General features: G+C 38.9%; 2 protein-coding genes across 2 annotated transcripts; both read right to left on the reverse strand.

Moving 5' to 3' along the window:
• Nucleotides 1–15,805: 15,805 nt before the first annotated feature.
• LOC115996256 (protein ASPARTIC PROTEASE IN GUARD CELL 2) lies at nt 15,806–17,673 on the reverse strand. Its single transcript, XM_031235423.1, has one exon. It carries the CDS (start codon nt 17,478–17,480, stop codon nt 16,077–16,079), a length of 1,404 nt encoding a protein of 467 aa, XP_031091283.1. The 5' UTR covers nt 17,481–17,673; the 3' UTR covers nt 15,806–16,076.
• A 22,735-nt stretch (nt 17,674–40,408) lies between these two features.
• Nucleotides 40,409–41,272, reverse strand: LOC115995974 (uncharacterized mitochondrial protein AtMg00810-like). Its single transcript, XM_031235118.1, has 2 exons — nt 41,122–41,272; nt 40,409–41,073 (listed from the first exon to the last, which is right to left on the reverse strand). The coding sequence occupies exons 1-2, from the start codon at nt 41,270–41,272 to the stop codon at nt 40,409–40,411; spliced, it is 816 nt and encodes a 271-aa protein (XP_031090978.1).
• Nucleotides 41,273–72,089: the final 30,817 nt, after the last annotated feature.

The following is a 72,089-nucleotide window of genomic DNA, read 5'->3' on the forward strand; positions in this document are numbered from 1 at the left end:
AAGTGATTTTCGAAGACCAGATGGGAGTTAGCTTCAACGGGAGAATCTGCCGTAGTCGGGTGGATGATAATCACATGTGATCTGTTTTCATGGGTGTCCCCCTCCTCTTTTTACCCAAAAAAATAGAATAAACTTCAAAAATAAATATAATTTGAAATAAATAAAACTAATTTATTATAATAATTTATCTAAATTAAATATATAAATAGTGCTTATCACTTATTTTATTTAGTTGAAGAACAAGGTTAAATTTTTTTTAAATGTTCATGTATGCAAATAAAATTGCATACGAAGGCCAAGCCAACATAACTTGTAATAATAAGTAACTTACAGGTAAAAATGTGCTAATTGCACTCTTTAGAAGTTCGAGAATGACAATGTTAGTTTTCGCTTAGGGTTGAGGTGTCAAAAGATATGTGTGTGTTAAAATGGAAAGTCGGTGACTCCTCGAGTGTCGGTCTCGAAGGAAGGACGTGGAAGTGTGTCAAGTGTTCGGGTGTTTACTTGATTGAGTTATGCAATGGATTCGAGTGTGGTGAATGGTGGTTTGAAAGCTAAAGGAGTTCATAAGATTGAGTTTGAGTGAATGTGGTGTAAGGTAAAATAGATTGAAAATTATGTAAAGAGGTAGGGATTGGATAGTGTTCATCTATGTTGCATCTTGGTGTGTCTAAGGTAATGGATAAACAAGACAAAGATGTTGACTATTCAAGAGTGTGTATTCTTAGTCTTTTTCCACCTTTGTGTACTAAGGCTTCTTGGACTTAGGAGTGCCTTCAAACATCCAAAGTTCTAAGAGGAATTTTATCAAACACTTAAGCTACACACTATCCTACTATTCTTAAGAAGTGCATAGGATCTATGATTGCTACAAAGCTTCAATCCTAACTCTAATCAAAGACATGAAAGAGTCAAGAGCTCAATCTCTCATCTAGATTGGCCAAATCCAAACAAGATATCATCAAAACAACAATCAATAGACAAGAATAGATAACCCAACAATCTAAGCATTTAGATCCAAAAATAGATATAAGATCATCACACTAGCAACATATCTTCACACAATCCAAATCCCTAGATTAAACTAGCTACTCATGATACGAAATTCAAGACAAAAGCTAATTCAATCCAAGAACAAGATAGTAAAATAAAATAGAAATGTAATAGAAATCACCTAGAGTGAAGTGATCCTTCAATCCAAGCTTGTTGTCTTCTACAATGGAAATTATCTAGACTACTCCTAAAATGATCTAAAGTCTTTCTAAAAATGGGGAACCTCCCCTTGAAAATCTATCAAGGGGGTTTAAATAGTCTCCGAAAAGCAACCCTAGGAAATTCGCGCACTCCAGTCACCACGCCGCTCCACACGCGTGTGATCGTGCGTGGGAGGCTACTGGATTGTGGCCACGCGCACTCACACGTGTGTGGCAGTCTTCTTGGGTCCTCCGGGGCTCCGATCATGCCTGGTTCGTTCCTTAAGCTCAGTTTTCGCTCCCATTGGCTCCCGGGACTCCTGTATCACCTCCTTTAGGCTAAAAGTAGCTTTTGTGTGTTGGTTAGTGAATTTAAAGCATTTGTGATCATAATTCATCATGTAAGGATGCTAAAAGCGTGACAAAACACCCTAATATGTACTCAATTTATGGGTATCTTGGAGGCTTATCAGAGAACTAGTATGACATTTTTTGTAGTTCAATAATTTAAACTTTTCGTATCCTAAAATGAATAATAAATATAAGATCTTTTATTTAAACACAACATATTAGCATCTTCAAATTCCCTCCCAAAAGGACCACTTAATGTATAGGATAAAAATGCAACTAACGCTTTGCTAAACATGGGAACGCAATAGGGTCTGTATATCCACAATGATTCTAATTTCTGAGCATTAAAGACGGTCTCTACTTTTATAGATTCCACTACATAGATGATGCATGCTTTCTTCAGCCCAGCATTGTCAAGAATTTGATTGCCTTTAATTTCTCTGCTTTTCAAATCTATTTTTAAGTTCTGTGTGCCAATTTAATTTGAATGTACGTTATAGCTGGCATGTTGCAACATTAATTTAGTTTTGATTATCTTATTATTCCTACATCTTTAAGGTAATTTAATTAAATTTGAAAAATATAGAAATTTTCTATGGGAGCATAGAAGAAGAAAAAGAAAATGTTTAATATCTTCCCATATTTTTTGAGTAAGAGATATAACTATGCTCAGGTAATAAGTTTCGTATTTAAAAACTATGCCACTAGTCACTTAGAGCAATCCCATTTGTAGTTTTTCAGGGTTTTTTTTTCTGAGAAATAAAAATTTGAGGGTAATTTTTTTTTAACTAATCAAAGTACTAGATTTTTTAACTAATTTTTTCTCATACAAGTTTAAAACTTTTGTGGGCCCCATTGAAGAGAAAAAAGAAAGGAAGAAAGGCTATGTATGTAAGTGCGCGTTGGGTGCACTAGTGCGCCCAGCAGACATTGGGCGCATAATGGTAGTTTTTTATTATTTTTTATTTTGTAAGAATTATTATTTTTTCTTCTTTTTTCCTCTTTCTTCCTCCCCTCTATCCTACATGAATGGACAAAAATTTGAAAAAAAAAAAAAAACAAAAACAAAAAACAAAAAACAAATAAAACTCCATAACTATTGAGGTTGCTCAAACTATACAAACTTTTTAATGTTAAACAAGTAGTACTAATTTCAGGCCAATATATGAAAATTAAAAATTTAAAAGAATATGCGTTATAATATGTTAAATGTTACGTGTTGAATATCGGAAAGTGAAACCTGGCTAAATGTTAGTGTATTATAGGGGTGGGCAATTCGGTTCGATTTTTTCGAATCGTACAGAACTTAACTGAACTAGTTTGGTTCAGTAATATACCGAACAATAGAACGGTAATGATTCTTGTATATCGAACGGTTTGGTAAAAAATCGAATAGAATACTGTTTGGTTTTTTGTTTTTTTTTTTTTTTGTTTTTTTTTTTGTTTTTGTTTTTAAATATTATAATAATAATAATAATAATAATAATAATAAAAGAAGTAAATCCAAGTCTTTGTTTCCTGCTCCGCTGTTCAGCTCATATTCTCACTGGTACCTTTCTTCTTCTTTTTTTTTTTTTTTTTTGTTTTTTTTTTTGTTTTTGTTTTTAAATATTATAATAATAATAATAATAATAATAATAATAAAAGAAGTAAATCCAAGTCTTTGTTTCCTGCTCCGCTGTTCAGCTCATATTCTCACTGGTACCTTTCTTCTTCTTTTTTTTTTTTTTTTTTGTTTTTTTTTTTGTTTTTGTTTTTAAATATTATAATAATAATAATAATAATAATAATAATAAAAGAAGTAAATCCAAGTCTTTGTTTCCTGCTCCGCTGTTCAGCTCATATTCTCACTGGTACCTTTCTTCTTCTTTTTTTTTTTTTTTTTTGTTTTTTTTTTTGTTTTTGTTTTTAAATATTATAATAATAATAATAATAATAATAATAATAAAAGAAGTAAATCCAAGTCTTTGTTTCCTGCTCCGCTGTTCAGCTCATATTCTCACTGGTACCTTTCTTCTTCTTTTTTTTTTTTTTTTTTGATTTCTTTATGGCTTGTTTTCTACTTTGTAGTTTTGATGTTTGCCGCAATATATTATTCTTTACCTCACAATTATCTCAAACTTAAGTTATTCTTACAATATTTAGTATTTTCCTTAGTTTCATGTTTCTATGAACTTAATGTGCTTCAACGTCATTCTACTTTTGATTCTAGTACTTGGAAGCACTGATGTTTGGTAATTAGTACTTAGTAGGGTGTTTGAACTTTGAATTGCTATTTTGTTATATAATGTTTAGACTTTGGATTTGGACTATGTAAATATGTATTGTTTGGTAGTGTGTTTGGAAAATTAAGAAAATTTGAAAATCGGGGTTTTAAACCTACTGAACTAAACTAATTTCGAACCGAAATCGAACCGAACTATAATATTAAACCAAATGATATCATTTTTTAATACTGAAATACTAATACCGAAACCGAGAAAAAAAACTTTAACCAAATCCCAAAACGCCCACCTGAGTGCAGTAGTTGATGGGAGGGTATTCTAATCAAGTTGCATATATCAAAATTGATTTTCATAATGCATGCAAATTGTACTATATATACCAAAAAGAGGGGGGGAATTTTAGAACATTATTTCTTATCTGCAATGTGGAAAAAGGATCCTTATTTGCTCCTGATGAGAATTGTAAATTATATTAACTAAACTTGAATATGAGAATACATGTATAGGGATATATATACAAGAGAAATCATAGGAAGACTAGGATATGGAGACTAAGATAATAGTCATAGTCTGACTCAAATACATAGAGTCCTAATACTCCCCCTCAAGCACAGGTAATGTTTGTAACCTGTAGCTTGTCTCTAAGAAAAGAAAATCTTGGTCCAGGTAGAGCTTTTGTAAATATGTCAGCAAGTTGATCTTTTGTAGAGATGAAATTGACTTGAATATCTCCTGAGGCCACTCTATCTCTAACAAAGTGATAATCGATTTCCACATGTTTTGTATGAGCATGAAAGATAGGATTAGAACACATGTAGGTTGCACCAAGATTATCACACCAAGATTCTCACACCATAATTTTGGAACAGAGATACGTGGGACTTTGATTTCACCCAGAAGGGAGAGAATCTATATTACTTCAGCACAAACATCCGCTAGAGCCTTGTATTCTACCTTTGTGGAAGATCTGGCAACTGTTCGTTGTTTCTTGCAAATCCAAGATACAAGATTTGTACCAAGAAAAACAGCATAACCACTAGTGGACTTTCGATCTTGAGGACACCTAGCCCAATCAGAATCAGATAAGGCATGTATCTCCCTAGATGAGGAGTTCCTTATGCGTAAACCATAGGAGAGGGTGCCTTTGACATACCTTAGAACCCGTTTGAGTTGTTCTCAATGCGAAATAGTAGGAGCATGCATTTGTTGACATAGTTGATTAACAGCAAATGACAGATCAGGACGTGTTACTGTCAAATACTGCAGAGCACCAGCTAGACTCCTGTACTGCGTAGGATCGTCATATATAGGTCTGCATTCAAGGGAACAGACTTCGACACAGGAATTGGTGTAGACAAAGGTTTGCACTCAGCCATTCCAGCCTTTTTAAGAATATCATTCATATAACGAGATTGGGATAATAAGATGCCATAATCACATTTTACAGTTTCAATGCCTAGGAAAAAACCAGGTTCACCCAGATCTCTAGTTTTGAAGGCTGTAGATAGTTTAGAAATTAGGTGTGCTACCAGATTTTTGTCAGTGCCCATCACAAGAATATCATCCACATACACTAAGAGATATACATAATCAGAATCCTGTGAGTAGTAAAATAGTGAAACATCCGTCTTTGATGCTTGAAAACCAACAGATAGCAAGAAAGTGTGCAAACGATTAAACCAAGCCTGTGGAGCTTGTTTTAAACCATACAGAGAACATTTTAACAAGTAGACATAATTCAAAAATTGAGCATCAATATAACCAGGTAGTTGCTTCATATACACAGTTTCAGACAAGTTCCCATTTAGAAAGGCATTGTGAATATCTAGTTGTCTAATAGCCCAACCAGAAGAGATAGCCAGAGAGAGTAATAGCCTAATAGTAGTTGGTTTGTAGCCCCCGTGTCAAGAAACCACATGTGCACATTTGAACTAATCTCTAGAGCAAAATTAGAGTAAGTCATATGAGCCTGTGCATGTATCCTTGTAAATTGATAACAGTTGATAGCAGTGTGCCCTAAAATGCCAAAAATATGACATTTAGGATGCCAATTACCGTTTCAACTTCCACGACCGTGATTGCCTCGGCCACCTCCACGATTTCGACCACCGCCACTAGACAGCTGCTGTCTCGGATTTCCAGAAAAGCTGCTGCCTGCGCCGAACTGCTGCTGCTGGCCAAAAGTGCGATCGCCATGCACTCCACTTGCTGCGACTGTGTCCACCTCTCTGCACAATGAAGGATGCTGCTGCCGACGAACTGCTACCGTAGGCGTAATCTCCCCCAGCAACAAATTCCTCAGCACCGAGAAGATCCGCTAATTCATGCAGCGAGACCGGATGACTGCGGACGTTGAGTGATGACGTTAATGCTCTAAATTCTGGTCGCAAGCCTCTAAATACATACATATTTTGATCCGCAAGACTCACAGGCCACCCAGCCAAAACCAAGTCCTCAATAATAATGCTTGCATGACTTATGTAGTCTGCTACCGACGAATCGCCTTGTCGCAGCCCTTGCAATTGGCCTAGCAAATTGAGAGCGCGAGAATGCGAGGAAGATGCAAGGGATTGTTTGATTACCTCCCATACGGCTTTGCTTGTATCACGGCCAAGTGCAAGTGCCATTACTTCATTAGAGAGTGACGAAATTATTATCGAAAGAAGCACTTGGTCTTGACGCACCCAAGTCGCATGGTCAGGATTAGGCGTCGCCGGGGCACCCTCAACGGTAGTAGTGAGAAAGGCGGAGGGACATGGGTTGGAGCCATCAACAAAATCCATCAAATCATGCCCACGCAGAAAGGGGACAACTTGTGCACGCCAGAATAAATAATTCTTGTATGTGAGTTTGATGCTAATAAAGTGATGAGCGGTGGATAATGAACTCACGGTCGAAGAGACAGAAGAGGGAGCAACATTAGAGACTGTCCGTTCAAAGGAATTAACATATCCGTCGGCCATGGGAAAGAAACACTAGCTAACTGATACCAGATGAGAACTGTAAATTGTATTAACTAAACTTGAATATGAGAATACAGGTATAGGGATATATATACAAGAAAACTAGGATAAGGAGACTAAGATAAATAGTACATAGAGTCCTAATACTCCTAATTAAAATGAGATTATATGCACAGCGTACAACAATATAATGTTTCAAAAGAGGGAAAGTAAAAACACCTTTCTAAAAGCCAATATATATATTTCTTGAATGAATTCCAATTTAGGTTGTAAACACCAAAGGTAGACCAGAGCCCCTAGTGATTGTTTCACATGTCCACAAAGCTGTGGTGGCTCCCTCTTCTCATCATTTCAACACTCCAAATTAAACTTGTATTACTTAGAAAGTTAGAATAACTCTTCAATTCGATCTTACCAAAATACAGATTGATAAACTTACTCACATATAAACAATAATTTTATAGTCCATTAAAATCTTATATTCTATATTGTTTTAATGTTTTTCTCTTCTTTCCTATTTTTGTTCGAAATTTCTTTGTTTGTATTGAACAGCTTATTTTGTACAATTTTATGGATTTTTGTTCATTACCAAGTACATGTATTTTGAATAAAGATAAAGTTACATATAAATAATTGAGAAAATGGTAATTTTAGTCCCTCAATTATGTTATAATGGTAAACTTAACCCCTTATTAATTATACATATGTCCTCATTTAATCCCTAAATTGTTTATTTAGTGGTTATGTTAGTCTCTCACCTCAAGTTTATGTTAAAATTAACAATGATATGATGAATGGTAAATTTAAAAATTTATTAACTTCCCTCAAAACACAAATCAAATAAGTTTTTTGAACTGGTAATAATTTCTTGTATGTAATATATATATATTTTTTTCAGTGTAAATTCATGTCAATAATGCTTAGTGAAATAAAATAATCCTATAGCTAAATGTTTTCAAAACGATTAAAGGAAGCTATGAAAATAGTAGTAATAAAGTGAAAAAAAAAAAAAAACAATACTTTTTAAGTCAAAATCATAATTTGATTCCCTTCAACCAAATAATGTGTAATTGAGAGACTAAAATTGTCATTCTCCTTAAATAATTTTACTAACATTTTATACATTAATGCATTAAAATCTTATATTCTATATTACTTTATATACTTTTGTTGATTTTTGTTCAATACTAAGTACACATTTTTAAATGCCAAAGCCTTGTGGTCTAGTGGCATCCGGTTGCACTTTCATATGGAAGGGGGTGAGTTTGATCTCTTTGTGTTTCAGTAAGTTGAAAAAATAGTTATAAACAGATACTACATTGTAATAGACTCAATAGTACTAAAAAAAATACACATTTTTAAATAGAAATAAAGTCACATACAAACAAACATCTTTATCACAATTTTATACATTAGTGCATTAAAATCTTATATTTTATATTACTTTGTACACTTTTACGATTATTGTTCAATACCAAGTACAATTATTTTCCTTTAAAAAAAAGTACAATTATTTTAACTAATGACAAGAGTTAATGATCTTGCCCATGCAAGACGAGTAGATTAATTTTAATTACGAGATGTGTAATTTTATTTATTTATTTGCATACAACATTTAGTATTTTCATGCACCAACCACTATGAAACTAATCTAAACTCAACCTAGTTTGCATCTAAAGTGCAAATTATATCATGGACCAAAATTCGCCTTGTATTGTAGACCTTGGTTCAAAACGATATTCAAATTATTTACCTGCAGTTAATATATTATGTATCTTCAATTGATTGATTATGTATGTGTAAATAAACTAAAAGTACATAATATTACGTTAACTGTAAGTATATATAATATATTAATTGTAATAGGTAAATAATTTGTTAACTGGAGATACATAATTTATACTCGTTCCACCATGCGCATAGTGGACCTGGTCCACAATATAACAATTGCCATCTAAAGAGTCTAGTTTACTTGGGAGAAAGTGTACCCAAAACTCTTTATCATGCCCACAATGCTTACCAATTACTCTGTATCTCAAACTATTGTGTTCTTTATTTTTTAAATAGTAATAATTTATAAAAGAGTTAATTCCCGCAATGATCCTCCGACTATTTTGATTTTCTAAAATTAGTCCTCGATTTTTAGTTTGGACAATTTTGGTCCCTTGACTTTCAATTTTTTTTCCAATGTTAGCCCTTTCATCAAATTTTGGTTATGTTGAGGTCAAATGAAGTGGCAAATTTGTCTGTTCACTTGTTTAGTGTATTAGTAATCGTAGTTGTCATGTTCTATACGCTATATATATGAATTTAATCACAGTCAAAGTCAGAATTGAAGCCCTAGATTAATCGTTGTCATTCCCCATTGTACTCGAAAGCTAAGACCACAGTCATTCCCCTGGTCTTTGCTTTTGTTTGCTAACTGCTAGTGCGTTCATCCATTATTGAGATGTATAGCAGCGACAAATCTTCGTTTTCAAGAAGGAAAGAATATATATATATGGTGAGTTGGTTTCCATTCCAAATTGTTAATGTAGGCAACGCTCGAAGCTACAAACATCTTGGACAAATGATAATCCTGGTAGAAGGTATTGGGAATGCTCAAGGGAAAATGTGAGTGTTTTAATTATTGTTAATGTTTTATTTTTCCAATTTAATGTTAAGGCAGTAGGCAGTAGGCAGTATTTTATTTTTCAATTTGAGTTAATGCCAACAATTTTTTTTAATCTTACTTGAGTTAATTTCAGTTAATTCAAGCAGCATTTAATTTTTCAACTTTAAATGCAATTATGTGGTTTTGATGTAGGAAAGGCAAATGTGTGATTTTGTTAGATGGTCTGATCTTCCGATGTGCGCAAGGTCAAAAAGAATTATTCCCGGGCTATTGAGAAGGATCAATAGGAATGAAGAAGAGATTGCAAGGTTGAAAACAACGCTACAAGCTTCTGCAAATGTCAAAATAAGCAATGGTGGACATGGCAAGGGTATTAGGATATTTGGTGTCATTGTAGTATGTATTGTGCTATTTGTAGTTATAGTAGTGAATGTACCTAGAGAGAACAAAAACCTTATGTTGGAAGGTTGAACTTTAAGCTTAGAAAGTGCAAGTTGCCTGTAAATTTGTATGTCAACTGTGTCAATTAGAAAGTGCAAGTTTTTGGTACTACTTTTGGTTTAATCAAAAGCCAAGTGTATCAATAAGAAATCCAATTCTGCCATTAAAAATCAAAATATAATTCTGCCAGTCATTAACCTCTATTTGCATACCATATGACCATTGAACATCAAAAGCCAATAATGTAAAACATCATCCATTACTTGATATCCAAAATAGAATGTATCCAATTCTGCCATTACAAATCAAAATCTAATTCTGCCAGTATAATAGAATGATATCCAAAATAGAGTTACAATCAAGGCTCCATCATATGATATCCAAACTAGTTTATAATAGTCAATAGGTTACACTATATGATATCCAAAAAGAAGTTAGTACACATCAATTAATCCAAATTGATTGGATCTTTGTCATTCCCTGAGAATTTAGACTTGAATATGGTTGATGATCTTGTAGCATACTTCCTCACTGGTTGTTTCTTCCTATTCAAATGGTTTGAGGCTGTTTTTTTCTTGAGATTTTGGGTACCATGACTTCTTTCCCTTTACTCCCTTTTTCTTGTTCAACTGCACATAGTGATGGATTAGATGAATATCATAAAAGTTTCCACACTATATTGAATGAATGGACTGGACTAAAACTTACAGGAAACTTTTATGACTGGAATTTCAGAACTGCTACTCAGTGAAGCCCCTACAAAACATAACATACCTCCATGAATTTCAATACTGCAAATCAAAAAGATTTAACATACTTAGTCACTGGAATGATTAACATACCTCCATGATTGTTCTGAGTCTGAATTTCGATTTCATGCTAATAATGAGCATCCAAAATATCATCTGGAATCTCCCATTGATTATCTTCAATTCCAGGTTGAGTAATTACATCAGGTTCAACATGGACAGCAGTAGCAGGAACTTAAACCTTGGCTTGAGGTTCATCAGGAGCATGGACAGCAATAGCGTCAACATGGACTTGAGGTTCATCAATAACCTGGACAGCAACAACATCAACATGGGCTTGAGGTTTATCATCAGGATCTTGGGCAGTAGCAACACCTCTTGACCTGGTTCTTCTTCTCAACTGCAAAAAGATGATTGTGCTTAACCTAACATAATTTATTATCATCTAATAACAAAAAAAAAAAGTATTTAACATGATGGGCAGGCCTCACAGTAGGGAATTTTGGATATTTTCTACTGTTATGACCTACTTCTTTACATTTTGTGCAATGTAAAGCAACATGTCTCCTTGATAAATGCAGCCCATCATTACTGACCTCACTCCGAGACTTCATCCTCAATTTTCTAGGTCTTTTAGGACTTGCATTATACACTAGTGGCAATGGAGGTTGTCTACTTGTGGCTAGCTAATCTTCATAGCCTGACATTGGCTATATACATCCCTCATAAGTTTTCATGTATGTGGAAATTAACTAGCAAGAGTCCACATAATGTCAAATAGGTCATTTCCCATGTTTTATCCAGATTGCACAGACTGCATGTTGGCAAGGGATTCCAGTTAGGTTTCATTTCCTACAAGAACAAACTCTTCTACATAAGACCACAGTGTACTAGCCAGAATGTGTCCCTATGATCTCAAACAGCATTGGTGCACACTGATAGCCCATTAGTTCTCCTACAAGCTTCTTAAACTCATATATTTTTCTCATAATATTTAGACAAACAATTCCAGTCCATTGGGCATCCTGACTTCTTGACTCAAATAACCTTAACATGATTTTTTTTCCTAATTATCTCCAAGCAATTGATCACAGGGTTTTCCCTAGCTATCAGGATCATTGCATTGAATGATTCTAAAATGTTATTCACCAATATGCATGGTTGCAGTAGGTGCTAGGCGCTAGTCGGGCGGTAGACTAGCGCCTAGCGCCTAAGCGGTCTAGGCGATTCTAGGCGGCGACCTATAAAAACAAAAAATTAATTCATGTGTGTGGGTGTATGTCATATATTATATTACAGATACTATATATATATATCTATTACTTCTCTTACTTATATAAATAAATAAATTTAAATATATATAAATGTAATAATAAAATTAACAAGGCCGACTCGCTCGAGTTAACTCGGCTAACTCTGCCGAGTTGGGCGAGTTAACTCGGCCAAATTCGGCCTAGTCGGCCGCCAACTCGGCCCAGTCGGCCGAGTTAGGCGCTAGGCGGTCGGCCACCTAGGCGGACGCCTAGGGAGCAATTCGCCTCGGTCCAGGAGCGCCTAGCGCCTAGGCGGCCTAGGCGGGGATTTTTGCAAAAGTGCCAATATGTCACAGTTGGCAGTTCCAGTAAAATGGGATCTAGACCACTCTGATGGGTGTTTATCAGCAAGCCAAGGAAAGACATCTTCATCTAGATTTCTTAACTCTTGTAGTGTTGTCCTAAAGTTATTGACTGTAGTGGCCCTAGCAGCTTTCCACAAGGCATCTTTTATTGTATTTGATGTGAAACCAGCCACCCTCATATTACAGTGCAAATGTCTAACACAGAATCTATGCCTAACTCCTGGTAACATAGTTTCAAAGGCTAGTATGAGACCCTTTTGCTTGTCTGACATCATTGTGAACTCATTCTCTACCATGGCTTGCAAGTCTATCTTTAGCAATTTTAAAAACCAAGTCCAAGAGTCCTTGTTCTCATTCTCTACAATTGCATAAGCAATTGGGAATATACTATCATTTCCATCTATTCCAACTGCTGTCAATAATTGGCCTCCAGTTTTACACTTTAGGTGACATCCATCTAGACCAATTATTCTCCTACAGTGCTTAAACCCTTCCCTTGTAGCTTCCCAGCAGATGTACATACCTAAAAATCTTTTTTTTCCCATCCTCTTCCAAGTCACTCAACTTCACTACACAAATACAATTGGGATTAGTTCTTTGTATCTCCATACAATAGCTCCATATCCTATTGAAGTAGTCTTCTGCCTCATGTCTTATTTCACCTTTCGCTTTGACTAAAGCCCTCCTTGCTTGCTTCCTACTGAGTGTGTAATGGTAATAAATGCAAACCTTTTCTAAAAATGCATTTGTTTTCCAATCCAAATGTCTTTTAATTTGTTCTTTCCATCTTTTTACAACAATGGTTGAATTAACCATTGAATTCTTCTTAGTCCTTACACAACCATTATGTTTCTCATTTAACACTGTTATCTTCCAACACTTATCATCTTTATCATACCTAAGAGTAACTTTCCATGGACAACTCTCATGCTTTCACTTCACCACACATCTCACTTTGTCATTTTTTCCGTATTTCATTTCATTCCCCCTTTTGATTGCATAATTTGTTACAACTTGTCTAAACTCCACTTTATCTTTAAATGTTAATCCTAATTCAAATTTAGGACAACTACCCTCAAGGTCTTGCAAATACTTTGGCCATTTTAACCCTGCTGCCTCACCATCACTGCCCATTAAGCTTCCTTCATCAGAGTAGTTAACTTCAATACCAATTGTAATAGGTTCAGCTTGTTGGTGTTGGCTTTCTACATTACCTAACCCTCCATACTCTGCATTCACATCTATATTTTTAACAAAATCTACATCATCATTCACATCTACATTAACTAAGGCATCTGAACTGTAACCCTCAACACTGCCATCATCAGATTCTTCCCCACTAGTATCCCACTCATCTCCACTACCATCAGACTCCTCTTCTACACTACCAGCACACTCATCTAAATCATCACCATTCCCTTTTTTTACAACCCATATTTCTGTTACTTTAGGACTACAAGATTGGTTAACTAAGTCCCAAACATCTAAATCTTTCACCAATTCTTGCAACCCTACTTCAGTCCCTATGAAGTAGCTCAAACTGTCATCTATGGTATACCCAATTTCCCCTACCCTCTCCTTAATCAAATCAACCCCCACTCATCTTCTACCATATATGTCATTAAATTCACTAACAGTGCCACCTATATATTTAGCATGTAAAGATTGACTAATCCTTCCTCCATGTCTTAACTTAAGAGTAAAGATTCCTGAAATACATGATTCAGAATATGAATAACACTTTCGAACTACTTTATAGTACAGACAATGGAGTTCAATCCAGCAATAATACAAAAACAGCTATCAATAGAAAAGTAATAATCTTCCACTAGATAATAACAACTACTTTATAGTACAAAAATAGCAATGCATATGCTTATCGGTTACCAGACAACATATGGTCCACTTCAGACTACTTTACACGACCACCCTTAAAAAAGAACACAACAATGGTCCCTAGCAAATGCATAACCAGACAAACAATGGTCCACACACACTTTTCAAACACAAATACACTTTTCAAACACAAATGATCCCCACATGTATGTAAACGAATCACAATATACTAAAGAACACAAAACAAAATCTCGATTTGGTCCCCACTACTAGCATTTCGTTGTCCTAAAGCACAATGGCATTACCTGGAGGAGGAGTATTGCGACCAACATTTGCTTGCCCTCTCGAATCCATCAACGCACTTCGCATCGACCACACTCTCTGTAAATTCGAAGATCAGGGATTTGGGAATTGGGAATTTTGATATTCCTTGCCTGCTAGTATACTGAGTGGATTTAGGGTTTTTGGTATTTAGTCGATTGACCTGAGGTCGCATATAGGACAAATAAATACGATTACTAATACACTAAACAAGTGAACGGACAAATTTGTCCCTTCATTTGATCTCAACATAACCAAAATTTGACGAAAGGACTAACATTGGAAAAAAAAAATTAAAAGTCAAGGGACCAAAATTGTCTAAATTAAAAATCGGGAACTAAATTTAGAAAATCAAAATAGTCGGAGGACTATTTTTGGAATTAACTCTTTATAAAATCAATCTGTTAATTAGATATATAGTGTTGTTAATGTCATCCTTAAGTATCTCCTAAAGTGATTATTTTGGTCCTCATGTCACAACAATTATTACATTTATTTTAAATTTAACATATATTTTTTTTTTAATTTTTATGTTAAATTTAAGATAGAATGATACATATATATAGAGAATCAAAATACATGTAAAATTTAAAATAGGACTAACGACTTCAATTCTATGATATGATGAATCGAAATAATCGTCTTATAGGATGATCAAGAATAATGTGGATGGGAATGGGAATATGTGAAAAAAAAAATGTGGAAAAATGAAGAAAGAAAAAGTGTAGTTGAATTAGGTTAGGCAATGCAATGAGAAGGGTTGTTTTTGTGTCAGGGTCATGTCCACTACATGCCAGTAGGGACTTTGAATTATTTCTTCCTTCCCATGGGGACATATATAAGAGGCCAGGGTGAGGATGGAGGTGAAAAAGGGTAGTCTTGGATCCTCCTTCATATGTTTAGAGAAAAAAGGATGCTCTAATACCCAAGTAAATGCCCTTTTCCTGGATATACTTTTGACTCCATAGAAATGTCCCCTAATATTGCTTTGACTATTATTACTATATGCTTACTTTTTCTTCCCACCCCACACTTTACTACCTTCATAATTCAACCTTCCATTCTCACTCTTCAGAATATCCTAACTCTCACTATTCATTAACATTATATTCAAAGATCTCAAATCAAACAAATCTAGAAATTCATATTCAAACTGGTTTTGCCTCTATTACTAATTTACTATTTCATTATTTCAAATGGATGGTCATAGAATTGAACCACTATGGTGGGGAATTGAATTTTCAAAAAAAAAAAAAAGTTTCAAACAATTTTTAATTTATCTAAATATAATTTGGGAGTCTCTAACAAAACCGACTCACCATATCACTTGTAATTGCTATAAATTTTAGCTATAATAAAACTTTACTCTTTAACTAGTAAAAACTACATTTTTGGCTTTCTTTCTAATATGCGCAAAAATATGGGAGTCATGAGATTTAAATCTAAATTTATTACTTGAAAAAAAGTAACTCATCACAAAACGTTACCAAAAAATGAAAACAAACATTACATGTTGACTTTCTAATCATTAAGCAATCTAGATAACAGTGAAATACAAAGTATAATATCACTCAATTCGATTTCTTAATCATCCATCATATATATGTCACAATAATCTATCAAGTACTAATATTACTATTATTATTATTATTATTATTATTATTATTATTATTATATATGTATATAATAAACTACTATATAGCTCTTAGTTGGACTAACAAAATTCACATAATAATTATTATTCTTAGGGGCCGGGCATAATAAATTAACAAATATTGGGGCCAAAACCCACAAAACCATTTGAGCCGTCAAAAGAAATCTGGATGCCTTCTTGCTGGATGTTCCCTATGATGGATAGTCCGGTTGGGGATGGAGCAAATGCAAAGCAAAAGGTGCCCCTTTCATCAACTGGTATAAGAAAGTTCCTAGCTGGAAGGGTGAGGATCGGGCCGCCCATCAGGAAAAACGATACTGTTGGTACCCGAACCGTAACGAACCCGTTTAGGTCGTAGCATGTGTCGAATATGGAGACGCTGGGTGCCCGAGGAAGGCTGGCGGTTTGCGTCATAAATGCGTCGCGCAACGCCGCGTACGCCACTGTGGGGAGTCTTGTCACGGCGGTTCCCGTGTCCATGACCACTCCCCCGTCGCCCAGCTCGGTTAAACGGAAGACGTCTTCGGATATTGGGAGCTGCGTGCCGCCGACGCCCAGACCCGAGAGCCCGATATAGTAGAAACTAGGTGCCCGTGGGTTTCGGAGCAGGGGTACCCAGGCGGCGCCCACGGGTAAGACTCCTCGCCCGAACTCCAGTGAGCCGGAGGATTCGGTGCCCCGGCTCACCAAGCAATAGCTGAAAGCTCCGCCCGTTTGTCCGCTGAGTTGACCCACAAGCGACATGGATCCCCCGCCGATACCCAACAACCCGGCGGCTCCTGTGAACATCCCCCGGTTGCTATGGCCGCAGCCGATAGCCACATTTGGGACCACAGTTCGCCCAAACGTAATAGTCTCGAGCGCCATCGTCCCCTTGGTGTAGGACCCATCACCGTACATGACCTCGTACTTGCACCGACCCGAATTGCATCCCGAATTGTCGACCTGGTCACAGAGGGTGGAGCTACAGGGCACGCCGGCGAATGAAGCGGAGAGAGAGGGGTCGAATACCGGGTCGGATTGATGGTAGCATTGGTTACAGGGTTGACACTGAACCCACACAATATCACTCCCGGAGTCAATCACCATATACTGATTTTTGGGCGGACTCCCGACCCCAATCCTCACGAAGTATTCTCCACTCCCTTGATCCATACCGGAAACCACCTCCGACCCGAACTCCTCCACCTCATACTCCCCACTGCGAGTTCTGCGAATGAGGGCGGCGACCCTGTGTCCGTCCCTTCTCATACGGGACCCAAACCGGCGGCGGAAGTCGGTAAAATGAGAAAAGGGCAATTTATCTCTGTGCAGGAGCTTGAGCTTCCCCTTATTGCGGCTTTCATCGTTGAATTCCTCCTGGGGATGGAGTTTGATGGCCTCAGAAACGGATTCTTTAACGTTGAAATGCTCGTGGGTGGGAAAGGGGATGGCGTGGCCGGCAGAGGTATTGGTTTCTGTTGCGGAAGCGGAGGTTGTAAACAAAAACAGTGAGAGGAGGATATGGACAAGCATGGTCAAGTTGCTACTTGCTGGTGGGCGGGTGTATTTAGATTAGATTAGAGAGGTGATTAGCTGAGGTCTCATCGATCTCACTCTCATCTGCTGCCTGACTGGCATGGGGTATTTATTTGCATTGGGCTTTGGGAAAATATATGGCAAGTGAGAAAGCTTTGAGTGTGTCTGCCCCACTCCACCGCTGCTTTTCTCTTTCAATCTGCAGCTGAGAAATAATTGAATGTTGGGTTTGGTTTCTTTGCTGTACTGTTTGCATGAATACTGCTTTTATCCTATAACATAATATATGTTTAAACACATTTTCTTTACTCCTTTTTTTTCATTCACTTAATACACTATTTAATCCTACTATACTTATTTTTTCTATTTAGTCATAAACCATGATTTATGTGCTTAATTTTGTCCTCAACTTTGATAGTTTTACCCAATTAAGTCCTTTGTTAAGATAACTTGGTAATTTCAACATTATTAGTACTCAATTCAGTCATCAACTATGTATAATAGTTTTACTATGTTAATCATCGACTATAGTGGTTTTATCCAACTTAGTTCTTAACTATAGTAGTTTTTATTGATTTAATCCTTGATTCTAATAGCTGAGAACTCAATTGGGTAGAATCATCGAAGTTGAGAATTTAATTAAGTACAAAAAATCATTTATGACTAAGTCTGAAAAAAACCACTATAATAAATGACTAAACTGTGTATTAACTCTTTTTCCTTTTATTTACCTGACTTTTAATTGTACATATTTAAACTATTATTAGAAGCACATTAAACGTAGTTTTATTAAATATAAAAAGTTCAATTAAAAAATTATATCTCAAAAAAGAAGAGTTAGTTTCATGAAGCAATTCATAACTTTGCAAGGAAGGTAATGATCATTTTTCTCCAAAAAGTTTGCATATTGTTTGCCACACATGACTTCATATCCGATTCTTCTTTCTAAATTTAAAATCGGAAATGGTCAAATATACCTTTCAACTTTATATTAGAAAACAATTACTCTGTAAGTCTCTAAACTTTAAAAAATTACAATTAAATACTTGAACTTGTCATGTTAGTGCATATGAGTCTCACAACTGATTATTCAACTAAAATAATTGCTTATTATTAAGTTTCAGTGATGAAATTAGTGACCGGCAACTAGCGCAAGGTCACTGGTTGGCATTGTTAGTGAAGAAGACGACTAGTGCCGATCGCCTTTTTTTTTTTTTTTTTTTTTTCAAGAATGTGACTGTCAATTGTAGAGAAGACAACTTGTGGTCGCATAGGTGTTTTTTTTTTTTTTTTTTTTTGGGTAAGAGGTGGCAATCAATGGTGCCCTAATGCACTCAACGGCGGCTAACTTGCATGCCATGTTATCGTAGTTTTACCTATAATTTGTTGGTTACTGGTAAATAGTACTTATTTGATCAATTTTTATATGTTGGATTGTTTAATCGTAACTTTTTAAAGTTCAACAGTTTAACTGCTTTTTGGTATAAAGTTCATGAGCTTATTTAACAATTTTTCTTTACATAAATAAATGTCAAAATGTAATATTTTTTCAATTTTTTTTATAAAGTTAACAAAATAGGCTTTAAATAGTTTCACACGACATGAATAAACAATTTTTTGGCTATCACTGAATGAAGATGAGATGATACGGGTCTATCTCTTTCAATTTAATCAAAGATCAACTACCTTAAAACTCAAGAGGGAGTGAGGTATGTGTCTAATATATGTTTTCTTTTTCTTTTTCCTTTTTTATTGATCTGTGTATGTATATATGTTCCTTGCAAGTGAGGTATGTGCCTTACTTGTGGTCTCTCTATATACCTAGCTATTTAATTCAAGTCTTATCTTTTCTCCATTTTCCTTTTTAAAAAAAAAAAAAGAAAAAGAAAAAAGTCATCTTAAAAACAAGTGATGAAAATGTTAGGTTGAATATAATACAATGGTAGGGATGCCAATATAATGCAAAACTAATGGGTTTGATTAAAAAGATTAAAAAATTAGTGGGTTAAAGTTGAAAAATAGTTCGAAACCAAGTAATTTAGTCATATTGACATATCTTTTATTTACGGATAAGTATGCAATCGCTAGCAATGTGTGCACGAGGTGGAACTCAACTTGTGACCCCGGCCGTTAAAGGATCACAATGGGATAAATTGACTTAAGTTGCGTATAGCTGATCGGTTCCAAGAAAGTCAATAGATATCTCTCACAAAAAGTCAAATATAGAACTATGTAATTACCAAGTTAACTATCCAATTAACCTGGCTGGGTCGCCCCTTGATTGACATATCTATATCATAGAAACCAACTTACCAAAAGCAAAAGTAAACTACAAGTTCAAGGATCCCAAGTCTAAATTTTGAAATAAGAGGGGATTAATTGTAGCAGGCCGGGACAAACAGCAGGGGGACAACTGAAATTATCCTAAATTGAATACGAAAATTAGGTATGTGAATAATGTGATAGCATGGTTAACAGCTATTCACATGCATGTACTGTTCTTTTTCACCTCCCAATTTTTATTTTTATTTTCAAATTAATCTTTTGGGTGGAATATGCCAGCAGCAATGTATTTTGGACTACTTGATTAGAAATTTCGACAGTTGGGTGCACTCCACTTTTTTCTTCACAAAAAATGAACTTTGCCTCAAGAATGTGACAAAATCATTACTGTAATGCAATTTGACCTCAAAGCAATTACAACTCCAACTTTATTTATTTATTTATTTATCTTAATATATGTCCAATGCGTGGGAGGACCCCAAGAAATTTCTTACAAGTGTACAAAGTAAATATAATTGCAAATCATACACATTTGTAAGTTGTGACTTGCTATAGTTATACATCTGATCTCAAAAAATATTATTCTCTCTCTTTTTTTTTTTTTTTTTTTTTGAAAATCTATTATCCTCTCTATTTCACTATAATTGGTATAATTAAAATTAACAAGAGTTGATTCAACTTTTTGACATTCAGTTTCTTATATTAATTAATTTAGGAATAGCAAAATAAATGTGTGTAGTTAAAAAATGTTATTATAGCTAGTTCACAACACTTTACTTGACATAGAAGGTTAATCGAATCAAAACAACACCTATAGTTATATTTGATTGAGCGCTTTATGTGAAAGTCAAATAGTATATATTAGGATTATTACTAGATTAATTTATTCAAACAAAAACTATATCAAAAGGTTAATCGAATAAAAAAAAAAACCAAACATACAATTTATGAGAAAATATGAAAAAGAAAACAAAAAATAGAGTAGTTTTGAAAATAAATGTTTTTTTAATCTCTTTTGTTCACTATTCATTTATCAAACTAAATCTTATTTTGACTTATTATTAATATTTTCAATTCATATATCTTTTAAATTTAACTTTTTTTTTATAGTAAATAATCTTTTAATTTATTTCTAAATAAAGTTTAACGCTAATACAGAGTACTAAATTAAAATTACAAAAAATGTTCACAAATAATTTGAATCAAGTTTTGTTAACTGAACTAGTAAAATAGGATAAAAGGAATAATAAATAAGATAAATAAAATTAGACAAAGAAAATATTGAGTATGTGGAAAATTTTCTATTATACATAGCTTTATTTTATTTTATTATTATTATGACAAAAAGTTTACAATTTTGATATTATATTTTTGGCTATCTAAACTTAAATGAAAAATTAAGATCAAGTACCATGCAGGTTCAATATGGTATACTTTCTAAATATGTGTTGAATATTTATTATCTCAAATGTAAAGAATAAATACAAGGTTAATAAGTTTTATTATAATGATAAAGAGTTAATTCCATTTTTTGTCATAGATTTATAGGTGACAATCCATTTTTAGTAATTTTTTATTAGAACATCCACTTTCCGTCTTAGTATTATTGTGGCATGACCAATTCTGGTCCTTTATCAACAAATTAGTGTAAATATCGCTAAATACAATGACATTTCAGTCTTCAATATGAATGTTTTCAAAAACATAAACATTAAAAATATAGGGATTCAACATACTTTGTATAAAAAAGATTGAAATATCTTTGTATTTAACGATATTTCAACAATTTTGTTGCTGGAGGACTAAAATTGGTCATGTCACAATAATACTAGGACCAAATGAGGATGTTCTAATAAAAAAGGACTAAAAGTAGATTGTCTATAGGATCAAAAATGGAATTAACTCTAATGATTCGATAAATGATAAATTTAACTTCAATTGCACTGAACACTAGTGATTATTTTTTTTTGCTCCCAACATTTGTGATTTTTTTTTCTTGCAATACAATTTTTTTTCTTGCAATCACATTGGGATGTTTGACAAATAACTGTTAGTTGATAGCTGTTAACAGATTGGGTTTGTAGGTTTAAGTGTTTAACTACGTGATAACATTAAGTAATTGTAGAAAGATCTTTGGTAAGACAAATTATTATGTGGACCATGGTCCACATATTACTGTCCACATAGTACTGTGTAGACCATAAAAAAGTACATTTTTAATATATTAAAAGTACATTATTTGTATGTTCAATGTGTGTTAAATGTACATTATACAAAATAACATACTTGATAGGGGTAAAATCCCAGTCTACGTGACCCGGCCTCCCGGGCTGTGTGCCTAGTTAGGGGTTAACGAGACCCTCCGAATCCTCTTCCCGATCTGACCAGGCCGGGCATCCTTGCGATCCGGGCTGCAGTCAGGGCCTTCGCAGGGGTTCGAACCAGAGACCCCGCGCCCGCGTGGCTATCCGCGGGCGCGTTGGACCGACAGAGTGACCGATGCATGTCCGCCATGCGTCCTACATGCCGCCAGACCGGAGGTTTTGCTAAAGCCACTATAAAAGGCGCATTTAATGCAGTAGGGAGGACTTTTGGCTATTTCTTCTAATATAGTAGCTAAAGAGATCGGGAAACTCTGACCCACTGTCACGTAGCTCGGTATCGCCTAGGGTATTCCTCCTTGTACCCGTCCCGTATAAATACAAGCATCTTGCTCCGTATTTTGTTATATCATTTTGGCGCCGTCCGTGGGGACCGAAGTACGATAAGCCGACCTCTGCTCTGCACGACTTCGATCTCCAACCATGTACCCTTACATGGACTATTTTGCCGCTGCCGACCCCGAGCAGGAGGCACCTTCAGATTTGCGTTCTCGCCTCAGCTCCCGAGGCGACCCAAACAATACAATTAACCCACCGCTGGCCGATCCCGTCAACGTCATCCACCCACCTCAGGCGTTCCCCATTCCGGTCGGCCCAGTACCTTATCAGTATCCAGCGTACCCGCTCGATCCGACCACCCAGTGGTGGGCCAACTCTCCCCGTCTCTACCCACAGCATTACGCCCCCCTTTCCCGTTTCAACCGGTGCCACCCGTTCAGCCACAGTTCTAGCCTCCAGTCCCTCATCCAGACACCGCAACGATTGAAGCTGCAGCTAGCCCCTCGCCCGCACTGAGGAGGGCTCAGGCCGAGAGACGACCGGCATCCTCCAGGTTACAAGAGCCGACCCCAGCACGACGCCCGACGCTTTCTCGCCTGAGTGCCTCGGGCTCCAGGCCACCTGCAGACCGGGAAAAGGTGCCGCGAGTCAGCGTTCTGGACAGAATAGACCCGCCGATGGAAAGAGGACGCAGATCGCTACACATGCCGACCGTGAGCGAAGCCGATTCGAGCGAGGCCAGTTCTTCGGACTCCCGTCACCGTAGGCACCGTGACCCAACCCGTTCATCTGCTCTCTCACGGGGAATACTCGACCAGGTCCGAGCTGAGTTTAACAAATGGAAGCGCGAGGAGGGAGGGGATCGAACCATCGACCGGGCGAGCAATCTGTTCCGTACACCCTTTACACAGGAGCTCATGAACGAGCCTTATCCGATCGACCTGCGCGGCCCCGGGGACAAAGAGTACGCAGGCAGGTCGGAAAATGATATAATAAAATACGGAGCAAGATGCTTGTATTTATACGGGACGGGTACAAAGAGGAATACCCTAGGCGAGACCGAGCTACGTGACATGGGTCAGAAGTTCCCGATCTCTTTAGCTACTATATTAGAAGAAATAGCCAAAAGTCCTCCCTACTGCATTAAAGGCGCCTTTTATAGTGGCTTCAGCAAAACCTCCGGTCTAGCGGCATGTAGGACGCGTGGCGGACATGCATCGGTCACTCTGTCGGTCCAATGCGCCCGCGGATAGCCACGCGGGCGCGGGGTCTCTGGTTCGAACCCCTGCGAAGGCCCTGACTGCAGCCCGGATCGCAAGGATGCTCGGCCTGGTCAGATCGGGAAGAGGATTCGGAGGGTCTCGTTAACCCCTAATTGGGCACACAGCCCGAGAGACCGGGTCACGTAGACCGGGATTTTACCCCTATCATCTAGCCCCCCAGCCCGGTCTTTTACGACGATCGGGAAGAAAAGTCCGGGCTGTTCAGACGGTCCCGGGTCGCGTCGTTCTCGTTCAACCGAAGAGCAAGGATGGGAGGTGACGTCAGCAGAAGTCGCCAGCCCTAATGCCCACGCGTCGCGCTCCCGTGGACCTCGGAACTTAGGCCTAGGCTAGGCCTAAGTCGTGGGGATCCGAACCGGCGGCCCCTGACCCAAAGATTCGTCGACCGCTTCGCCATGTCCAAGACTGTGAAGAAGCACTTCTCTCATCTAGAGAATGCCAAACAGTTGGACGGCGAACCGCTCTCTGTCTTTATCGAGCGATGGAACAAGGAAATGATGGAAATCGAGCCTGTTGACGACGTAACCGCCACCAACCTGCTATTGAACTCTCTGAGGGCGGGAAACCTATACCAGGATCTTGTACTCTGGCCACCGACCTGTTATGAAGACGCTGTGCGCAGAGTAGTGGCCCACGCTACTGCCACGGAGGCGAACTCGGCCAAGAGGTTGATGGAGATTGGGGGGCCGCGGAGGGATCAAAACTAGAGAGACCGCCGCCCGAATAACCCGCGACAAAAAGATAGTTTGATGGAAACCCGATCTATACCCCTCTGAACAGACCGGTTGCGGAAGTCCTACAGTTCGCCCAGAGTTGTCATTTGATCCAGCTGCCCGCCCCGGCGAGAGACGGCCCCGACAAGGACAAATATTGTGCGTATCACCGCAACCGAGGACATGACACCGAAGAGTACCACGTACTCAAAGGCTTGATCGAAGACTTGTTGCAAACCGGAGAGCTGGCTCAGTTCGCCGAGAAGAAGAAAAAAAAACCGGCGAGGGTGGAGAAAATATTTCAAAAAAGACAGGGATAAGAAAGACAAAGACCCCGACCTGGACAGGGAACCTCCGACAGCCGCTCAAAAGCAGGTCATTCACGTTATCTTCGGAGGCCCAAGTGGCGGGGACACAGGGGGAGAGCGCCGTAATTGGGCTAGAGACCTGCACGTTGGTCTAGTCGAGGATGCTGCCCCTGAAAAGAGGACGAATATAGAGCCCATCGTGTTCACCGACCGCGATCTGCCGAGCAGCCCCGACTGCTCGACCGAAGCGTTGGTAGTAACTATCGACATCAACGGCGTGGACGTCCAGAGAATGATGGTCGACACCAGATCCAGTGTGAATGTCATGTACTTGGAGGTCTTCCGAAAGCTCCAGTTGGATCGGTCCGAGCTGACTCCCATCCGGACCCCGCTCTCCGGTTTTACGGGCGCCATGATCCATCCTGAGGGTGTTGTTCGTTTACCCGTGGAAGTGGGAACGGTCCCGAGAGTGCTACGTGTAATGATGGAGTTCGTTGTTGTCGATATAGCATGTGTCCACAATGCCATCCTGGGCAGGCCGGGAATTTCTCAGCTCGGGGCGATCATATCAATGCCACACCTCTGCATGAAGTTCCAAACTCCAGAGGGTGTGGGCACTGTCCGAGGAGATCCCCAATCGGCCCGACGATGCTATGTCCGGGCAGTGCAGAAGCAAGACGCCAGCATGTCTCGGATTAACACCATCAGCAAGAAGAAGGAAGACGCTCGGTCTGAACAGCCCGAGCCCTCAGACGACGTGGAGCTAGTTGTCTTGACCGAGAACCGGCCTGACCAAGCGGTAAAGATCGGCGCGGCCTTGCCTGCAGAGCTAAAGACGTCGATTATTAGTGTCCTTAGGGAATATTCGGATATCTTTGCATGGGGACCGGAGGACATGCGGGGAATAGACCGCCGAACCATTTGTCACCGGTTGGCGGTCCGGCCAGGCTCACGGCCGATAAAGCAAAAGCAGCGACATCTCTCCTCCGACCGGCGAGAGTTTGTCAGAGAGGAGACTAGATCCTTGGTAGCGGCCGGACACATCAGGGAGGTCCAGTACCCTGAATGGTTGGCGAACGTGGTCCTGGTCCCCAAGCCTCTGGCTTGGAGGATGTGCGTAGACTATACCGACCTCAATAAGGCGTGCCCGCTGGACCCGTTCCCTTTCCCGAGCATTCACCAGATGGTCGACGAGACCGCGGGCGCCGAGCTCCTAAGTTTCATGGATGCTTTCAAGGGATACCACCAAGTGATGATGGCCGAAGAAGACGAGGCCAAAACAACATTCATCACTCCGGATGGTCTGTACTGCTACCGAGTTATGCCGTTCGGCCTCCGCAATGCTGGCGCTACCTATCAAAGAATGGTGAACGCCCTGTTTGGAGAGCTGATCGGCAAGACAATGGAGGCCTACATCGACGACATGCTGGTGAAAAGCAAGGACAAGCACGATCACGCGTCCGACTTGAGACGGAGCTTCGAGATCATGAGACGTAACCAGCTGAGACTCAACCCGACCAAATGTACTTTCGCTGTCCAGACCGGGAAGTTCCTCGGGTTTATGATGACGAGGAGAGGAATCGAGCCGAACCCCGCGAAGGTGAAAGCGATTATGGACATGAGGCCGCCGGCCACGGTTCGGGAAGTTCAACAGCTGACTGGTTGGTTGGCTGCCCTGAGCCGTTTTCTCTCGAAACTTGCTGAGCGGGCCCACCCGTTATTCCAGACACTAAAGAAGACATCCGCCTTCGCGTGGACTGACGATTGCCAAAAGGCTTTCGAGAGCTTGAAGGAATATTTGGCCTCGCCGATAGTGTTGTCCAACCCGGAGCCCGGTGAAGAATTACAGATCTGTCTCTCCGCGTCCGATCGCGCAATCAGTGCAGTGCTTTGCCGAACCGACCCTGAAGGGATACAGCGCCCGGTCTATTAGATCAGCCACGCGCTCCAAGGTCCCGAATTACGATACTCTCGGCTGGAAAAGGTCGTGTTTGCATTATACACGACTGCGAAGAAGCTCACGCCCTACTTTCAAGGTCGAGTAATCCGAGTGCTGACCGACCAGCCGATGGGCGCTATCCTTCGAACGACTACACCCTCCGGTCGGCTAGTTAAGTAGGCGATGATGTTAACCCAGTTCGCGATCGAATACACGCCCAGACCGGCCATTAAAGGACAAGACTTAGTAGATTTCGTTGTGGAATGTTCGGCACGGGACAGTAGCACCTCGCCGACCGCTGACCCCGCCCCGGCAAAGTGGGAAATCGCGACTGACGGGTCGAGCTGCAAGCAGGGTGCTGGTGCTAGTATAGTTCTCACCAGCCCGGAGGGCTTCAAAGTCTATTACGCCCTGTCGCTCGCCTTCTCACCGACCAACAACGAAGCGAAGTATGAGGCCTTCATAGCTGGCTTGTGTCACGCCCGCTCTCTGGGGGCTCGACATGTGAGGATTCGGACCGACTCAGCCCTGGTGGTCGGACAGGTCACCGGTGCCTTCGAGGCAAAGGGAGAACGACTAGCCCGGTACCGCGACCACGCCCTATCCGTTATTGGATCGTTTGATGCGTGCATCGCCGAGCATATCCTGCGGGCTGAGAATGCAGACGCAGACATGTTACCCCGGTTATCGCACGAGGCCCCGGAATATATATCCAAGGTTGCCCGGGTGGAAGAGCTGACGACCGCGTGTATTGATGTGTTGCCCGTGGCCCCGTTTGATGCAGGGACGGATGAGTAGATCTCTGACCTTCGGTCATACTTAGAAACCGGAACCTTACCGGAGAACGAGTAGAGGGCCAGGAAAGTGAAGCTACGCGCCCCCCGGTTCCAGATAGTCGACAACCGCCTTTACCGACGGTCTTATGGGGGGTCGTTGATGAGATGTTTGTCCCGGTTTGAGGCTGAACTTGTGATGACCGAGCTGCACTCTGGACTTTGCTCCGTTCATCAAGGGGGCCGGGCCTTGGCAAGAAGAATAATGCTGATCGGCTACTATTGGCCATCGATCCAGTTAGACTACGAGGCGCTGGCAAAGTCGTGGGAATCGTGCCAACTGTACGCCCGAGTCCCGGGTAGACCAGCCACCTTTTACCATTCGGTTAGTACGGCAATACCGTTCGCTAAATGGGGAGTGGACATCTTGGGACCCTTCCCGTAGTTGATCGGTCGACGTCGCTTCATCATCGTCGCTGTTGATTACTTCTCGAAGTGGATCGAAGCCGAACCGTTGGCGACGATCACTTCTCAGCAATGCGCCCGGTTCGTATGGCGAAACGTGATCTCCCGCTTTGGGGTTCCAGTTCAGTTGGTGACTGACAACGGAAAGCAGTTCGAGAGCGAATATTTCCAGAACTTCCTAGCGACTGTCGGCACCAGATCGGTCCGGTTTTCCGTAGCGTACCCTCAAGGGAACGGCCAGGTTGAGAATGCAAACCGGACCATTTTGGAGGGGCTCAAGAAGAAGTTGCATTCGGCCGGACGAAGCTGGGCGGACGAGCTCCCATATATCTTGTGCTCGTACCGGACTACACCCCGTGAAGCCACGAAGGAAACACCTTTTGCATTAGTCTACGGTGCTGAAGCCCGTCTGCCAGTGGAGGTATGGGTACCGACCTCCCGAGAGCGTGTTTACGATGAGAACGACAATGACTCCCTGATGATCACCGAGCTGGATTCCTTAGAAGAAAGGAGAGACGCCGCGGCCCGGAGGGTCGAGGAGTACCAGAAGAAATTGAAAGCATACCGCGACCCTAAGGCGCGCCCCCGATACTTTCAGGTCGGGGATTACGTGCTGCGAGAAAGAAAGGCTAGTAAGCCGCTCGAGGGCGGGAAGCTAGCTCAGAGTTGGGAAGGGCCATACGTCGTTTCGGCAATCGTGAGACCGGGCACTTACCGGCTCAAAACCACCTCCGTCAAGCCGGTTGACCGTATTTGGAACTCCCAGCACTTAGTCCATTTTTATCAGTAGATTGTAATAGGATCGGGAGCCTGCGCGCCCCGATTTACTTTGGCCTTGCATAGCCGATTTGATAGACCCTTCGGGGTCGTTCTGTTTGTAATGTAAAACCGACCGGTTAGGCCGGGTTTTCCTTTTATGTTTTGCTTTAATGGTGAGAGCAAGGTGCTCACCCCGGGAGTAAGGTGCCCGGTTACCGGTCTTCGGACCTTAATGGTGAGAGCAAGGTGCTCACCCCGGGAGTAAGGTGCCCGGTTACCGGTCTTCGGACCTTAATGGTGAGAGCAAGGTGCTCACCCCGGGAGTAAGGTGCCCGGTTACCGGTCTTCGGACCTTAATGGTGAGAGCAAGGTGCTCACCCCGGGAGTAAGGTGCCCGGTTACCGGTCTTCGGACCTTAATGGTGAGAGCAAGGTGCTCACCCCGGGAGTAAGGTGCCCGGTTACCGGTCTTCGGACCTTAATGGTGAGAGCAAGGTGCTCACCCCGGGAGTAAGGTGCCCGGTTACCGGTCTTCGGACCTTAATGGTGAGAGCAAGGTGCTCACCCCGGGAGTAAGGTGCCCGGTTACCGGTCTTCGGACCTTAATGGTGAGAGCAAGGTGCTCACCCCGGGAGTAAGGTGCCCGGTTACCGGTCTTCGGACCTTAATGGTGAGAGCAAGGTGCTCACCCCGGGAGTAAGGTGCCCGGTTACCGGTCTTCGGACCTTAATGGTGAGAGCAAGGTGCTCACCCCGGGAGTAAGGTGCCCGGTTACCGGTCTTCGGACCTTAATGGTGAGAGCAAGGTGCTCACCCCGGGAGTAAGGTGCCCGGTTACCGGTCTTCGGACCTTAATGGTGAGAGCAAGGTGCTCACCCCGGGAGTAAGGTGCCCGGTTACCGGTCTTCGGACCTTAATGGTGAGAGCAAGGTGCTCACCCCGGGAGTAAGGTGCCCGGTTACCGGTCTTCGGACCTTAATGGTGAGAGCAAGGTGCTCACCCCGGGAGTAAGGTGCCCGGTTACCGGTCTTCGGACCTTAATGGTGAGAGCAAGGTGCTCACCCCGGGAGTAAGGTGCCCGGTTACCGGTCTTCGGACCTTAATGGTGAGAGCAAGGTGCTCACCCCGGGAGTAAGGTGCCTGGTTACCGGTCTTCGGACCTTAATGGTGAGAGCAAGGTGCTCACCCCGGGAGTAAGGTGCCTGGTTACCGGTCTACGGACCTTAACTGATACGCGTAAAACTAAATAACGCAAAGAAAATGAAAGTAAATACGCACGGAGAATCGAAAAGTTTTTATTAATCGGCTCAAAGGCTGCCAAAATAAAGTAGTGCCCGGCACAACGAGGCCGGGCTCTCGATTCGCGTCACCTAATCTACTTCGCCTCGGCCGACGGCTCAGCTCTGGGCTCCGCGTCGCCCTCCGCCGTTGGTCCAGCACTTGGGGCCGCCACGGACTCCGCCGTTGGTCCAGCGGTCGCCGCGGCCTCCGCCGATGGTCCAGCAGAAACCCCAACAACGGGGACCGGTAGGGTACGCCCGTCCGGAACCTTAGAGAATGGCGTCGGGCCGGGATCGGGCACCTCCTCTGGGAGAATGGCCAGGATCTTAGGAAGGTCGTCGTCGTCGATCGCAACCTCCAGCGCAGTCCTGACGTCGTTCTGCATGGCCCTCCAGCCGCTGTTGAACGCCCACGACCCAAACTCGTACATCAGGTCCTCCCCGATCGGGGTCCGCGAAATGGCTGCGAGGACGGCTTCCCCAGTCTCTTGCCCTCGGCAGATGTGCCGGGCGAGCAAGACGGGGTCGGTAAGGATCTTTTCCCCGAGCTCCGCCTGTTCCAGGATCCGTCTCCCAGTCTCCTCGGCCGTTCCAGGATCTGCTGCTATCTCTTTGCGAGGGACTTCTTAAGCGGCGCCACCTCCCGACGGTGGATCTCGTCCCCGTCCTTTGCTCGGGCAAACAGGTCGGTGACCGAGTGCGCCATCTGCAAAACCCCCGGTAAGAGAGGCTGTAACCAGCAACAAAGCATATTAAATTTAGTTCGCAGTACCTGGATAAGATCGCAGGCGATGCGTTCCCCGACTAGAGCGGTCGACCACCCGCTCGTTTTCTTCGGAGGAGGGGCCGCGGCGCAAATCCTCGATAGCAGAGCCGCAGGAGGCTCATCCACGTGCTTCATCAGCACGTCGATCACCGGCGTCGTAGACCCGGACCCGTCACGGCGAGGGCGCTTCACCGTCGCGACCTCCTCGACCTCTACGAGCTCTTTTTCCTTCCCGCGCTTGGCAGCCCGGGCCGCGTCTTGCTCGCCGCTCAAACCGGCGGGGCGCGTGGTGGCCAACGACAGGCCAGTAGGGACCGGCGCTTCGGCGTTGGGATCCGCAGGTCTCGAGGGCTCGGCCTTCTTGGACCCTAGGCTGATTTTCGTGGCCGGCGCGGGCGGGCGGGCTGAGACTGGAAAGCTCCTCATGGTGCCTGAAGAATAAAAAACGAGGTTAGAATCCCGACCTCCAAACAACCGACCTCAGATCGGCAACCCTTACGAACCTCGTGAACCGGCCTCCGGAAGGGGAGGTCCGACGGCGACTGTCACCACCGCCCTCTTGGGCGTGTACTTCTCCGCTAGGTCATATCTGGGGGGCTCGAGGTTCGCCTCCTGGTATTCCTCGGGTGACTGGAAGATCTCGTACTCGTACTCCTCGGCCGAGATTTTTACGGCCGCATCGTTCAGAGCCCAGCTTTGCCTGGGTCGCTTGTGCTCCGTCATGAGGACCGGCCACTCTCTATCGACCGGGAGAGGCCATGGGTATTTGACCGACAGGATCCGGTCCTTCCAGCCTCTGTTGTTCTCGGGCAGATGTAGAATCTTGCAGAAGTGCTCGCGAGACTGTATGCACAAGACACCGCTCCCGTGTTTCACCGATAAAGGCCGGACCGAAAAAAGGTACCGGAAAAGCTCCAAAGTCGCAGGGAGACCGTGACGACCGCATATTTGCGGAAAACACGCTAGGGTACGGTGGGCGTTGGGGGCGATCTGCTCGGGCAGAACCCCGTAATACTTCATGAAACCCAATAGGAAGGGATAGAACAGGAAGGTTAACGGGGCCTTGATGGAGTCCAGGTGCATCCCGAGCCAGTCCCCGGTCGTCCGATCGATAACGCTCCCCAACGACAGTTTGGTCTCAAATTTAACGACCCCGGTTAGTAGGGCCGAGATCTCTTCGATCTCCCCGCGGGTGAGGAGGCTGGTATGTTGCCGCAGGCCGCTGTTTTCCAAGCGGATCCTGCTGGCGGTCATAGGAGGTGCAGAATCGACCGGCAAACCGGCGAACCAATCCCTACCATGTGGGGTAGGGACGGGCTTCCGTCGACCCGAAGGCCCTGCTTCTGTGGCGAGGGGCTCTACGGCGGGCCGGGAATCTGCTTCATCATTCCCGGGACCCGGTTGATTACGAGGCCGGGCTAAACCCTCGTTCTCCCCGGAGTAAGTGTCTATGGCGTTAATCACGGAGTCGTAGGTCGAGACTGTGAATGATCCGACCTCGACCGAGCCGCCGTAGCTGTGAATGGATAGGTTCTGGCTATCCGATCCGCTCATGGCTGTACCTAGCAAGAATAGGGAAGTGTCTTACTAAGGGCAGCCCGGGACCCGAAATCATAAACCAAAGGTAGCTACGAAAGTGAGCGAGGAAAATACCTGTTCAAGGAAGCGTGAATACGTAATATAGTTGGCAGGGGTGAGCACGGGAAACTTCGATAGCTCGGGAAGCTCTGAGTTGAACCGTTTTTCGTGAAAGTCGGAAAGGGCGTTCGAGTCCCATTTTTATAGAGGGGAGAGCAAGGGGCCGCCGGTTCGGATCCCCACGACTTAGGCCTAGCCTAGGCCCAAGTTCCGAGGTCCACGGGAGCGCGACTCGTGGGCATTAGGGCTGACGACTTCTGCTGACGTCACCTCCCATCCTTGCTCTTCGGTTGAACGAGAACGACGCGACCCGGGACCGTCTGAACAGCCCGGACTTTTCTTCCCGATGGTCGTAAAAGACCGGGCTGGGGGGCTAGATGATAGGGGTAAAATCCCGGTCTACGTGACCCGGCCTCCCGGGCTGTGTGCCCAGTTAGGGGTTAACGAGACCCTCCGAATCCTCTTCCCGATCTGACCAGGCCGGGCATCCTTGCGATCCGAGCTGCAGTCAGGGCCTTCGCAGGGGTTCGAACCAGAGACCCCGCGCCCGCGTGGCTATCCGCGGGCGCGTTGGACCGACAGAGTGACCGATGCATGTCCGCCACGCGTCCTACATGCCGCCAGACCGGAGGTTTTGCTGAAGCCACTATAAAAGGCGCATTTAATGCAGTAGGGAGGACTTTTGGCTATTTCTTCTAATATAGTAGCTAAAGAGATCAGGAACCTCTGACCCACTGTCACGTAGCTCGGTCTCGCCTAGGGTATTCCTCCTTGTACCCGTCCCGTATAAATACAAGCATCTTGCTCCGTATTTTATTATATCAATACTTTTAGTACTCAAATAATGTACTTTCTCTAAATATACGGTACATTTTTAATATACTAAAGATATATTATTTGTGTACTGAATATACATTTTTGATAGTGTATAAAATAATTTACTTTCAGTACATAAATAATGTACTTTATGTACACAAATAAGGTACTATTTATTTGTAGTCCACACAGCTGTGTGCACAACAAACTATGATCCACATAATAATGATTGGTTTGGTATATTAGTAGTTAGTTGATAGTTGATTAATTATAATTTATTTTATCAAAAAGTTGATCTAAAAAGTTGCTTTTAAGTAGTTTTTTTTTTTTTTTGAATTTTAGCGATTTGCAACAATAAACTGTTATAAAAAGTTGATTAACCAAACACTAATATTGGTTGTTTAACCGAAGAAAACAACTAATAGTGATTAAACAAGCTAAAATTAACTAATAAACTAATTATGTTACCAAACATGACCGTTGTGCGTGTAAAATTTGACTCTTTTACGAACTACCGAAAACTGTTAAGTTAATTTTCCAAACACATATTTAAGTATGCATCTAGTGTTATATTTAATAATAAATACATTAATTAGTTCTTGAAAATTTATTTTATATTTATATCAATGGGGAACTGGGAAGCTCTAGCATGCCATACAACTACATATCCACTACCACTGGCTAGCATATATATATATATATATATATATATATATATATATAATTTAAAAAAATAAAAATTTATGGTTTGGCGGTGGTCCAACTCAAATGGCAGTTAATGAATCATGAATTTGTCTCCTTGTGGTCTAGTGACACCCAGTTTACACTCCCACGTAGAGGGGAGTGTGTTCAAGCCTCAGTGGAAGCAACTGTTAACACTTTGTGCTTCAGTAGGTTCAGGAAGTAGCTATGAACAGATACTACATTGTAACAGGATCAGTAGTACTAAAAAAAGAAAAACAACAACAACAATAATTCTACTGACTCGGTTACAGTGTAGTATCTGTTCATAGCTACTTTCTCAACCTACTGAAGCACAAAGAGTCAATAGATGCCCCCACTGAGGCTCGAACCCACTCCCTTCCATATGGGAGTCCTATTCAAGCTAAAATTTATTTTTGCTATATGGAGGCTGATAAGGAAAGTTGTTCCACTTAATTAGATTCTTAATTGAACGGTGTCGTTGCACATTTTCTTTTTTTCATTGATTATTTTATGTCATCTTTATTTATTATTTTTTCTTTATCTTTCCCTTTTCCTTTTGTTTATGGATCATGTGTGAAACTGTCTTACGGATTCTAATCTGTAAGACGGGTCATGTCGGGTCAAGTCAATATGATACATATAATACCTATTCTGAAAAATGTAATACTAATCATGAATAAAATGTTTGTTACTTATAAGGAAAAATGTAATACTTTTCATTAAAAAAAATGTAATAGTTTTACATCAAGATATGAAAATATTATATTTTTCATTAAAATATTACAACTTACATAGTAAAAGTTAGTATAATGTTAGTGCTGATTTGAAACTCCTATATGAAAGATCGTCATCATATCATAAAGTGATGAATTAAACCACCTAAATTAGCAATTTAGAAGCAAGAAAAAAGTGGGAAGAAGATGGAGGCTTCCACCCCTATCATATATATGCGCTTTTTGGATATAAAGAAGCCATTAATCAAGACTGAAACATTCTTACTCATTAATTTAATTGGACATTAAAATTTAAAAAAAAAATCATTATTAGTCTCACAGCTATTGTGTTATTGTTGTATTTCGTTTTTAACTTTTAATTTAATCATGTTTAGGGGTACAACTTTATTAACATCTATTACAATTTTCATCCAATTAACTTTAATTTCTAGGACTACTTGGTTCACAATTTCAATCTCCTATTCCTTCTTTAAAATACGTTCATAGACAACATAATATAAAAAAATAAGCTGGTCAATTTTTTTTTATTTATTTAAAAATACCTATCAGATTATTGCGCGTTTATTATATCTTTTATGAAATTTTTTCAATAAGAATAGGAGACTAAAATTGTAAAATGACAAAACTATCATAAACATTAACATTATTTTAATGAAAATTGTAAAAGATCATTAAATGTGACACTGCTAATAATTTTTTGAGGCTAAATATGATAAAATTAAAAATTATAAACTAAATATGATAATATCACAATAACTGTAGGATTAAAAGTAAAATTTTCTTTTAAAATTTTGTTAAAGCTAGCATATTGGGCATAAACTTAGAAAATCTTAATTTTTTTTAATTAATTAAGAAATGATCCAGTATTTTTCTAAATTTTTTATTAAGAAATAATGTGAAAACATTTATAAATGAGTTTTATTGAATTTAAAATGGGAAATTCTATTTGTACCACCCTAAATTCTATTTACACCACCCTTTAATAGGTTTGTTAGCTTTATAGGTGGTGTAAAAAGAACAATTTGCTATTTGCATCACATTCATTAAAGTTAGTCAAACATTATGTTTTTATTTAAAATATATATTATTTATTATGTATTTTTATTTCAAATTCTGATAGTATAATAATTTTGTCTATAGTATTTTTTAATTATTTATTTAAAATATTTATTATTTATTACTCCGTATTTATTTTTATTTCAAATTGTGATACTATAATAACTTTGTCTATAATATTTTTTTTTGATTTTCTGTAGTATCTAACGTTTAATAAATTTTAATGATAAAATTAATTTTTTTTGTTATTCTAATATTTTTTATAACTGAAATTTTTTGTATGCATTATTTTACCTTATTATAAAATATAATACATTAATTTTGAATCGCTAAAAAACCTGTAAAAACACATTAACATCACAATAAAATAAAATAAAAACGAAGAAAATTTCATTCCATTTCAATCCAATATAACATTCTCATGAGTACAATTAGAGCGTACATGCTCGTTGTAACTATTGATCTGATTCACATATGGAGTAATCTATGCATATGCACAATCATATTTAAAATAAGCCCATTTTGGACCAATAGTGCGGTAGACATTGGGTACCCTCTTGTCAATGTTACCTTAATATAATGATTATTATTGATGTAACCAAGGGCAATTACTACATGCTCGTACCAAGGTGGTGGGCTAGATCGGAGCGGTAAATATGTCATACTGCCGGTCATACTCAAAACATGTAGTATCACATTATATCTGGAAGCAATTAGTACACTCATCTCCCGCATAGTCATCCAGTGCTCAATTGGTGCACACGATCTAATAATTAAAAAAAAATTTAAAGAGTTATTGAAGTTATACCATCGTCCAACCATATTGGTATATTCCATCTTGTGAGACTCTAGTTCTTCCATTAAATTAGATCGAATTTTGAACTATTGGTCATCCCGAAAACCAAGACAGATATATCTACCGCTCGAAATTCACAATTTCTGTCAGATTTCACATCTTGCACTTGTATGATGAAAGGATGAAATATAACCGGAAGTTGATGAATATATGGATGTAAAAAATGTCTATCACCTGAAGTTGATACAACTGAACAACTATTTCGAGCTGGTTCTTGAAACTTAAAAGCATTTGGCTCAACAAATCTTGATGCAGCTGAACAACTATGTCTACTAGGATCTTGAATGGGCATAGTTGGACCAGCTTGAGTTTTTTTGAGAGATTTGTTCTTTGAAGTGGGATGCCCACGAATATTTATTTGCACGGCTGACTCACGGATCAAAGTTGTAAATGGCGCAATCATTTCCCTCAACTTTGTCAATATATTGAATTTACCAGTTCTTGAACTGATCCTTAAATATATGAAACTCATGCTCAAAACTAAAATCCTGATTGTTTAGAGAGGTGGAAGGTGATAAGTCGAGCTTTCTCCAAAATATATCAATCAAATCAAGTGGGATATGCCAAAGACCTTGTGGTCAAGTGGCATCCGATTTACACCCCCACATGGAAGGGAGTGGTTTGAGACTTAGTGGAGGCAACTGTTGACTCTTTGTGCTACAGTAGGTTGAACAGATACTACATTGTAACAGATCAGAGTCATATGAGTCTAGTTAGTAATAATCCCACAAATATCAATCTTGACTAAGAAATTTAATTACACAAAAGATTAGGTATTAGAATTAATTTTTTTTTTAAAAAAGTATTCGAATTAGGGAGGGATGCCGTCGCTGTATATGGAACGGTCTTGATTCTTTCATTGGAAAAGATGCATGGTTACCGGATGATAATACCCCGTTTGTTCAGACTGTGCTTCATGAGTCTATTTATAATGCTCCGGTCGCCTCGCTAATGACTACTCAAGGTATGAATTGGGACAGGGTTTGTGTTAATGATATTTTTAATCCCCGTGATGCTTCTTTAATTCTGAATATTCCTATTAGCACTCGCAAACCACCTGATAGGTGGACTTGGCATTGGGAACCGAAAGGGGATTACTCTGTTAAATCCTGTTATCATCGTCTCTCGGCTTCTATTACGGATGATTGGCCTTGGAGTAAAATATGGGCGCTGCATGTACCTCCCAAGGTTAAAACCTTCTGCTGGCAGTTGGCCTCTGTTTTTCTCCCTACTCGTGATGTACTTTTGGCCCGTCATGTTCATTGTGCTATTACTTGTCATATGTGTAGGGTCGAGGAAGAAAGTGTTTGTCACTTGTTTGGCTCCTGTAGGGAGGTAAAGAAGCTATGGACGAGGGTGGGGGTGTTGCCAGGTAATGTGCCATGTGATAATATTTCTGATTGGTTTTTTGAGTGCATTAAAAGGTTAACAGATGACAAGCTGGATGGGTTTGTGATGACCTGTTGGGGGATTTGGTGTAGTAGAAATGAGAGTATATGGAAGGGGCTCCCTTTTAATCTGAATTTGTTCTTACAGTGTGCTGCCTCTCTATTGCAAAATTGGCGAGCAGCAAATCAGACACAACCTACGGAAATTGCATGCAGACATCCGGTTAGATGGATACCGCCAGAATGCGGAAGACTGAAGTTAAATACGGATGTGGCAATCATGCGTGATCGCAATATTATGGGACTGGGTTGGGTTTTGCGTGGTGAAGACGGCAGGTTCCTTGCAGCGAAGAATGTGTGTAAGTCCGGTTCGTTCGGGGTGAAAGAGGCTGAGGCTATAAGCATGCGGGAAGCTCTCAGTTGGCTGAAGGATACTGGCATGGGAAGTGTTGACGTGGAGACAGATTCACAACTTTTATTTAGTGCTTTATCTTGTTTTTCCTCTTCTTTCTATTCTGTTTTTGGTTTGATTGTGGATGATGTTAAAGAGTTGGCATCTTTGATTGATGATGTCAAATTCGGGTTCGTTAAGCGATCTGCGAATCAGGTTGCCCACTTTGTTGCTAGGGCGGTCGGTTCTGAGTCAGGTTGCGGGGAGTGGTTTGATACACCTCCCCATTTCCTTGTTGAGCATCTTGATTATGATTTAATGAATTAAGCTTTCTTCTTCAAAAAAAATTTAAAAATAAAAGCATTACAAAAAACAAAAACAAAACAACCCCTCGCCGTCCAATACTTAATTTTTTGTGTAATTAAATTACATTTGATCATGATGGTATAAATAATCATATTTAAATCATATCTTAATTGTCATTTACACCCCTGTGAAAGTGCTAAAAATTTTCACTTTTTAGAATTCTAAAGTTATTTAGCCCAAGATGATACAAGTAGCAACCCCATTTTAAATATATATTTGAAACGAGGAAACATTACTCGCATGGAGAAATTCATGACTCGCGCGCCCTTTTGAAATATAGGTGGGTGTAAACTCTTTCAGAATCACAGCATCAATCTCCCCAATATTCCCTCACATTTCCGGCAAGGCGGTGACTTTATTGCCTTTTGCTTACTTCCGTATAGACAAATCACAAACCCCGGATTCTTCTCATCTTCTCCATACAAACTGAATGTATAGTAATCGGGGTGGATTATTTTAATACGAAATGCAACGTGGAAAATCTATATATGAAATAATTAAACTCACCATAAATTGATAATGAGTAACCCTTAATATTCACCTCATTACATAGTAATATGTGATTAATTTGTTTGGCTTGTTTGGAGCAGCAGTAGCAATTGATTAAATGTAACAACATCAGTAAAGTTATAAGAATTAATATGGTTAAGCTAAAGGTTGATGATTAAATGTGACAATGCCATAATATTCATGAAATTAGAAGTAAAATTTTCTGTACTGTAAATTATCCACTTCAAAATTTGAGTACATGCACTTCAATTTAGATACAAAATATTGTGAAAAAATTACGATGATGTGAATAAAAATACCTTCTAAAAAAGTTATACTTGTAATTGGTACTACTTATGGAATTCAATTTCTCAAATTACAAACCCTGTTGCTTTATATTTTTAATAGATAAATATATTTTTATGCATATATAATATTATAAAAAGATTTCCAAAATAAATTTATGATTATTGCAAATTTTAATCACTTAGGTCAAACAAGAATTCCCACCTCACAATGTATATAGGAATTTTTCACCTTATTATGAATTATAAGTGATGTTACATTCTTCTCATAATTAATATCTTTTTACATGACAATATATAATTGATTTTTTCTTAATGAATAAATAGATTTATTTTTAATTTATGATTGGTCGGTCAATTCATAATAATTAATTAGTAAAAAAACATCTTTATTATCACATAAAAAATATATATTAAGACTTCATTAAGAAAGGGATTTCAGAAATTCTTGTGAACTTAATCTGGTAAAAGAAATTATAATCCCAATACTTCTGATGAGAACTGTAAATTGTATAGACAGAACTTTAATTTATTACAAGAGTACATGCATAGGGATATATATACAAGGGGAATCATAGGAAGACTATGATAAGTAGTCATACTCTGACTCAAATACATAGGGTCCTAATACTCCCCCTTAAGCACATGGTATGCTAGTAACCTGTAGCTTGTCTCTAAGAAAAGAGAATCTAAGACTAAGTAAAGCTTTTGTAAATATGTCAGCAAGTTGATCTTTTGTTGAAATAAAATTTATTTGAATTTCCCAATTAGCAACTCTATCTCTGATGAAATGATAGTCAATTTCCACATGCTTGGTTCTTGCATGAAAGATAGGATTTGCACACATGGACATAGCACCAAGATTATCACACCAAAGTTTGGGAACTGAGATACCGGACACATTGATCTCTTTTAGTAAAGATAAAACCCAAATTACCTCAACACAGACATATGCTAGAGCCTTATATTCAGCTTAAGTGGAGGACCTGGCAACAGTTCTTTGTTTCTTGCAGACCCAAGACACAAGGTTTGACCCAAAGAACACATCATAGCCGCGCCACTAGTAGATTTTTGATCTTGGGGACAACTATCCCAATCAGAATCAGAGAAGGCGTGAATTTCTCTTGATGATGACTTTCTTATATGCAAACCAAAGTTAACTGTTCCTTTAACATACCTTAAGACTCTTTTTAGTTGCTCCCAATCTGAGGTTGTAGGGGCATGAATGTATTGACATAACTGATTTACTACAAAGGATAAATCTGGATGAGTGATAGTCAGATACTGTAGCGCTCCTGCCAGACTTCTATATTGAGTAGGGTTCTCATATAGATCTGTGCAGAAAGAGATAGAGTTTGAAGTAAGAATAGGAGTAGATAAAGCGTTGCATTCTGCCATGCCAGCCCTTTTTAGAATATCATTCATGTATCTTTGTTGAGATAACAATATACCATCAACACATTTAATTGTCTCAATACCAAGAAAGAAACCAGGTTCACCAAGATCCCTAATCTTAAATGCAACAGATAATTTGGATAGCAAACTAGTTATAAGATCAAGATCACTCCCCATGACAAGTATATCATCCACATAAACCAAGAGGTACACATAAGCAGAATCTTGAGAGAAATAAAATAGAGACACATCAATTTTTTATGCTTGAAAACCAACAGAGAGCAAAAATGAGTGCAAACGATTAAACCATGCTCTAGAAGCCTGCTTTAAGCCATATAAAGATCTTTTAAGTAGGCAAACATGATCTGGATACTGAGCATCAATATAACTAGGTGGTTGCTTCATGTAGACAGTTTCAGACATATTACCATTTAGAAATCATTATGAACATCAAGCTGTCTAGTCACCCAACCAGAGGATATAACTAAGGAGAAAGCAATCTGACAGTAGTAGGTTTTACCACAGGACTAAAAGTATCAAAGAAATCTTGACCAGGCACCTAATTAAAACCTTTTGCTACTAACCTTGCTTTGTGTCTTTCAATGGAGCCATCAGCCTTTCGTTTGGTATGAAAGACCCACTTACACCCAATGATGTTCATATTTGTCTTGGAAGGTATAAGAGACCATGTTTGATTCTATAGAAGAGCATTAAATTCTTGATCCATGGCCTCACACCATTCTGGATATTTAACTGCTTGAGTGTAACAAGCGGGATCTATAGGACACACCTGAACTGTCAATGCCGAGGAAGGAGGAGCCTGGACAGACTTCGAGTAGCCATTGCATGAGTGCGTGTGGTAGGCTTTATAGACTTCCTACGCGGGCGGCCATGAGGACGTGCGACAGCCTGTGTACTATCCGGATCGTGTCGCAGATCAGCATCAAACTATACACTAGGGTTCACGGCGTGAGGAGCAGGTTGACTCGGCTGAGGCACAAATTGTGAATGCGATCTGGCTTCGGGCATTTGTTGCGGTGTGGCAGTGATGGTTTGGATAGGGTGTAGAATAGATTCAGCCCATGGGGTGCTCTGCGAGATGCAAGGTGCCTGGGAAATATTTTTAGAAGCAAAGGGAAAAACTTCTTCATCAAATCTCACATGCCTGCACACGCAAACCTTATTAATATGTAATTCAATGCACCTATACCCCCGAAACGACTCAAGATAGCCTAGAAAGACACATGAAGAAGACCTAAAAGACATTTTATGACGATTATATGGCCTAAGATAAGGATAACATAGACAACCAAAGACACAAAGAAACGAATAAGATGGAGGGGATTTATGTAGCGGTTGATGAGGACTGAAGTTATTTGTCACAGTAGATGGCATTCTATTGATTAAATAAATAGTAGTCTCAAAAGCAAAATCCCAGAATTTTCGAGGAATAGACGCATGAACTAAAAGAGTCAACCCTGTTTCAACAATGTGTCTATGTTTTCTTTCAACGCTACCATTTTTCTCATGAGTATAGGCACATGATTATCTATGAAAAATTCCTAACTGAATGAAGGTGGAATGTAAGTTTTTGTAGTCAGCTCCTAAATCAGACTGGATAGCTTTGATTTTTCTATTGAAGGAACGCTCAACTAAATTACGAAACTTATCAAAGATGGCATACGAAGATAACAAAGTAATCATAGGAAAGTACCAAGTATAACGAGAGTAATCATCTACGAAGATAACAAAGTAACGATAGCCATCAGTGGACAACAAAGGAGCTGGACCCCAAAAATCTGTGTATATTAAATCAAGAATGTCTGAACTAGACGACTCAACACGTGGAAAAGGAAATCTTGCAGATTTTCCCTATTACCACACATTACATAAACTAGAATTGCAACGATTGGGTTTACTAGACCTACTAATCGAACAAGATTGAAGAATACGATGTAAGACACGATTATGTGGATGTCCTAAATGATCATGCCACATAGATGCAGACGTATGAGCAGACAAGAATGTAGACGGAGACGAATGTGAGATAGGAAGTGTGTATAGACCCCCAGAGCTACCTCCCCGTAGAAGAACTTCCTTGGAATTTATGGCCTTCACAACAAAAAAGGAAGGGTGAAACTCAAAGAATACTTTGTTATCTGAGGCAAATTGCTTAACAAATAATAAAGAAGTAGATATTTTAGGGACATGAAGAATATTGGACAACTTAAATAACCTATATGGGGTAGTAATGGAAGCATGACCAACATGACTAATAGGTAAACTCTTACCATCACCAACACTAAGTGTGTCTTTACCAGTATATTCTTATGATATAAATAGGGCACCAATGTCTAGAGTCACATGATTGGTAGCCCAGTGTCAAGGACCCATACCTGAGAACAATTATCATCACCTAGATATGATAACTTTACTTGGGGATGAAAATAATCATAACAAGTAGGCGCCGTATGCCCAAAATGATTACATAGTTGACATTGATTCTATCTACCCCTGCCACAACCACCGTTGCGCCCACCGTTTGCCCGGCCATTGCTACCGCGATTGGCGGTGCCGCCCTAGTTGGAGCGGCATTGCTGCCCTCCTCGCTGCGTGGTGTAAGCAGCCGGTGATGGTGTCATTCCATCATCGCCATGAATAAAATCATGGGCACCAAGAAAATCTCCCAGTTTGGTGAGTGTCACAGCTTTTTCACGAACCGCAAGAGAATATGTTAAGTTATAGTACTCCGGACGTAAGCCCCGAAAAACATATAAGTTCATCTCGTCTAAACTAACTGCGTGACCAGCCAAGGCAAGATCCTCCATTACAACACGGGCACGACCAAGATAATCGGTCACAGAAGAATGACCTTGTTGAAGAGATTGAAGTTGGCCAAGAAGATGAAGTGTCCTAGCACGAGATGAGGATACGAGAGACTGTTCTATCGACTTCCAAATTTGTTGTGATGTCCTGCAGCCAACTGCAAGGTGCATAACCTCTTTTGAAAGAGAGGAAATCAATATGGACATCAAAGCTTGGTCATGACGAAACCAAACTGCATGAGCCGGATTGGTTTGTGGCATTGCATTAGTGTTAATGGTTGGGAGGAAAGCATCGGACATGGGTGAGTACCATCAATAAATCCCATCAACCCATGTCCCTGGAGGAAAGACACAACTTGTGTCCTCCAAAACAAATAATTTTTGTAAGTCAACTTAATACTGATAAAGTGGTGAGCAGTAGAAAGCGAATTAACACCCATAGAGACGGAGGATGCATGTAACAACGACATCTGAGACGGTCCGTTTAGAGGAGGAATTAACAGATCCGTTGTCCATAGGGACAAAGGAAACGAAAGAAAAGGAAGAAGGAAGATGAACCCTAGCTAACTGATACCAGATGAGAACTGTAAATTGTATTGACAGAACTTTATTACAAGAGTACATGCATAGGGATATATATACAAGGGGAATCATAGGAAGACTAGGATAGGGAGACTAGGATAAGTAGTCATACTCTGACTCAAATACATAGAGTCCTAATACTTCCAAATGTTCAAGAGGCACTGTTACTACATAATATATACAGGCAGTAAAGTTACGCGATTTATTTAGTAAATATGGTATAGTGGACACATTGAGAATATGGTTCTTAGTTAATAAAATATATGGCAAATTATTGTGTTGACCATGGTTTATATAGTTGTGTAGCTGTGTAGACCACAGTCTAAAATGATATTGTTTTCATGTTAAAAAAATTCTTTATTATGTGCCTGTGTTAGAATAATGAACATTTTGGGGTAAGATATTGTATTTCAAGAGTTAGAATAATATACTTTATGTGCTAGAATAATATACTTCATGTGTTAGAATAATGTACTTTATATGTGTTAGAATAATGAAATTTCTAAGGTAAGATAATGTATTTTATGAGTTAGAATAATATACTTTATGTATTTTACGAGTTAAAATAATATATAATGTATTTTATGTGTGAGAAGAATGAAATTTCTCGGGCCTTTCAAAAATATGAAATTTCTCGGGTAAGATAATGTATTTTATGAGTTAGAATATTGTACTTTATGTGCTACAATAATGTACTTTATGAGTTAGAATAATGTAACTTAAATCATGGTAGACTAAAAATGATTGAAAATATAGGTAGCCTTTGTAGCTACAGCTAAGGGGAGCTTTTAGAAGATGGAAAATGATGTAATTTAATCTGTTTCGCGGCCACACAAGAAACCTTAACAAAACGTTTTTTAGTACTACTGACTCTGTTACAATGTAATATCTGTTCATAACTACTTTCTCGCACACAAGAAACCTTAACAAAACATTCTACTTTCTCAACCTACTGAAACACAAAGAATCAATATCATTGATACTAAGACTGGAACCCACACCTCTTTATATGAGAGTACAACCAGGTGCCATTAGACCACAAGGTCTTGACAGAAACCTTAACTAAACTAATAAGAGTTAATAACATCTAGAGTTCTTCGAGTAGAATGATTTTGTCACATTTAGTCCTTAACTTTCAAATTGATCACACGTGGTACTTTGACTTTCAAATTGTTACCATTCGTGGTCCAAGCTAACCACTCATGGGCATTCAACTAACTAATTTTAACCACCCATGGTCCCTTCAAGAGGACCACTAATTACATTTTGAAAGTTAAAGGAACATGAGTGGTTAACTTGGATCACAGATGATAACAATTTGAAAGTCGAAGGACCACTCAAGGTCAATTTAAAAATTTAGGACTAAATCTGACAAAACTACTATACTCAGAAGATTTCATATCACATTAACTCAAACTAATAACCTACTTTCTATTTCTTTAATTCAAAGATTTTTCGACTTTTTTAACAAACTATTTAATTTCATGGTACATACGATGTATTCCACTAATATCTCTTCTTTTTTTTTTTAAAGAAATTATTTTCTTTTTATTCAAAATGACAACCATAACTTATTCTATAGTTGTAAAAATATAGTGTACAAATTTGAGGTATGTATTAATCATCGACCCAAGCTATGGAGCAACTCCACCCAGGTCGAAGTGGCCCAACTAGGAAAAAGGCAGGTTGACTCGACAAGACCAACTACGAGGTCGGCCAATGATGATCTGGCATGAGGCCATAGGGTTAGGCTGGCCGTCCATGAGGTTGGGCCAATATGGTCCTACCTGAGGCCAAGGGGTCATTGGTGGTCAGTCCTTGCGAGGTTGGCTTTAAAGGTTGTTTTCCATGGTTGGCCTCCCAAATCGACTCCCGTGTTCTGCCTCCAAGGCGGCTTCCAGTGTTGACTCTTGTAGTCGCCCTCTAGGGCCAGCTCTTGTAAACGACCTCCAGGGTCGGCTCTCGTGGTCAGCGTCCATGGTCGATTCCTGCGGACGATTTCCGTGTTGGGCGAATACATATTCTCGTGAATCACCTTATTTGTGAGGAGTTAGTTAGGATTACTAGTATAAATAAGCATTCCTTCTCTTGTTGAGACATCTGATGTCTCACAACTTGTCATCTTAGAACACTGTTTGCATTCTCATTGAATGATCAATATAATACAATGTGTTGGTCCCGATAGGGTAGGGAAAAGCCTAGAGGGGGGGTGAATAGACTTTTCTAACTTTTCAAAAATATTATAACACTTCAATAGAGAGAATCCAAGTGAATAAATTCAACTTGAATTACGCAGCAGATAAATAAATGGTAAAGTGCTATAATCAAAGTTACGCAAAAATAAAGAGCTTCACAACATGTAACACGTTAGAAACGTCAGAAATAACTCAAATACTGAGTATATAAAGTTTGGCTCGCATGCGGACGTGGGAACTATCAAACCCAGATCAAACAGTATATGCAATGAATAGTTAGGTTCGTAGCATAACAACAAATATAAGCTTTCACAGGATGAGGTTGAGTATGTAAATATGTCTTGCATGCAAATAAGATGTCACGTGAACCAATAAAGCACTTAGCAATAAATGTGACAAAATATGCAATGCATGTGATGCTCAGATAGATAAATATGCAAGTAGATATATGAGCAGATAAAGTAAATGACACAGGGATTTATAGTGGTTCGGAGGTGATGTAATCCCCCTACTCCACTTTCTCCTTCCTCCAGGAGAGATTCCACTATTTTCAATCACCCAGATACAATAGTGAATCTGTGCTCTTCTAGCACTTCTCTACTCCGAATGCACTTTCGCTACAGCAATACTCAAACCCGAACGTCTTGCACCCAGCTACGTTCACGAGCGTCTCGCACCCAGCTACACCTTTCAACCAAGTGTTTTGCACCCAGCTACACTTAGTCTCCACAAGTGTTCTGCACAAAGTAGCACTCCTCCGAGTAATTCGCACAAAGCAATCAACCAAGTGTTTTGCACCCAGTTACACTTAGTTTCCTCCGAGTGTTTTGCACAAAGCTACACTCCTACAATTTTCTTTTTCAAGAAATAAAGTATTTCTCTCTAAGACTTGATTTCTCTCGTTTTTAGCTCACTGCTTAGCACTTTCAAATCTGATATGACTTGTAATGTATTCAGTGCTAATATTCTTCTGTGTCGTGCTCTTTTTCACGTATCTACTTTCTATTGAATTCCTCACATCTGCTGTTTTTTCTTTTGTATCAAGTCTTCTTGGGTTTATATAGCTAATTTTGCTATTTGCCCGTTGTAATTTTTTAGAGCATTAAATGCTTTCAGATGGTCTTTGTCAACTTTGATGGCTCCGTCAGATGAATTTGAATTTTTGCTTCTGATAATCCTCCAACGTTCTTCTGCAATCACTGATATGATTTTCCTTGTAACTTGTAGCCATCCATCTTTGACTTTGGTAGTGTGAACATTTGACTTTGTTCATAATCCATAAGTCAGGCTGCTCTGAAATTATATCCGTTCCGTGACTCTTGCTTGAGCATAATTAATGCCTCTGAAAAGTATACTGACTTTTCTCATAATGATCTTCAGCTCTTTGTAGCAAGATAATTTGAATTCACCTTTTGGAATAGATAAAAATACACCATCCTATTTTTCTCCTTTAGTTATGCCATACTCAGCCTCATAATGATTTTTGTTCTTCCCCCTATTGATATGGGTCTCACGTAAATCATGCATGGCATAATAGGTTGACCTTTAAGTGTAGGTCATCCTCATCCTCATATTTTCTTCAAGAATGTGCACGGTTAGCCTCATCCTCATTTTGACTTGTAGCTAAGTCATCCTCATCCTCATTTTTAATTCCAAGAGGCTAAGTCATCCTCAACTCCATTCTTGATCTCAAATTCGGTCAAGTCATCCTCATTTCCATACTTGATTTAATTCAAGTCATCCTCATTTCCATACTTGATTTAATTCAAGTCATCCTCATCTTCATTTTCGGCCAAGTCAACCTCATCTCCAATCTTTAATTTTCGGCCAAGTCATCCTCTCTTTAATCTTAAGCTAGTCATCCTCATCTCCATAAGTTAAAGAGGCAAGGTCATCCTCATCACCAAAATTATTCTTCTTGCATGAGTTAGCCTCTAAAAGTTTTGTGAGAGAACCCATTCGAGAATGACTTCAATTTTGACTTTTAATTGCAACATCTTCATCACGAATTAATTAATTCTTCCAAAGAATTAATTCTTGCAATTTGAACCGTTGACTTGCTCTGGGATGTCTTCGAGTCTTGATCAATCTTCCAAATTCTCCTCAATTTGTAAAGTGGAAGCGAATGGCTTACAAGTATAAATTAAAAATTTATACTATTGTAATTTCCGCTTAACCGATTCGGCTTGTGGTTGACTTAGACCTATACTAGACTCAAAATAAAATTGGGGGTCTGATATTACATTTTTGGTTCATCAAAACAATTACAATATATTCCTAACACAATGACACTTTGTTTGTTCCAAACACTATATTGTCTTTATATTTTTGTCCTCTAATTATCGGGTAAGTTGATTTGGGCCACCCGATTTAATTAATTTCATCATTTGTACTTTTATTGAGCATGCTTCCTACTTTGTTTGTTCCAACTCTCGCAATTCTCATGATTCCCACAACACCAACGCCACCTCAAGCAGAAATAACCTCAATGGGAACATGAGCCGACAAACCTTACCGCACGACCGCCGACCCCATGCCTTCAACCTAGGGTAGCCGCGATTCAACAAGTTGCAATCATGCTCACCAAGCTTGTAGATGGAATTTGAGGTTTGGTGCGACCTGATGAAGGGTTTTGATGTGTAAGGGTGTCAAAGGATAGATGTATGTGAACGGATGATAGTGGTAGGAATGGATGTTTTGTTAGGAATAAAATGTAATAGATTTTGATATGACGAAATGTACCAAAAATATTTAGTCCCCCAAGTTTTATTTTTATAGTGTTAGGCGTAGTTAAGATCAAAAAGGAAAATCAAGAAATCATCATTAAGGGAATAATTTCTAAAACCATCTCAAGAAATCAATATAGAGATATCAAAGTCTTGAAGAACATCATGCAAGAAGAAGAACGAACGGAAATGCAAAGATTGGAAAGGATGAAGGCATTGCATTAAAGTCTATTTGAAGATCAAGGTAGGAATTACACCAAAGAGAATAATTAATTAACCAAAGATTTGTACAAATGGAGTAATTAATGAGCTTAATCTTATTATGACAAGACCAAGGATCAAATCTCATTGTTTATATTTTATAAGGTAAATTTTGAATGGAGTTAAAATTAAAATCTCAAAGGGAAATTAATTTGAAAATTAATCCTAAGGGAAAATGGTCTGAAACACAGACACAAAGGATGAGATTCCAAGTCAAAAAGCTATGGGATGAGTGCAATTGTGCTTATTTGATGTCCTTTTGTGTGCTAATCATTTGCAATGCTCTATTTTTGACATACTTTAGATGGTTTTTGTAGGACTTTGAGGTTCAAGGAGGAAGCATATGAACTTGGAAAGGAAACAACTAAAAGAGGAGACACAAGGGAAAATTCCATGCGTGGAATGTGGCGTGGTTTATTTCTAGAGACTTCCACACCACAACTCCATGCATGGGCAAGAGGAGGAAGGTTTTTAAGTAAAAAATCCATGTGCGATCCACGCACGTGGATCTACTCGTGGAACTGTCCTTGGCGCGAGATAGTGATCAAGTGAATTGGTGGAAGCTATTTAAGGAGTTAGATTAGATATTTTGAGAGGTTGGAAAGTTCTAGAGAGAATAATTAAACATTTCTAGAGAGAAGGTAGAGCTCATTCTTAGATTGTAGGGAGAAGAACCTTTACTTTCAATTCAATCTTGTTGAAGAAGATCTACTTTCAAGCTCTTTGATTTGGAATTCAAGTTCTATTGCTTAGGTAATTCCTCAATTCTACTTTGATTTGCTTTGCATTTTGATTCCAATTGTTATTTCCAATTTATGAAATTAGGTTAAGTGTGATTTCATTTTCAATCATGATTAGGTAACTTCTTCATTAGGAATTGAATTGTGAAGTGACATGATGCTAAGTGCTGCTCTTCATTTCTAAATTGGAGATTGTATTGTGTGATTGGATGAATTATCCTTGTCCATTGTTGGCGAATTGTGTGTTTTCCTTGAGGTTGGCTGTCTCATTGAATAATCTAAGGCATCAAGGCTAGGCAAGATATTGCTAGACTTGATGTATCTCCTAGCAACATTAATTTCCTACTCTAGACCTAGAAAGTGTGAGTAGGCTAGGTGTTGTAGGCAAAGTGTTTGTGAAAATGCCCCTAAGTTCTTTGGTTGCCTAAAAAGCACTCCAAATCTAGGGAGAACCAAGTAAACTGATTCGTGAAAAGTATATGCAAAACACCGGGGATAGCCAATCTCGCAATGCAATTCTCCTAGAGCGTAGACACACAATGATGCATCATGTCCACTTGCAATTCACTTCCTAGTTTCTTTACTTGATTTCAATCCTTATTATTTACACTTCTTACACACTACAACAACAATTCTTTACTCTTTGATTGAATTGTGATATGGCGCATGAAAAATTTATATTGCTTGTATTCCCTAGACTAAGATTAGACAATATTCCAAATTTGGCATCTTTTGAGATCGACATAACCCGGGGCAACCCTAATCATCTTTTGATTTAAACCGCACACACCGCGAACCATAAAAATCAAAATTCACAAGGGATCCAAATTTAGAAGGAAATTAATTTGGAGATACAATTCAAGGGATTCAATTACAGAAGCAATCTCACAAGATCTCAACCCCAGATTAATTGAGATGGCCGAATATATATTCCTGAGAGAATAAATATGAGCTCAAGTTATATTTGGAAAGTAACTAGTCTAAAATAGAAAGGGCCAAGATTGAAGTAATATTTGGAGATTAATTTATCAAATGATGTGGACATCATCAGGAGAAATTGAATATCAATTTTGCATGGACTTAGAGCTCAGTACAACTGCCAGAATATTTTTAATGTCTCAGGGCATAACTAGTGTGGGCTTGGTGATCAAAGCACTAGGTTAGGGAAAGGGTACGGTTAGTGCATACTTGGTGATCAAAGCACTAGATCATGAAAATTCATTGTATCTTGTAATCAAAAAGTGGTGGATATAGTGAATTCCTCCTGGATATAGGAGAAAGTGGAGTAGGAGGATTACATACACCTCCAAACCACTATAAATTTCTTATGTCCTTTATTGATTTACTTTATCTATTTATGCATACATGATCTACACGTGAAACACACACTACACATTATTTATTATTCCGATGTGTACAAGACACTAACAAACTGTTAAGTGTTTTGGTTTTTATTGTGGCTTAGCAATTCGAATTGGAGAAAAGTCTATTCACCCTCCCTCTAGACTTTTCCTTATCTCTTTTGGGACCAACAATTGCTATCAGAGCACGTTTGTCTAATTGAGTCAACTTATTCTTGACTGCTAGGCAGATCCAGCTTACAAGTGTGTGTGATTGGATTATTTTCTTTCATATCTCACGTGAAGATGAAGAAAGATTTAGCACAAAATTTATTATTTTCACTTGATAAATTTGATGACTTGAAAGTTCGCATGCAAGTACATTTATCTGCATTACATGATGAAATGTGGGAAGTAATTTCCACTGGATCGATCGAGATATTGAAGGCTAATACTGCATTTGTCCTATCATCAGACGCTCCTCAATAAGTACAAAAGCCAAAACCGGAGTGGAGGTCTGAAGATAGAATAAGGAATAATCTTGAGAACATTGCCAAGGTTATTCTATTCAAAGCCGTAGACAATACAATCTTCACAATAATTCGAAAGTGTGCAACTGCGAAGGAAATTTGGAAAACTCTTATCAAGATCGGAGAAGGCGATGAACAAGAAAAGGATGACAAGCTTACAATCGCCATGAAGAAATTCGAAGATTTTAAAATGATTTCAAATGATAGTGTTTCGGATATGGAAACAAGAATTATCAAAATTCTTGGTGAAATTAATGATCTAGGCAAGGTCATTAGTAAAAAACAAATCAACCTCAAAGTGCTACGTGGACTACCATCTCGGTGGTTGTATGTATCTTAGGGTGAGTGAAGGTGGAATGGAATGTGTTAAAACGAAGAGTCAAGACTCCACGAGTGTCGGTCTCTCAAGGAAGGCAGGTTTGGAGTCGAGTTAATGTTGGCATTTAGGAGGTTGAAGGAAAAGAGTACGGGAATGGCGAAGGCAAGATGTCATTTGCACAAGAGTTTAAAGGTTTGGAATGGTGGTGTTTAAGAAAAAGATAAAATGGAGATTAGGGCTCGTCGCTAGCGTACGTGGTCTACTATCTAATGGTTTTGCGAACAAATTATTCGGATTCAACTAGGGAGTACACGATACTTCACCGAGTGGCGTCACACTCGGACTCCCACATCCTCATTCGGTTGGGGCATTTCATTGAACACCTTGTCTACCACTCCTCCCGGGTCTCTTCCTTTCGGACAAAGGGCGGGGATATGGATGAGTTGGATTCGTGAGAGGCTGCTATCGCGTACACACTCACTTTCATAGGGTTTGCTACCTAATGTGGCCACACTTAGGTACAAAGCACATCAAACATCAACCACACAAGTATTTGAATCTAAACACATAAAGATCACATTTTTAAAGCAATATCTTCAACAATTCAACCTCATAGCTAGTCTCGGGGCCACCAATCTCCTATCTAAACTAAGGAAACATTAAAACAAGGAAACAAGAAAAAGCAATAGAAGATTTAAAGGAAACAAAAACGAAATTGAAATAGATAGTGACAAGAAGAGTTACCATCCATAGAGAATGAGTTCTATTACATTTTTGCCTCCAATCTTCTACCCTTTTACCATTGTCTCTTCAATCTAATCTAAAAAAAATGAAGTTTTCCCCCAAGAGGGGAGAAAACAAAAGGGAATTCAGATCTAAAAACTAGGGCTCCGCTCCCATTCAAAATGAGGGTTTAAATAGGCAACATGGAGTCAAAAATCCCGAAATGGCCCCTGGGCCCGATCACGCTACCTCCACGCGTGAATGGAGGCGTGGACAGCTACTGGAAATGGTCCACGTCACCCACACGCGTGTTGGCTGCGTGGATAGTCCTTGCTCGGTGGCTTCTTTGCTTTCCGCTCTGTTTTGGCCTCGAATCCTTTTTCAATCTGCGAAATTAACTTCAAAACATTCTCTAAAGTTGAGTTAGAGATTTTTGATCACATTTGAGTCTAAATGCACGAAATTGTTATAAATGGGTGGCAAAACTTCCTTATTCTACTTAAATTAGACTATTCTTGGTGCTTAAATTAGATTTTTGATCACATCTGAGTCTAAACTTCCTTATTCTACTTAAATTAGACTTTTGATCACATCTGAGTCTAAATGCACGAGATTTTTGACCCTTAAATTAGACTATTCTGGGTGCTTATCACATCTGCATGGGACATGAAAGTCACGACCATGCGAGATCATAGAGATTTGAAGATGCTATCAAGAGATAAATTATTTAGTGATCTCAAAGCATATGAATTTGAGATGAAAGCTAAATTAGAAGAAGACCAAGAAATACGAAATCCAGCATTGATGGCCAAACCGTCAACTTCCAGGTCAGTAGAAAATATTGATTTTATGACTAACGAAAAATTCAAGAAATTCATGCGAAAAGGAGGCAACAAAAATTCATCGTGTGGAAATCAAAATACTACCTCATCGAAACCACGAGAAGAAAATGAAGAAGATATCAAAGGTCTATGCCACAATTGTCGCAAACCCGGACATTTCAAGATCAATTGTCCGTACCCAATCGTGAGCAATAATCAAGGCAAGAAAATTGTTGAACATTCTCAAAATAAATCCGAAAGCAAAGAACGAAGATTCAAACGTGACAAAATGGAAGGCTCCCGTAAGCAACGAACCAAATGAAGATGAAGAATCAGATGAATCTTCATCAAGTGACGAAAGTCTAAGCTCTGAAAATGACAATGCTCTAGTTTGCCTTGTGAGCAAATCAATGGAGCTAAGTTCAAATGAAGATTGCCTTATGGCACTTGGAGCTAAGGATGAAGAGGTAACATTTAATTCATTTGATTCTGTTAGTTTTTCTTTTTCTAGAGAGTCAATTGTTAATCTCATGCGAGATTATGAAGAAAGTATGGCCACTCAGTCTCAACTCAAGGAACGCAATAATGTTCTTATTCTCGAAAGAGAAGAAATGAGCAAAAAATTGCAAGATGCTTTACTTGAAGTGAGTAACTTGAAGGGAGAAAATATTCGAATTCCAGAGGTGTGCAAAGCAAGAGAGGTTAGAGAACATAATCTAAGGGCGAACATTGCTACGTTTACGAATTTGTCGAAAATTATGGATAAAATGGTAAGCATGCAAAAACCCTCGTGAGACAAGACCGGTTTGGGCTATGACTTCACATGTTCTAAAACCCCTCAGAACTTGACAAATTCTACTATTAATTTAATTAATAAAGTTCCAGTAGTAAAATTTATCAAAAGTCAAAATAGCACGATGTAGTCGGGACTTGGCTATCAAGCAATGAAAAAATGAATGTTATAAGGCCAAAATCTCATAATATCACGACACATCAAAAAAAAATTCATCAAGCACAAAGATTTGCCAATGAGTTAAGTGCACGGAGATTTTCTAGAAAAGTGGGGAGATTTTCTAGAAATGAAGCTGGGAGGTTATATCCCATTGAGCAAGATTGGTTGAATATAATGATTTCAAACCATGGAATAAATCAATGTTTAATTCTTTTCATAGGATTAAACAATTATCTGCTTCCCTGGTACCAAAGAACCATGTACCTAAAGTTTTGAGTAGAATTAATTATGATTATCGTGTCTCAAATGGTTACACACCACCTACTCTTAGATTAATGGGATCTAGGTGGGGGGCTGCGGGTAGCCAAAACTTTAGGAGCTAAGGGACTCCGCATCCGGACCGACTCACGGTTGGTGGTCGGGTAAGTGAAGGGAACCTATGAGACCAAAGGGGAAAGAATGAGGCAATATAAAGAAACAACTGAGGGACTCTGTGATACCTCGTTTATTTTTAATATTTTGATAAAAAAATATTATTATTAGAATAAGTTATTTTTATTATATGATCCGAAATTGTACTAGCCTATTACTAAATTATTTGATGGGACCCAAAATTATTTGAGACTAGTTCATTATTATTTTATTTCTCGCATTTATTTCAAAACTTATATAATAACTAATTCCTAATTGCTTAAACTATTATATATATGTATTATATTGGGTATATTACGTAGGTATATATATATATATGTTAATATTTACCTACAGTATAAATATATGTTAATAAGTATATATGTTAATATTTATCTACACTAACACACGCACACTGCCGAGGGAAAGAAAAAGTAGGAAAAAAAAAGGAAAACCTAATTGGTTCTCATCCTCATCAGTAGCCGACACCAAATTCCCTCTTCTCCTTCATCATCAGCCGTTTCTCACTTTCGTCATCATCGTTGATCATCATAGTGAATTCACACTCCTTCTCAATTCAAAGGAGAGTTTGCGAAAGAGTAAACGTAGGATTAGGTTCAAGTGTGTCGTTGGTATTTCGTACTTCACTCAAAATTTATTTACCCCAAATTAAAATTTTTTTTTACTATGTGCTTATGTGATAATATGTTTAAATCTATTAAAAATAGATTGTATTATTTTTATTGAGTATGCGAAAAATATGTGAGTTTGTAGTTATGTGGTATATGAGAATTAAATGAAATTTACAAATTTTGGATTACTTTAATTTAATTAGGTGTATATTCGTATGTAAAATAAAAATATTTGATTATGAATTGTGAAATTTTAATGGTGCGTAGATATCATTGTGTTTTAGGTGATTATGGATTACTATAGAAATTGTGTTCATTATGTAAATAGTATGTATGGTATGTGTGTAAATATGTTAGTTAATGGATACGTAAACTATATATGTAAATAGATATATAATACTAGTATGGTTTGCATTCTGTATTTAAATATATGTATACATATAATTAGTACATCACTAGCATGATATAGTATTTAGGTACACAAATATTTGCATGTGCTGTATGTCGAATGTGTACTCTGTGAATACATTAGTGATGATTGTATGTTTTGCACCCATTCGTGAATTTGTGCTTAAAAATATATGTATACATTTTTGTATACTAGATGGTGAGGTGCGTACAGTATGCTGTGTATATAATATATTTAAGCATGAGAATGTTAGTATGTGGTATATTGGTTAAATAGTTAGTATATGGTTATGCTAAGTGATATGATGTTATGAATAAATTGATTCTGGTTAGTGTAAGGTTGGATGAGTTACTTGGGTGTAATTACTTTTGATATAAGATGTAAATTTTGAAAGATTAATGGTATGTATATATATTTTTGTCATGAGGATGGTGCCATTTGATGCTTTTATTTTGTGAAGTGAGCAGTGACATAAAAACTGACTCACTAGGTGGTTTTTATAACTTCCCTATTATTTTGAGGAGTGAGCAGTGACGTAAAAGCTGACTCACTCACTAGGGAGCCGAAAAAACTCCCTGTTTATGGAAATTTATATTTTGAGAACTTGAAAATTATTCATTTGGTACCCATTTCTCATTGACACTGTATATATCAAAGTGTGGATGACTTTGAGAAGTTCAATATGTACTCTTGTAAGGTTTTCTCTTGGAAAGAGAATAGTTGGGAGATTGGAATTCCCTCTTTGGTATTATTATTATTTTTATGAGATATTGGAATTATCTCTTGGATGGTTATTTGAAAATTTAAAGAAATTTGAGTATTGATGGTATTATGAAATGTCTTGAGGAATTGATTATATTTAAATGTTGAGATACAGGTTATATGGAGAATATTGAGAAAAGAGTGGTTAAATGGATTTGGATTATGGATAGGCAATGCCTTGATCTCCTAGGAATTTTGTGGGTATATATATATATATACTCTAATGTGTGATTTCCTCAAGTTACATTTTTAATTGGTTGAAATTTATTGAGATTGATGAGAATAAAATTGCTTAAGGGGTTATTGAATGTGCAAATTACATGCTCCTATGTGTTATGTGTTATGTGCAAAAGGTTTTACAGGGTGGAGTAAGTCTTACCCGCCGTCGCGCTGATACTGTTTTTCCGCCTTTTAGTTATTTTGCAGGTATGGATTACATGGCATTGGCACCTTTTAGTTATTTTGCAGGTATGGATTACATGGCATTGGCATGAGAGCGATTCGCATTTTCCTACCAGTTCTTTTAAAGTGTTTATTTTTATTAAATAATCTAGAGCCAGTTCTTTTAAAGTGTTTATTTTTATTAAATAATCTAGAGGTTGTATTTAAAAGAAATGTATTTAGTTCATTGTACTAGTATAAATTATGGGTTATTTTTAGTAGTTTTTTTTTAGCCTGTGCGTTTAGATACAAGTTGTATCTGAACGTGGCGGTAGCATCCCTATTTTTCTGTAGCTTTGGTTTTGGGCTTCCGCAATCATGAGATATTTTTAATTAAATAAATCCATTTTTTTAAACAAAAATTTAGTTATGAAAATGGGGGTGTTACAGACTCCTAAGGGAGTTCCAAGCTTATGAGATCGACCATGTTCCTAGAACAGAAAATTTGGAAGTAGACGTTCTATTTTAGTGGGCATATGTCGAAACGAGATGGTGGAACGACCGAGTATAGAGACCTAGGATTAGTTGACGGAGAAAGTGAATGAGATAAGGCAGCAAGGGCGACACCAAGGAGAAAGCAGTAATGAGGAGGAAATAACTCCTGAGGCTCAAGTCTTAGCCAGTCTTATCATGTACAAAGTGAAGGTCGAGCTACCTGATGACCCGCTAGAAGTAGCTAGAATTAAGAGAATGACACCATCCTATGTCATGCAGGACAGAAAACTATACAAAAGGTCTTTTGGGGGACCCCTCTTACTGTGTTTGTTCCCGACCGATGCTGAAAAGGTAATGGAGGAGGCATATTCAGGAATTTGCTCGGCGCATCAAGGGGCTCATACTCTGGCACGAAAGTTAGTACTACAAGGATACTATTGGCCGACCATGGTCAGAGATTGCATCCAAAAGGTAGCTAAGTGCCCCATTTGTCAAGCTTTTGCTCGAAATGAGACAAGGTCATCTTCCTTCTATACGCCAATCACCACCGCCATTCCCTTCGTAAGGTGGGGCATAGTGTGACACCCCTAAAATTTCACGCTGAGATAGGCATAAACTTAATATAAAGGCTAGCAAATCTCGGAACTAACAATAGAGTAAAGCGGAAGCATACTAGTACTCAAAAGGGTGTCATGCCACATCTAGGCAAATCTGAACCTAGATGCACAGGCTAAGAATACACAATACTAGTCCCTCAAAGTAACGTAACTGAAATAGTCAATACATAAACATAGCCTGAGGCACACATGCCTGAAAAACGTCTAAACAGATCCAACTGATCACTAGACTAAGCATAAGGCGAAGTAGAACTATCTCTAGCGCACTCGTGACTGAATCTACTCCATACCTGGAAAACAGTTAGGAAAACATTAGCAAAGAAAAGCTAAGTAATCAACCACTCACACTCAACCACTCACACTCGTGAGAAATACATAGTATATCATAGGCTGTAAATAGGTTTACACACACGTATAGAATATACGCATCAACGAAACTGTTCTTTATTCAAATCGGATGACTCAACAACAACAAGCTGAATGAATCACAAACCAAAGACACTTCCAAATGAATCCCATATCAAGTAACGAATGAATAAGACAACAATTCTATAACAAGATACCAACTGAGTCATAAATTCAATAGAATAACCATAAGTGAAACCAACCAAACACAATCTCACATCACTCTCTTAGAGTGACCCCAAACCACAATACAAAGGATAAGATCCAAACCACAACCACGAAACCATAATACCAACCCATCATACCAAACCATCACACCAATGTCACCACACAGAGGCATACAACCCAACCACAGAGGCATACAAGCCCATTACCACAGAGGCGCAAAGCCCAACCACAAAGTCATAGAATGCCCACTACCACAGAGGCGCAAAGCCCAACCACAGAGGCATAGAATTCCCATTACCACAGAGGCGCAAAGCCCAATCACAAAGGCATACAATGCCCATATAATCCCTCTCATAATACCAACCACAAGTAGAGCCATAATTCCATCAACCACTTCCCAAAGATATTAAAGACTCAATAAGCCAAAGGAATACTCATAAGGACTCAAGGTCTCCACATACCAAATTCAGATTCATTCCCAAAGAAATTGGTCAAACCACCCATGCTCAACTCAGAATATGAACACATGACATACTTAGGATAATAACCAAAGATTCAACCAACAATACTAGCTCAATAAGTCAAGATAAATAACCAATGATCATGAATAATTACTCAACAATCAAGGTAGAATACTCAATAATATGTTCAGGACATATTCCAGAATCAAAGATGAAACAACAGAGTCAATAGACCATAAAATAGGTACTGGAACAGAACCAGAATTTGAACTGAAGGAACACGGTGGCGGAACACACTAGTTTGTCACCCTCCATCGTCCTAACTAACAGAACACACCAGCGGATCACCGTGGTCCGCTATACTCTTCCGTGAGAAGGTACGGGGCTCCCCAGCGGAGTCCTCTCTTCCGCCAACCCAGACCACCAGACACTTGCGGATCACCCAGGCGGGACACATTATACCACCTGAACGCACCGCAAGTGCAATCCCAGTACACCACTCCCAGACCAGAACAGAATACAAACGATAAACATTCCAGAATACCAAATATGATCAGACTACACATATTACACATCTCAGAGGTCAAATAATACATGGAATCCATAACAATAAATACTCATACTCATCAAGAAGAAAGGATAATGAACACAAGTCCATAGATTCACAATATAGGTTCACAATCCAACAAATCAAAGGCTAAACCCCAAGAAATTCCACAGGATTCCACAACACCAAATAATATTCATATATTCAAGAGTAAGAGTAGGTTTTAGTGTAACATGGAAGATTACCTCTTGAAGCTCATTAATCCAATAGCAATCGCCAATCTTAAGCTTAACTCAAAACAAGTCCACAATTATGAACCTGAGAATTAATTGAGTCTAATACCATCACTATTGGCTACTACCACAATAATAATGTTAAGATTCCTATTTGGCCCACCAAAGTCCTTACCTAGAGTCCATAACAATCACTAATTGAACTAAGATCATTCTTGGGCATTAATAAGGGTCAATATTGCCTAAGCTATAACTGAACACAATAATACGATGACTATCTTAATAATGACTAATAACTAGCTTAATCACTAATTAAGCTAAGATAATCACTAGGCAAGGGTTACAAATCATGAACCTATAGTCATTATAAGGATAAATAATAACATTGATTAATGCCTAAGGAATGCTAAACTAAATAATCTAATTACTAATTCCTAAACCCAAATAATAAATTATGGAATTACCTTAATTTTATTTAAACCCATGGTCTACGTCTACTTACGCTCAGAGTTCTGTCCCAATCTTCACTTTGCCGGTGAGAGAAGGATTGATGCCGTTGACGCTAGCCAACAGCCATGCACCACCGGAGAACCGTTCACGCCGAGTGACTACTGCCGTGCATCTAGGTTCAGATTTGCCTAGATGTGGCATGACACCTTTTTGAGTACTAGTATGCTTCCGCCTTATTCTGTTGTTAGTTTTGAGATTTGCTAGCCTTTATATTAAGTTTATGCCTATCTCAGCGTGAAAGTTTAGGGGTGTCACACATAGACTTGTTAGGTCCATTACTAATAGCACCGGGGCGACATAAGTTTTGCATAATAGCTGTCGATTACTTCACTAAGTGGGTGGAAGAACATAATTTGTCGATTCAGCATCCCCGAGCATTTGATAAGCGACAACGGTCAGCAGTTTGATTGTCGGCCCTTTGCTGAGTTTTGTGAACAGTTTTGGATTCGACACACTAATGTGTCCGTAGCTTATCCTCAGGCGAACAGACAAATGGAAAACGTCAATTGGACCATCGTGGATGGAATACGAAAGAGGCTGAGTGATCTGCAAGCAAGTTGGGTGAGCGAGTTAGAATGAGTGTTATGGGCCTACCGCACAAGTTCAAGGAGAGCAACGGGAGAAATGCCCTTTTCCTTAACATATGGATTTGAGGCTAAAGTGCCGATCGAAGTGCTACAGCACAGTGGTCGAGTAATGCGGTACATCAATGAGGCAAATGAGGAAAGTCTGATGATAAAAAAGAATTTCTTTGAAGAAAGGAGAGAGGTTACTCGACGCCGGATAGCCGAGTATCAAAGGTCAGTTAAGAGATACTAGGATAAGCGTACCAAGCCCCGCTACTTTTTTGAAGGGGACTTGGTACTCAAAATTCGGACCGCTAGTGAGCCCAATGAAGGAGGAAAGTTTGCAAAAAAGTGGGAATGACCTTATCGCGTAGCTGCTGTAGTTCAACCTGGGATGTACCGATTAGAAGCAATGAATGGACGGCCAGTAGAGAGAATCTGGAACTCGCATCATCTCAAGAAATTCTACCGGTAAGGACTGAAAAGTCTGAGATATCGTGATAGGCTGAAAAGTCTATAATTTAAGGTTGGCTGAAAAGTCCGCCCCTTAGATCGAAAGACCCTTAGCTAGTTAGTGATCGAAAGGTCTATTATACTTAGCAGTTGAAAAGGTTATTTCGTGTAAAGGGCCGAAAAGCCTAAAATTCGATTGTTTTTAGAAATAAAAATATACGTTTTGAACTATCTTTATGTGTTAAGCCTAAGAGTCGTGCGGGTTCTTTAAGAGGAAAGTTGGGTGGTTCGCCAGCCTAAGAGGTGCGCGGGTTCTTTAAGACGAGAGTCGGGTGGTCCGCCAGCCTTCGAGTGGCGCAAATTCAAATAAAGGTCGGGAAGCCGACGTAGTTAAGGAGAAAAAGTGGAGAAAAGGAGAAAAATGAAGTAAGGGAGGAAAAGGTCGAGAAATCGACGTAGTGAAGGAGAAAAAATGGAGAAAAGGAGAAAAATGAAGTAAGGGAGGAAAAGGTCGGGAAACCGACATAGTGAGGAAAAGGAGAAAAATTAAGTAAGGGAAGAAAAGGTCGGGAAACCGACATAGTGAAGAAAAGGAGGAAAAATGAAGTAAGGGATGCAAAGGTTGGGAAACCAACGTAGTGAAGGAGAAAAAATGAAGAAAAGGAGAAAAATGAAGTAAGGGAGGAAAAGGCCGGGAAACTGACATATTGAAGTAAGGGAGAAAAAATGAAGGGAGGAAAAGGTCGGGAATCTGACGTAGTGAAGTAAGGGAGGATAAATGAAGTGAAGGAGAAAAGGAGAAAAAAAGGGAGTTAAACTAGTTTAATTGGAAAGGATCTTCTTAAACATTAATTATGAGGTCAAGGCCAGGGTTCTCAAAGGCCCGAGCTAGGACTTAGCCAATTTCAGGAACAAAAAGTTCACGCGTCGAAAGTCGTGTGGAAGTTCAAGTTAGAAGGGCCCGAGCGAAAGTTAGCGTGGAAGAAAGGAAATGGATTGTTCATTAAATCGTTCAAAAAGGCCCTATCTCTTTTACAGGGAAACTAAATAAGCGGGAGAGCAAAAGGGGAACCGACTAATAGCATTTAGGCCTCCGACTAAGGGACTCCGTCCACATCCACCTCCGATGATCTAGTAGGTAGATTGCGCTCGGAGCTCCTAGAGCGTTGGCGGTTCAGTTGAAGTGTAGCAGATGGGCCCTCCTCCTCAATGGCAGCCGCGTTGCATTGTCGTCCTCAGCTAGGGTCAGAACTGAAGCTCGATCCATCCATTAACGGAATCCAAGTTGGCTAGTCAGTTCAGATATCCATTATCCATCGGAATCTCACCGCCAATTGTATCCACCGAGGCATTTAGAGTTGCATCCTCGACCCCCTGGTTATCATTGGGGGCACCTAGGTTTAGAAGGCCCCATCTAGTTAGAGAAAAGGTCGTGTCCCGGGCCTTAAGAAGCTCGAAGATTTCTTTTTGAGCATCCTGGTATCCCATGTCGTAGTCCGCCTCGCCAAGGTCGAGCAGATATCGCTTTCTGACCTCACCCTCCAGCTACTTGTCCACGACCGTTCGAGCATGCATGTCGTCATGGGCCATGGCCTCATCATGAAAGTCCTCCGACTCTTTAAACTCCCTTAGCGCATCCTCCTATGCTGACTTCAGTGCTTCCGACACCCTTGTGAAGCCCTCTAGCGCCTCAGCCAGCTTGGCGCTCAACTTGGCAATATCAGCCTTAAGATTCTTCACTTCCTTGGAATGAGCTACCTTCGCAGACTTCAAAAGCTCGGAATCTTAGGCTAAACCCTTGACAGCGTTGTTAAGCCAGCTTGGAAAAGCTACACCTGAGAAAATAGTAAAGCGTAAATAAACCCAAGTAATGAGAAAAGAGAAGCTTGAGAAAGATTACATGAAAGTTGTGGTAGGTAGCCAAGCTCGGAATCTTAGGCTAAACCCTTGACAGCGTTGTTAAGCCAGCTTGGAAAAGCTACACCTGAGAAAATAGTAAAGCGTAAATAAACCCAAGTAGCTACACCTGAGAAAATAGTAAAGCGTAAATAAACCCAAGTAATGAGAAAAGAGAAGCTTGAGAAAGATTACATGAAAGTTGTGGTAGGTAGCCAAGCTCGGAATCTTAGGCTAAACCCTTGACAGCGTTGTTAAGCCAGCTTGGAAAAGCTACACCTGAGAAAATAGTAAAGCGTAAATAAACCCAAGTAATGAGAAAAGAGAAGCTTGAGAAAGATTACATGAAAGTTGTGGTAGGTAGCCAACTGGAGAAGATAGGTCGGACTGGCGCCCTCCAAAGATTGAAGGTCAGAAGCCGTGATCATTTGCTCCAGGCGGCGGAAAATGAAGGTCTTTTCCGTGGCAGTAAGGTTCTCAAGGATGGCTTCCGTGGGGCGCCTCGCCCTCTTACCAGAGGTTGAGACGAAAGAGTCAGAGTTTTACTTGGAGCTCGACATATGTGATTATTTCGTAATGTTCTGAACCTAACTTTAGCCCAATTCCAAATTAATTATTTTAGCCCAATTTTTTTGGCCCATTTATAATTCTCTAATTTTTTTACCGTAATTATATCTGTTTTAACCCATAACAGTCTAACCAAAGATATTTTCCCTTACCCACCACAAAAATGTAACAAGTGACACTTTCTATACCACATGTTTTCATCCTTATCTTATAAGAGATAATATATAAGCTTGATCTCCCTTTTTTTTCCCACTTGGCCGAAATTTAGAGAGGAAAAAAAGAGAGGAGAGAGAGAGTATTAGTCTTCATCTTCTTCCTTGAAGCTCAAGAATCCATAGCCAAATTCTGTTCACAAAGTCTTCAAGTAAAGGAGAGGATTTAGCTATTGGTGTTTAAAGGATTGAAGGAAAATCTAGCCTCTCAAGTTTCTTATCAAGTGGCTAGAATCCCATTAAGTGTTGATGAGAGTTTTGGTCTTCAAGGGTAAGATTTCATGTTCACTAAAATTATATATTTTGCCCCAATATATATAAGTATATTTTGATGATATATGATATGATATGATATCAAAATTATATGTTTTACAAATTATGTGCATAATAATGTTCATGTGATCACAAGTGCATTGCATAATATGTGTATGATTCTCGAATTGTCGAGAATTGATTTTTACGGGTCAAACCCGTGTGTTGAGTAAATGCTTGGCTTGGAATTTTGGTGTTATATACATATATGTATTAAGAATGATATATTATTATGGAATGAATTATTGTGGAGAAAAATATGGTTTGGGAAATTATATATTTTATTGAAGAAAATATTTATTATGAAGAAATGATATATTTTGGAAATTATATATATATATACATATTTGGTCATTGGAGGATAATAATATTGGTGCCGGTGTGAGCCGGAAATCTCACAACTTACCTTTGGAATTGTAGTCATTATGAAAAATTGATTGATTGATATTGGTGTGGGTTGAATCCCCCAATTTGGTTTATGAATTATGAAACTTGAGTATTGGTGTGGGTTGAATCCCCCAATTTGGTTTATGAATTATGAAATTTGAGTATTGGTGTGGGTTGAATCCCCCAATTTGATTTTGGTTTGGCTTATGATGCCTAGTGGTGGTTATGTAGAGAGCTTAAAGACTCTCCACTTGGTATTTAATCCTCCTTGACAAATATGTTATTTTTGGAAAAATATATCTCCACATATTTTTTTGAAAAAGTATATTATGAGATAAATGATAAAAACCCAAGCCTATATTTTACGGGGTGAAATGGAACTTACTTAGCTTATGCTAATTTTGGGATATACACCCCTTTGTTTTCGTGTTAAAATGATTTTTGCAGGTGAACATGAATCAGAGGGAAGTTGAGGTTGAGATCTACTCTATCTTAGAATAGACACCCTGGAAGTTTTAGCATTTTGAGAAATACCCGGTTGTATTGATTATTTCCATATGTAGTAAGTTAGACTTTGGATTGTTATTTGATGTTGTAAGTTTAGCCTTAGCGTTTGGGTATAGGAAAGATACCTAAGCGTGACGGTAACACCCATTTTCTTTTGGTTAGATGTATAAGCTTCCGCAATCTATTATTAGTGATTTTGTAATAAATTTAAGATGTGAAAATTGGGGTGTTACAGATTGGTATCAGAGCTGTTCGAACCTTTGGGAGCTTAGGCTATGAGATGTTGGAAATAAGAAAGCATTAGAGCCTAAGTTGATAATTTTAGGGATAGGAATTAAGTGGTGGTCTACCTTGAAACCTTAGATGTTAAGAAGAAAGTTTCGAGGACGAAACTCTTTTTAAAGGGGGTAGAGTGTAATACCCCGTATTTTCCTAACATTATTATAAATATTTTCAAAAAGGGATTATTATTATTATTTTATATAAATCTAACTATTTTGTTATGGGCATTGGGTCAACTTATTTTTTTTTATTTTACTACTTAAATCCCTAAGCGCAAATGTGATTATTTCATAATGTTCTGAACCTAACTTTAGCCCAATTCCAAATTAATTATTTTAGCCCAATTTTTTTGGCCCATTTATAATTCTCTAATTTTTCTACCGTAGCTATATCTGTTTTAACCCATAACAGTCTAACCAAAGATATTTTCCCTTACCCACCACAAAAATGTGACAAGTGTCACTTTCTATACCACATGTTTTCATCCTTATCTTATAAGAGATAATATATAAGCTTGATCTCCCATTTTTTTCCCACTTGGCCAAAATTTAGAGAGGATAAAAAAGAGAGGAGAGAGAGAGTATTAGTCTTCATCTTCAAGACTAGCAACCTCCATAGCTAGAATCCTTCATCAAGACCACAAATATTTGGTAAATTTCTATTTTTGTTCGGTTAAAAGATTTTTTTTCTTCCCTAGAACCTAACTATAGGTTAAAATCTCTTAAAAATTATTGTTATGGTNGGAGCTTAGGCTATGAGATGTTGGAAATAAGAAAGCATTAGAGCCTAAGTTGATAATTTTAGGGATAGGAATTAAGTGGTGGTCTACCTTGAAACCTTAGATGTTAAGAAGAAAGTTTCGAGGACGAAACTCTTTTTAAAGGGGGTAGAGTGTAATACCCCGTATTTTCCTAACATTATTATAAATATTTTCAAAAAGGGATTATTATTATTATTTTATATAAATCTAACTATTTTGTTATGGGCATTGGGTCAACTTATTTTTTTTTATTTTACTACTTAAATCCCTAAGCGCAAATGTGATTATTTCATAATGTTCTGAACCTAACTTTAGCCCAATTCCAAATTAATTATTTTAGCCCAATTTTTTTGGCCCATTTATAATTCTCTAATTTTTCTACCGTAGCTATATCTGTTTTAACCCATAACAGTCTAACCAAAGATATTTTCCCTTACCCACCACAAAAATGTGACAAGTGTCACTTTCTATACCACATGTTTTCATCCTTATCTTATAAGAGATAATATATAAGCTTGATCTCCCATTTTTTTCCCACTTGGCCAAAATTTAGAGAGGATAAAAAAGAGAGGAGAGAGAGAGTATTAGTCTTCATCTTCAAGACTAGCAACCTCCATAGCTAGAATCCTTCATCAAGACCACAAATATTTGGTAAATTTCTATTTTTGTTCGGTTAAAAGATTTTTTTTCTTCCCTAGAACCTAACTATAGGTTAAAATCTCTTAAATTTTCTTCCCTAGAACCTAACTATAGGTTAAAATCTCTTAAAAATTCTTCCCTAGAACCTAACTATAGGTTAAAATCTCTTAAAAATTCTTCCCTAGAACCTAACTATAGGTTAAAATCTCTTAAAAATTATTGTTAAGAACCTAACTATAGGTTAAAATCTCTTAAAAATTATTGTTATGGTGCTAACTATAGGTTAAAATCTCTTAAAAATTATTGTTATGGTGGTATGTTTTGCTTAGGAATTTTTGGTGAAAGAATTGAGAAAAGGTTCAAAGCTATAATTGCAAAAAGTGCTTCACCCAAGAGGTAAGAAATCCCTTAAGTTGGTTTTGTCACTTAAGATTTAATGATTGATAGTTGAAATAGGAATTTATGAGCTTTGTGTTAAAATATATGGATATATGTAAGTGTTAGTAGAATATATAAGTATATAACTAGGTGGGTAGTATATGTTATAGATGTATATATATATATTCTCGGTTCAAGTGATTCACGTATGTGTATAAAATATTGTAAACAAAATAAAAAGAAAATGTTTATATATATATATATATATATATATATATATATATATATATATACACACACACACACGTGAGGAATACATATATATGTATAAGTACCATAAAGGATGAATATGCATATGAATATACATATATGTGTAGGTAGGTATAAGGAAGAGGTTATGTTGTATATACTTGCTACCTATGAGTAATATGTATAGATGATATGTACATGTGCATAAAGTGTGTTTTGTGTTACTAGTATTGTACATGATGAAGTGGTGAGATGTGCAAATGATTTTGGGAACTATGCTTGAAAAGCTTTTGGGCAAATAAAAATGTTTATAAAACTTACGTCGAAGAACATATGCTATTTTTGGTAAATAGGTTGTCAAAAACCTTATTTTTTTGAGGAAAATGTCATTATTAGTAAGTGGGTACCTTACTTGAAAGATGAGAAAATGGTATTTGGAAAGCCTGCGGGCACTGGAAGTATTTTGAAAATCCATTTTAAACTAAATCACCATCTTGGGCTAACGAGGTAGCCAATTTCAAGTATTGGACTCAAATGTGAAATATGCCTAAAAGGAATGATTTAAGGAAGAAAAATTAAAGAAAGGAAAATGTTTTCCAAAACCTTAGTTTCTAAGTAAGTTGAGGAGGACCTTGATTAGCCTACGGGATGAAGCGGGCTTAAATGCCATTTCCCAATGGTTGTTTACATCGTATGATCAGTTCATACTAAAAGGGGCGAAGTCTATTCGCCGAGTACTGTATAACTCATAGGATGAGGTATTCCTATGGGGGTGTGCACACTTAAGGTATAGTTACTCCAAAAGTCCGGGTAGGTGTCGTTTTAACGGACCTGGCTAGGCCAGCTAGGAATCATTTTAACGAACCTTACGTCCATGGGATCAGTGTTAGACCGAGGGACGACCACTGAACCCGAGTTCGATGATCTAAGTGGTCAAAGAGGGAGTTAAGAGAATACTCCAAAGGTCTCACGCTTGCTAATATGATACTAAGGAAGATTTAAAAGTAAGAAAGAGTTATTCTGTATTGACACTAAGAAGAGATGATTNCTATAGGTTAAAATCTCTTAAAAATTATTGTTATGGTGGTATGTTTTGCTTAGGAATTTTTGGTGAAAGAATTGAGAAAAGGTTCAAAGCTATAATTGCAAAAAGTGCTTCACCCAAGAGGTAAGAAATCCCTTAAGTTGGTTTTGTCACTTAAGATTTAATGATTGATAGTTGAAATAGGAATTTATGAGCTTTGTGTTAAAATATATGGATATATGTAAGTGTTAGTAGAATATATAAGTATATAACTAGGTGGGTAGTATATGTTATAGATGTATATATATATATTCTCGGTTCAAGTGATTCACGTATGTGTATAAAATATTGTAAACAAAATAAAAAGAAAATGTTTATATATATATATATATATATATATATATATATATATATATATACACACACACACACGTGAGGAATACATATATATGTATAAGTACCATAAAGGATGAATATGCATATGAATATACATATATGTGTAGGTAGGTATAAGGAAGAGGTTATGTTGTATATACTTGCTACCTATGAGTAATATGTATAGATGATATGTACATGTGCATAAAGTGTGTTTTGTGTTACTAGTATTGTACATGATGAAGTGGTGAGATGTGCAAATGATTTTGGGAACTATGCTTGAAAAGCTTTTGGGCAAATAAAAATGTTTATAAAACTTACGTCGAAGAACATATGCTATTTTTGGTAAATAGGTTGTCAAAAACCTTATTTTTTTGAGGAAAATGTCATTATTAGTAAGTGGGTACCTTACTTGAAAGATGAGAAAATGGTATTTGGAAAGCCTGCGGGCACTGGAAGTATTTTGAAAATCCATTTTAAACTAAATCACCATCTTGGGCTAACGAGGTAGCCAATTTCAAGTATTGGACTCAAATGTGAAATATGCCTAAAAGGAATGATTTAAGGAAGAAAAATTAAAGAAAGGAAAATGTTTTCCAAAACCTTAGTTTCTAAGTAAGTTGAGGAGGACCTTGATTAGCCTACGGGATGAAGCGGGCTTAAATGCCATTTCCCAATGGTTGTTTACATCGTATGATCAGTTCATACTAAAAGGGGCGAAGTCTATTCGCCGAGTACTGTATAACTCATAGGATGAGGTATTCCTATGGGGGTGTGCACACTTAAGGTATAGTTACTCCAAAAGTCCGGGTAGGTGTCGTTTTAACGGACCTGGCTAGGCCAGCTAGGAATCATTTTAACGAACCTTACGTCCATGGGATCAGTGTTAGACCGAGGGACGACCACTGAACCCGAGTTCGATGATCTAAGTGGTCAAAGAGGGAGTTAAGAGAATACTCCAAAGGTCTCACGCTTGCTAATATGATACTAAGGAAGATTTAAAAGTAAGAAAGAGTTATTCTGTATTGACTAAGGAAGATTTAAAAGTAAGAAAGAGTTATTCTGTATTGACACTAAGAAGAGATGATTGTATCCAAAATGAATCTGTATTGACACTAAGAAGAGATGATTGTATCCAAAATGAAAGGTTGATATTGGTTCACTAATCTCTTTTTGTGCAAGTCTTCGTTGTTAACTTATCTACAGGTGAAATCTCAACAAATGGGTAAAGTTACAAAACTCTTACATACTTGTTTTGAAAAACCTTTGTTGAATTTTGAGTGACCATGGATTTTCTTACTTAGCCGTCGTGCTAACTACACTTCAATGTGCTTTTATTTAACAGATGTTGTCTAGCGTGGGCTCATGTAGCCCGATGAGCTCTGGGAGCTCATCCGAGTTTATGTTCCCAATAATGGAGTACGATGATTACGAATAGTTCCTGTTAGGCGATGACCCCTACGCTCCCGGTTACGCTCCTGCTCCTCCCTCTCCGACGTATACTCCTCCTCCAGCCTATCCTACTGCACCCGCCTACACTCCTGTTCCCAATGGACCGCCGAGTTTTCTTGATAGAGCCCAAGCTAGGCATGGATTCTACCCCATGGAAGTGTTAGAGGGGAGTAATCCCCTGGAGTTTGTTGTCTTTTATCACTACTCGTGGGACCCCAGTCCTCCTGAGTTTTGGGACGAGTGGTCCATGGTAGTCGTCCCGTGCCACTTCCTAGATCACCACACTTGGTTCGCAGGTGAGTGGCACTTAGTATGGGGGACGTACGCAGGACCGGTGTACCGTCCTCTAGGGTAGATGACGTGTTTGGGGGAAAGTCTAGAACAACTCTTTTTGTGTGAATATCTTTTGTAGCCACAGTAGTGTTAGTTTGGCTAGTAAGGTTGTAACCGATATGAACTTCTATGTTTTTGGACCCCAGAGGTCAATCCCTGTATATATTCATAGCTAACCTAGCTACCTTTTGTTTCTTTCTGCTGCAATATATATATAATTATGTCGAGAAGAAAATGTGTGAATCAGATTCCTTCTTTAGCTTGTGCATCTAGAGCGGACTCTTTCTTGACCTGACAGGGTTCAATCTAGGTGTGGCGGTAACTACTCCGGATGTATGGTATAGCCGGGCCGGGGTGTTACAACGTCAGAGTGGGTAGGCATTTAATGCCTATACAGCGGTTCAGAAAAGGTAATGAGGGCGAGAATCGCGAAGAAGATTGAAGATCGAAAAAAGGTAGAAAATGGAGGGTTTTGCGCAGTTAGGACAAGTGGGCATGGGCCGACCTATTGGATGTCAAACCCAATAAAATCCCTTGAAAAGGGGAAGATTGAGCAAAACCCGGCCTGGTCCTCAAACTAAGGGTTTGAGAGACTGAAGAGGATTTCAAGTGATAAGTCGGATCTAATGCAATTAGGGGGGCGGACTGTGCTAATTTAGGTTTGGTCAAGTCCCCAGACTAAGGTTCTTAGGGACTGGAAGCATGGCGGGGAGAACGAGTCGAAGGGCAAGGTTGGAAGGTCGCAGGGAGGCCCAAGATAGGTCGGACCTGACTCCATCAAGCTAGGGTCTTAAGGGTCGACC

This window comes from Ipomoea triloba, chromosome 11 (genome assembly GCF_003576645.1).
Source record: "Ipomoea triloba cultivar NCNSP0323 chromosome 11, ASM357664v1".
In the NCBI taxonomy this organism is placed as follows: domain Eukaryota; kingdom Viridiplantae; phylum Streptophyta; class Magnoliopsida; order Solanales; family Convolvulaceae; genus Ipomoea; species Ipomoea triloba.

Excerpts from the sequence above, each read along its gene's own strand:
- LOC115996256 (XM_031235423.1), bottom strand. The coding sequence starts at position 17,480 with ATGCTTGTCCATATCCTCCTCTCACTGTTTTTGTTTACAACCTCCGCT.
- LOC115995974 (XM_031235118.1), bottom strand. The coding sequence starts at position 41,272 with ATGTCTGAAACTGTCTACATGAAGCAACCACCTAGTTATATTGATGCT. Across the intron at positions 41,074-41,121 it reads CTCATTTTTGCTCTCTGTTG|ATTCTGCTTATGTGTACCTC; the intron begins GTTTTCAAGCAT and ends ATTTCTCTCAAG.